Here is a 72,089-nt window from a genome sequence, read left to right on the forward strand (position 1 = left end):
GGCCCCCAAATCAATCAAAGTGTGAGGTATGATGATGCCATTGATGTCGACATCTACTACAGGACTCCCAGGATCTAGATACTTTGGGCAGATGACTTGTCCTAACATAAGGTCAGACAGTTGTCCTAAGACATTGATGGTTGAAGCATCTCTCTTTCGCCTGCCTGGGTGTTTGAAACACTTTTCCTTAACTAGTTTTTTGTATATTGGCACATCCTTGATGGCTTGGAGAAGTGGTATTTTTACACACAACTGCTTGAGCTCACCCAGAAGCTCATCCTCCTCTGGGTTGGGTTGTGTGGTGGCTGTTAGTCTCTAAGGAAATGGTGGAATAGCCTTTGGTTCACTTTCCTGTTTATCTTCCTCATCCTCTGGGGGAGGAGGTTGGCGATCTGGAAGAGTCTTTCTAGATCGAAGATTGATCTCCTGGATCTCCACAGCATAAGTAGGGCATGATGTTTCCCTAGTGTAAACCTGTTGGGCCTGTCTATTGTTGGGGTTCGGGTTCGGTTGAGTAGGTATTTGAGGTTGCCTTGGAGGAGCGGGAGGTAATGGGTGAGGTTGAACTGGTGGTGGAGGAAAAATGGCAGGAGGAGTGTTGTATTGGGGCCTCCACCCCGACTGAGGTGCATTCCACTGAGGTTGTGGCTGGACCTGTGAGTGATAAGAATGAGTAGTGGGTTGAGTAGGTTACTGAGGTGGATAAGACCATGGAGGAGGCATAGACCAAGAAGGATGAGCAGGGGGACCCCAGGAAGGCATAGGAGTCGATTGGTTGGGGCTGTAATAAGCTTGAGGTGCCCCTTGCATCCCCTGCTGGTAAGGTCTAGGTCCTTGTGGCCTCCTTTGTTTGAGGTAATAGAGAGGTTCAGTGGGAGCTTCTATCCCTTGGTACATGGCTTTAAATCCAGGTGAGGTTGGACATTGGTTTGTCGGATGGTCCTCCTCACAAACGAAACACACTTCAACCAAATGCAATGGACATTCGTTCTTAGGATGTCTCCTGGTACATCTAGGGCAGAAGATAGCCAAGGCTCTCTCAGCTTCTTCCTTCTTCTGCTGGATCCTGAATGTGTCCAGCTGCATGGCAATGGTCTGTCTCACCTCACTCTTAAGATCTTCCAATTGATTTGCAAACTCATGTTTGGAGAAAGGGACACCAGTTAAGAGGAGGTTTCCTCTACCTCGTTTCCGAGCTGCCCTGGAGTGGTTTCTAAACACAGTCTTGATGTCCTCATAAGGCAGTTGGTAAATGTCCCCCCCAGGTAACATGTGAAGGGTATCTAAGAGGTCTTCAGGGACTCCTCGGAGTAGGACCAACTTGAGGGATTCAGGGTCAAGTGTGCACCTGGCCCGCTTATAGCTAAGTTGGAACCTCTCCTCATAATCCTCTAAGGACTCATCATTTCCCATGGTCATCCGAAAGATTTCTCCCTTGGTTTCCTTGGACCTATAGTAATCTCTGTACTTGGTATTGAAAGCTTGCTGCATCTGAGCCCAAGTGGTGATACTATTCCCAGGTAAGCCCATGAACCAGTGTAATGCTGCATCCTTAAGAGTGGAAGGGAAGAGTTTCAGCTTCTGCTCATCTTCAGTATAGTCATAGGTTCTACAAAGGACAGCAAACTCAAACAGGAAGGTATCAGGATCTTCAGTAGTCAGTCCATGGAAGTGAGGTAAAGCGGAGGGGCTAATGTTCTTCATTTTCATCTCTCCATTGGTCTCTCGGATGGGGAAGGCACCTTCTATTCTCTCATCTTCTCTTCTATTGTCAGCCATAGCTTCAGATGGGATGGTCTCCAATTCTTCTTCTGCTATAGGATCTTCGTCTATCTCAGGAGGTTCACCTATAGGTTCTTCTGGATCACTGGCACCGAAGAAGAGAGAAGGGTGACTCAGTGATGTGGTGGGGGTGTTGGGTAAGAATTTGCTTGTTTTATCTCGATTCCTACGAGGCATGAAATGGAAAGACTTTTTTGATTGCTTTTGTTTTTTTTCTATGGTACCTGCAAAACTGAAACAGATTGATCTACAACTAACTATAAAGATGCAGAATTAAACTAAAAGCAAGAAAGAACTAATCTAGTTTGCTCAAATGAAATTGTTGGAATGGAAATGCTAGTCTACGCTTGTAGAATTGAAACACTAATCTACGCTTGCAGAAATGAAATGCTAATCTATGAAAGCAGGAAATGCTAATCTATGAAAGCAGGAAATGTCTATGCTACTTTTGCAGAATGGAAATGAAATAAACTACTTAGCAGAAGGCAAGAGTAAGAAAATAGAAGAAAAGCAACAATTACTAATACTCTGACGCTTCCCTGGCAACGGCGCCAAAAAGATGGTGGTCTCCAGTATTGTAGCAATAATGCTACAACTCCTGGAGCTTCCTATCTCTAATTTTATCAACCCGGTAGTTCGTAACAAACTTGGAAGCGACGGTGCTGTATGCAAAAGTACTAGCTCTTGTCGCAGCTGTCACTTGGTCAGCTGGCACAAGTCCGCTAGGGCTCAAGACAACTTCTATATGCTCTCAGAAGAAGATTTCTAAATGATGGATGAAGACTACCTCAAAGGAAATTGACCTACTTTGCAATAATGAACTGAAAGCCAACAAAACAGGGAAACCCTAGTAAACCCTAATCTAGCTAGTCTAATCTCTATGATGCAATGGTGGGAGTGCAAACTTCTAGAAATGATGCCATTACTTCTAGTGATATGAGATGTAGGAGACTAAGCTACTTCTACTGAAAAGAACATTTTTTTGATATTTTTGCTTAAGTGGTTTGCAGTTATTATGATTTTGTTTCCTATTAGGGTTTGACTATGCAGGGGTAGTTCGAAGGAAAGAAAGCTTGGGAAAGGTCAGGAGGACTAGGTGAGGTTCCAGAGGATCCAAAACATCATTCCATAGAAGTCCACAACGTTCAGGTGCTCAGCAATCGAGGTTACAAGTTTCTACAGGATGTCTGCAGGGGATCCTACAGGAAGCTTGGGATTTCTACAGGAAGTCTGCTAACTTCTACAGGATGTTCTGTGGTTGGAGTTTTGGGTGATGGAGGAGTGGAGGAGTTGTATGGGTGGATAGGTAGAATGGAAAGGGGGCTTATGATGGCTCAGGGACAGAGATATGAGATGACGAAAGAGTGCTTGCAGCTAGTTGGTGAATGGAAGGGTGGAAGCAATGAAAAGTCCAAAAAGATGGAGCTACGTGAACAGTGGAAGTGTTGGAAGGCAAACGATCTGAACAGAGGTTGGGTAGGTGGCTTTAGACGTGGTTGAGAATAAGAAGAAGATAACAGAGTGATGCAACGCAGTGTAAAGGAAACATATCTGCACAAAACTGAGAATTCATCAACTTATCCTAACCGTGTTATTAAATCAACGAACAACAATGTATACTTCAGAGAAAAATCGTGCATGGAGTTGGAATGAGGAAATACTGCTCAAGATCAGAATGCATGGATGGATCTACAATTGAAATTACTGTGTTGCAGCTCGAATGGAAGTGTATGACTGCATTTTTTGGTGGCTGGTACGGTCTACACCCCCAATCTCTAAACAGAGATGGCAGTGAATGCACTGTCAGCCTTTTCTTGGAGCTCTAGTGAATGCTAATCCTCCTACTCTAATCTAAGCAACTAAAAGCACTTGAACCATAAACTAATCCTACTCAATCACATAAAAGAAATCAAATCAGTAGACTGTAATTTCTAAATGCATGTCAAAACAGAGGAATAAAGTGCTGAAAAGAAAGACAAGTAACAATACAAGGAAGAGGAGGTCTATTTCTCTCAGGTTGGGCCCTAACCTGAGAGCTATAGCTCCCTTAAAAACTCAGAATTGAATCTAAAGCTGCCTGTCTTTATTGAATAATCATGAGTCTAATGACATGCCAAAACTGGCTTACAAAGAGAAAAAACCTAGCTGTAGCTCGTGCTTAGAAATTGCAACAGTATTTCAAAAGTTCAAAAAGCTCCTATCAAAGGCCACGGCCTTAATATTTATACATGATGAGGATCAAGCTGGCTTCCTCAATTAATGGAGCTCGGCTATCCAACTAAAAGTTAAACTGCTGTAGACTGTCGTTCCTGTAGAACCCGTTGGCTGCCTTTAGGCTCGGTGGGGAGAGCTGTTGGAGCTCGGAGTTAGGGTGGAGATCACGAGGCAGGTTATTTAAGGTTGTAGACAACCTCCCTATAAACCTGCAATGCCACCTTTGCTGTCTCCTTGTCTCCTTCTGCATGGTCTTTGCTCCCTTTAATGCCAAAAAACCTGAAATCATCATGTATTAGCCACATAGATATAATGCCCGCCCTTCTTCCTAAAATAACACGAATATACCAAGAAATGAATGCATAAGTGATAAAAGATGAAGGGTTGAGCAAGGTAAGTAGGCCAAATGAGCCCAATTTGTTACCAAAAATTGGGGCTCATCAGGTTGTACTCCATGCAAGACAAGGACATGTTGGCAGTGATGCATGCACTGGCCAAATTCTGAAAATATCTAGTGGGCAACTGGTTCAAAGTGAAGATTGGTCACAACAATCTTCAATTCCTCCTTGAGCAATAGTCATTAGAGGAGAGGCAACAAAAATGGGTAAGTAAGCTCCAAGCCTACAATTTTGAGATTGAGTATGTGAAGGGGAAAAACAATGTGGTAGAAGATGCCCTCTCTAGGAGACTAGCAGTGTTGTCCTTGATGGATGTCGCATAGGATTGTAAGGCTCAACTATTAGTTGAGTACTCCAAGGACATGCAGGCTTGTCATATTTTGGATGGCAAACACTGAGATGACTGATTCTGGGTGATGGAAGATGTGATTTACTACAAGGACCAACTCTATCTCATGCCAACATATCAGCTAACAAAGAGGATCATGTAGGCAAATTATGATTATCCTCTAGAAGGGCACCCAGGATTCCTCAAGACATACAAGATTCCTCAAGACATATCGTGTTGTCAAGGAGACATTCTCTTGGAAAGGGATAAAGGGAGATGCTTTGAAGCATGTGAGGGAGTGCATGTATTTCCAGAGGAACAAGGTGGAGCTGACCCACCTGGATTGTTTGCTACAATCGCTTCCCATTCTGGAGAGGAAGTGGGAGAGAGTATCCATGGACTTCATCACTGGTCTTCCATCTGTGCATGGGTGAGACTGTATCTATGTGGTGGTTGACAGATTGACCAAATTTTCCCACTTATTTGTTATTTCATCGATATCTTCAACCTCCCAGGTGGATGAGTTATTATTTGGGAGGTTTTTTGGTTGCATGGTCTTCCCATGACCATTGTGAGTGACGAGGATAACAGATTTATGGGGGGCTTTTGCCAGGAGATGTTCTAGCTAGTGGGGAGAGAGCTTACACCCAGCACTTCTTATCACCCCCAAACTGATGGCTAGATAGAGATTGTGAACAAATGGTTTTGAAGGGTACCTATGCAACTACATGAGTGGGTATCAGAGAGCATGGGTCAAGTGGCTACATCTTAGGGAGTTATGTTACAACACAACTTATCATATACCATAAGCATGTCCACTTTCTGATCTCTTTATGGATATGATTCTCTTACTTTTTCTAAAATGGTCTTTGTAGATAACAAGGCCCCAAGGGCCAAGGACTAGGTTCAAGAGAGCCAGGAGATTCTCTAGGCTCTCAAGAACAATTTGTAGGTGGTCGAAAAGTTAGCAAAATATATATGCTGATAAGAATAGGGTGGAGAGGCAGTTTGAAGAAGAAGACATGGTCTACCTATGCTTGCAGATATACAAATAGTCTTCACTCAAGAAAACTGGTGCAAAAAAACTATGGCCATGCTTCTATGGGCCTTACCAGGTGGTCAGGAGGGTAGGTGAGGTGGCCTATCAGTTGGAATTTCCTTCAAAGAGCCAAGTTCACAACATGTTCCATGTCTCATGCCTAAAAAAGGCATTTGGATAGTAGGTTATAGTAGAAACTGACTTGCCTCCATTGGATGATGAGGGTCATTTGATTTTGACACCAAAGCTCATACTATAAACCCAAGATAGCAAGTTGAGAAATAGGGTGCTCAGGGAGATTTTCCTCAAGTGGAAAGATTTACCAGAGGAGGATAGTATATGGGAGAATGAGCACAATTTAAAGCCTCCCGTTTTATAGTTTCTTGGGGTCAAGAAACATTTAGGAGGGGAGGACTATATTGTTCCTTCTTAAATTTTCCTAATGTTTGGAAAATAAAATTTTGACAATTTTGATTAATACTAGCTCAAGGAAAATTTTGGTGGAGAACATAGGAGAAATACTTCATTTGCACGCTAGTGGAATATGGGGCCCACATGAACTAGCACTTGGGGGAAGAAGGAATTCAAATTCCTTGAGGAAAGTCGAATTCGTGGAGGGACCCATAAGGAATTCATGGACAACAATCATCAAAGGAAGGAATGAGGAAGAAATAGGGGTCTTTGTCTATTTGAAAATCAAATTTTCCTTAACTGTTCAGTTGAACCAATATTGTGATGTTTGGCACAAGAGCTTCCTAAGGAGAGAAGCTCAACCTTTCTTCAGTTGACTTTAAGTGTCACCCAAGGAAGGCTTTCCTTCATCACTGAGACTAGAAGAAGCATGAATTATAGGTCCCACACATTTATGGGATAGAGTACGAAGTTTGGGGGTCACCGCTGCGTAGAGGGAGAAGTCACTTACTGTTTGTGGAGAAGTGTTGTCAGGGAATTAACCGAAGAAGCTACAGGGGTGTTATTTCATCATTTTCAGCAGTATGGAGGGAAGCTACAACCATGAGGACCAACTTGTATTCACTCTTCACTTTCTCATATGCGAGATTGTGTCATCTCCTCCATGGCTATGAATTCAATGGAGTGAGACACTTTGGGGTAGCATCATTCTAGTGATTTTAGAGCTGGGATGATAGGAAATAATTTGGAGGGCCATATGACGAGGATTTTTCGAGTTGGGAGAGCATAGATTGACAAGATCGGTCACAATAACAAAATTTGAAAATGGAAGAGGGTCAAGCTATGAATGGTCAAATTTTGAAGGTTGGAACAAAGAGAAACCGTTTCTATGTTTCTATGGGTTTTGGGCAAGGATCACTCTACTAATTTTATAGATATTTTTGGGCACTCTAGAGTTGGAAAATCAGGGGGCGAAGTCATGCAGTAGTGAAGTTTTGGAGCAGCAACGCAATTTTCTAGTGGAGCTTGCTATTGTAGCTATTGAGAATTCTTGTATTCATCACGTGGTGTTTGTAGCTTGCCTTGTGTAAGCCTAGACAGATTTCCTCCAAATGATTTGTACCACAACAACTATTATTAATTAAATATTGGCTAATTTGTGGATTTGGAAAAATTTCTAGTTAATGTGTATGCATTTCTGAAAATTTATGTGTGTCTATCTTTGCATGTCCTTGTTATCATTTTAAAATTTCCATTAGGAATACTACACCCTTCAACCATGTTAAGTTGTTTCCTTAAATTCTCAGTTTCCTCCTTAAATTTATTCATTTATTGAATCAGGTAAGTTTCATACTTACTTGGTAAAGAGACGTCTTCTTGTTCCTTTTTTAGCTCCTCCTCTTTCTAATATTCCTCAAGTTTCTATGATTCAGGTGGAACACCATGAAGTTGTAGCGTTGGGGTATGTTCTTTTACAGATTACTTTTCTTTCTCTTCATTCTTCTATCCCTTAGACCCCTTTGGTTCTATTGTATCAATACATTCCTTAGATATTGGGGTAGCTAATGGTGTAAGAGTTACCCAAACACTATTCTTAAGATCTTTACACCCAATGAATTCTTGAATTTATTTATTTTCACCAAAGCTTGTATAGGATTGGATTTTTTAGATATTTCCTTAGATTTTTCCGGATTTTCTATTTCACAAACCCCTACTTTGGTTGACATTATTCCAGGTTGCCTTGTTTCAATATCCTTTACCTCAGACCCTTATTCATCAATAGAGAATCCATAATAATTGTCCTCTGATTTTATACTAGATATATACAAAGGTTTTTAGTGCATGTTATTTTTCCTTCAACAGATGTACCAATAGACATTCTTATGGAACTCCATCTCTTAAGGTTTCTGTGATGAGGTCGAGGAGGTGTAACATTTCTTCTTTTTCTAGGAAGAATAGTTTCTCTACCTTGTCTGGGAGGTGTAACTTCTCGACCTTATGGTGAGTTTCAACACTTATCTCCTCTTCTTCACTTTCATTTTCCTTTGTTCTAGTGGTTAGTGCATGTGACTTTACCAATAAACCAGTCCATGTACTTCCCTATTGTTGTAGTGAATGAATTATGATTAACTTGATGAGCACATGGTTCATTAAGCAATTCTTTGGATATATTTCCATATAGACCACCTCTGCCATATGCTGTAAATATTTTAGCAAATAATAGGACAAATTTATTAGTTTTCCATTATACGGACATGCTAATAACTGAAAATTGAAATTTGATAATGTCCCAAAACTTCCTTCACAAGTAATGAACTTCTAAATAAAAAAGGCTACATCATCCCAAGGGCGATGAAGGGATGTTATATCAATACTTCTCCCCTTGATCGTTACTTCCTCACCTAACTATAAAAATGTTTCGCTAGCTTTTGGAACTATTATTTTCCTAGAAAACTAGAGAGCTTGTTAGGTCCCTATACTACTAGTGTAATCCCTTATTGTTATTAGTACAACCCCCTTATTATATTGTTGTGCCCATGTAGTCCACATATTGTTATTCCTGGGCCCCATAGAAGCCCACTACTATTATTATTGTGCCCTTACATTATTATTGTTATGTCCGCTCTGATTATATTATGACCCTTTAGAATCCTATATATAGAAAGGAGGTCTTGTCATTTGTATCATCCAAGAATTGTTCATTTGTGTAATGTAAAGTAGGTTCCCCCCTCGAAGAGGCTGAATTCTAAGGCATTCATCTATCTTTTCTATCTTTTTGTGAGCTGGTTTCATAACATTTTGGTATCGGAGCTTTGGATCCTACGGTTTCGCTGTTCCAAACAGGTCATCGTGCCATTTTCGCTATAAATTTCTTTTTGCGACATTTGAGAAGCTACAAAAAAAAACCCATTTGGACTGAAATAGTTCTAAACTTTAGGTCCAAATGTTAGATATTTTCTCGCTATATTTGCGGAGATATGATGGAAGTTGGCATTTTTGCAAACTTCCGAATAAAATTCCAAATAGGTGATGTGGGAAAAATAGTCATAAAATTTGTTTTGAGCATCACATTGAAATATCATAAGAAGTTTTATAAAGGGGACAACATATAGATTTATGTGTATGTTTTTCAGATCTGAAGGTCAAAACAGTTACATGTGGCACTTCATACAAATTTGCTCTTCTGAAAAGGTATATAATCAGGTCATCTTGGGAGATTGTGCATAAATATTTCTTGGAGAATCCAATTTCGATTAGACTGGTGGAATCAGAAAGGGGACACAGAGGGATACTGCAGGTCATGATTTCAGAACTGGAATATTTGAGAGTATAGAGTTACAGTCATTTTAAGATCGAGCTCCTAAAATCAAGAAAAAGTGAGATGAGGAAGTTTTATGGCAAGGCTCCGGTAAATCGGATACTACAGATGGAGAAATATTTTGATCTACATGGTGTGCCACTATTATAAAAGGTATGTATTGCATTTAATTATTTAGAGTAGAATCATTTTTTATGGTATAAAAGGCTTTGTTCTTGTAAACCACTTCTCACGTGGTCAATTTTCACAGAGGAAATGATAGCACATTATGAGGATACAAAGAGAAACACCTTCTTTAGCCAATTGATAAATCTCAAACAAAAGGGTTCAATGGCAGATCACATTGAGGACTTCCAAAAATTGAATATAAGGGTAAATGATATTCCAGAGAAGAAAATGGTTGATGTCTTCATAGGGACTTTAAATGATAACATTCAACACGAGGTTCGTCTTTGGGAACCTAATTCATTGGAGAAGGCATTCAGGTTGGCAAGAAAAATTGAAAGCGAAATTATGGAAACAAGGAATCCCACCACTCACGACTATAATTATGGAAGTGTTTTTTCTCCTAGCCTTCCACAACCTACAAGGTTTACACCACAACAATTTGAAGAAAAAAGAGAAAAATGGCTTTGTTACAATTTTGATAGCAAATACACTAAAGGTCATAAGTGTGCCGAGAATAAATTATTTTACATAGATTATGAAGAGGAGGAATAAAAGGATCAAGAAACATCAAAAGAAGAGGATATACACCACGAACCTACCCCAGAGAAAGAAGGAATGAATCTGACCATATCTTGTAAAGCATTGGAAATAATTACCACGCCTCAAACTCTCAAGATAGAAGGACATATCAAGAAGAAAAAGTTTCAAGAAGTGAAAGATCACATCGAAAAATAAGAAATGAATCCGACCATATCTTGTAATGCATTGGGTGAAATTACCACTCCTCAAACTATCAATATAGAAGGACATATCAAGAAGAAAAATGTTGAAGAAGTGAAAGATCACATCGAGCATTAAGAAATGAATCCGACCATATCTTGTAATGCATTGGACGAAATTACCACTCCTCAAACTATCAAGATAGAAGGAGATATGAAGATGAAAAAGGTAATAGTGTTGATTGATTCGGGCAGTACCCATAATTTTATTGATTGCAAGATAGCCAAGGAATTAAATTTCTTCCTATATCCAGCACCGGAGTGTCAAGTGATGGTTGCAAGTGGAGGAACCATAAATTGCTCTGGAAAGTGCCATAATATCAAGCTATCCATGGGAGAATCTGTATTGAATAGCCCAATGCTTTCCATTCCAATGGGATGTGCTGATGGTTTACTAGGAGTCCAATGGCTACAATCTTTGGGTACGATAGCTTTTAATTTTCAAGAACTTTTCTTGAAATATTTTTGGGGAGGAAAGGACGTTGAATTGAGGGGTATCGAAGGGAAACCAGGAAAGATAATCAACTCTAACAGCATGACAAAGATTCTAAATAAAGAACAATGGGGCATAATTGCACAATTATGTTCACTAGAGGATCCCACATCGAAATCATGTATTTCTCCAGATCTCCAAAACGTTTTAGATAATAATTCCAAGGTATCTGAGAATCCTAAAGGCCTCCCTCCTATTCATGATCATGATCATGCTATTCATTTGATTCCAAGAATTGTTCCTCCAAACATTACGCCTTACAAATATGCATATGCCCAAAGGAGTGGGAACCCATTCAAATGTTGTAGAAGATCCCAGTTCAAACAGTATTGCGAGAACTTGACAAGGAAGGAAAAGTCATATTGGAACCTGAAGCAGTCATAGAACTGAGAAATAGGCAGCTACGAAATAGATCAACTTCAGAGTATCTCATCAAGTGGAAGAACTTACCCGCTAAAGATTCCACATGGGAGGACAAGAATTTATACAGAAGCATCAAGAACTACTCAAGCGTTGAGGACAACACTTTTTGAAGGAGAGGGGCATGTTAGGTCCCTATACTACTAGTATAATCCCTTATTGCTATTAGTACAACCCCCTTATTATATTTTTGTGCTAATGTAGTCCCCATATTGTTATTATTGTGCCCCATAGAAGCCCACTATTGTTATTATTGTGCCCTTACATTATTATTTTTATGTTGGCTCTGATTATATTATGACCCCTTAGACTCCTATATATAGAAATGAGGTCTTGTCATTTGTATCATCCAAGAATTGTTCATTTGTGTAATGTAAAGGAGGTTTCCCCCTCGAAGAGGCTTATCTCTAAGGCGTTGATATATCTTTTCTATATTTTTGTGAGTTGGTTTCATAACAAAGCTCTTTTCTGAGGTAAACCTGTCACATTGACAATCATGTCCTTTGTAACAATAATTCTAAATCCGCTAATATCTGAATGTTTCTCCCGTAGAGCCTATGTGAATTCCATCGCAACATGTTTGTTGAAACCTTATAGCTTGTCAAAGTAGACTAATCTCTTTGCATTCCTAAATATTTCTAGGGCTTCTGGATGGTGTTGCAGTGCACCAGTGGAGTTCGGTTCATGTCAGACTACTGCTCCTCCCATAACTATTTTATATATTGTCACTGCTCAAAATTTCTTAGATAGAGTTAACGGGTGAGATTTGGTACATACAAAAACTTTCTATGGTAGGGAATATTAGTCAAATTAAATTTGAGAATGGGCAGGGAATAATTAAAGTTACCCTTTCATTGAATTTGAGCATTTCATCATAAATGAAAACTACCAAAAATCATTTCCAAGTAGTCACATTGATTTTTAGAAATGACAGCATGAGTAACAGTGACAGTGGGTAATTATTGAATTAGGATATGTGTATTGCGCATTAACCAATGGTAATTACTAAATTTGGTAGAGTTAGAGTGTATCGTACAATAGATACACTACAGTTCTCCCCACAACTTAATTACAAAATCTGTCCTTGGAATGTGTAACATAAAATTTCATATCATCCCTTAATTCCAAATCCTATAGGTAAATTACAATCAAACATACCTTCCTTGACTTACCATTATGAAGATGTAGCATTGTATAAGGAAAGTGACTAGATGAGTGTTGTACAATATTTCATGAGTGGCTAAAAAAGAATTGGATGGTAAAAACAACGCCATAGTGAGAAAAACAAGAAATTCAAGAAGCTAAAAGGGAAGCTAAAGTATATTCTAAAAACAATTCCATAACCAGGAGAAAAATAGGAGATTATACATGAAACTAAAGAGGGAGCTAAAAATGACGCTATAGTGGACACTAAAACTAATGACATAATGAGGAACAAAATAGGACATTAAACAGGAAGATATACAAGAAGCTACATTAGGAGATAAAGAAGAGGTTAAACTGGGAGTTTATGTCACTACTAAATTGGATGATATTTAGTGCTAAATTTAGCACCAACTAGCTATGATTGGTGAAAAAAATGCCAAAATTAGTGCATCCTAATAAATAGCACTACTTTTAAAAGGTGGTAAAAAGTACACTGAAATATTCAGTGGAAGCAAAAAATGGAGCTAAAGAGGAATCTAATCATAGGGATTTATTGTAGTGTGACCAAGCAACTCAATGAAAGAGAAGCTCACTGGGAAAATCTACATATTGAATTAGTCTCATTGAGGCATTGTTTAGAGGATGGTATTCATCAAATATCTCAATATTAAAAGATTAAAAAGGCTTCCATGATCTTAGATGAAATTATCAATAAGAAAATACATTCATTCATCAAGGTTGGTTTGGGATTCAATGAAAATTCGAGCCACAAGGAAGAAAAGGTCAATGAAGTAGGTTACTAGGTAGAGGAATCTAAGAATTCTAACATCATTAAAGGATTGCTCGACAACAACAATGACTATGAGAGAAACAACAACTAAATAACAAAATGTAGTAGCCTTCAAGAGGAACAATTAACAACGACTCATGTCAGCAACAAAGGAAAGGAGAATGCTAGGCACAAGAACCAACAACACCAAAGAATCACTAGAGGAAGTAATTCAAATGGCCATAGAGAGCACATGAAGAACCAAAAAAGTTCCTTTCCTTCTCAAGAACAAATTGCCTCCAGGTATCAAAGTTCCTTCATGGTTATTTTGTTTCCTACAATCATTATGAGCATAAGGCCATAGAATGTAAACAGAATGTAAGAAAAAAAATATGTTGAGTGGCAGATTTCCAACAATGCATAAGATTACCAAGAGAGAGTATGTTAACAAAAACAACAAAAAAATTGAAAGAAGGCTACCAAGGACAACAATCCTTTTCTCTCATTCCTTTACCATGATGAATGCTACATATGTAGAAAATTTGGGCATAAGCATGTTGGAGATATGGAAAGACAAAGTCTTCCTCATAGAGCATGCAACAAACATAAGAAAATTGTCTTTTGAAGGCTAGAAGAAATAAAATGACAAAGTAGTACGAGCTTGCTTTCAATGCACAGTGTAAAAGTTGCTTGACTAAAAGAGAAACAAATTGACAAAGGCCTTATATCTTGCTTAAGAAGATTCAAAGAAAAAGAAAAAGATGCAGCCCTTTTATCCATATTGAGGATGTCTCTAAAATTATAAGTTGTAAGATAAGAAACAGCAATAACAATTCTTCTTTGTAAGAAAAGTAAAAGGGAAAGAAGTAGATTTTGGTGAAGAAAGTGTAAAGAGAGGAGGAGCTCCTTCTAGTAGTGCATAACCCAGATAAAGTGCAAACAAGGGAAAATATGAAGCTGAAGGTATTGTTCCTATTAGAACTAAACACGTGAACGTTTGGAAAAAAAGGGAGGATAATACAATTAGATGGATTAGATGCACAATTTATCTTCAATAAAAGGAAGAGATTAGCTTCAAGTGAAGAAAGGAGAGTCTGATGCATGCATCAAAATGAATTATATTCGAAAGTGCATCTGAATGATGGAGGTAAGACTGACTCCCCTTAATCATTAAAATGATGAATTTGTTTATATAAAGTGTATCAAAATTTTACGAATGATAAAAGTTCCATCATGGTTCCAAGTTATGGTGTGAAAATAAGAGGAGTTGTGGTCGAAGTGTGGAATAACAAAAGGCCCAAAGTTTAATCAAGTCCACAACATCATTTCCCAATCAGAAGCAAGGCGGAAAGTGAAAGAGATTCGAGGGAATTGAATCACGAGGAGCTACTTTAGTATTAGTAGTAGTAAACAATATTTACTCTCTAAAAGAGGTGTTTTTCAAGAAATGAAGGGCTTGTATCTCGGATGAAATACATGTATTTCATTTAAGTTGTGAATTCACTATGCCTAGAAATTTTAGGTTCATAAACACAATTCCTGCAAGCTTTGAAGGATCCTTAACTGTTAATTAGTATCACTATGTTAGCTGGTAGTCTTTGGTTCAGGTGGATTAACATTTTGTATAAATGGACATCTCTTTTTGAGAAGAAGTTTGAAAATTTTTCCGGTGCACTTTCCAATTTGTATCGATTTCTTGGTAAAATTATTGTTTCTTATGTAGTAGTCCCCTCTCTGGAGTAGCATGATCTTAGGGTGAGAAGAGTTGATTGTTAGGATGCTTAAGAGGAATGATCACAATCACTCAATCAATAAAAAAAGTGGAAGAGTAAGCCAAAATTCATCTCTATCAGTTGCTATTTGTAGCAGCAGTAGTCCTGTGTTGAGTTTTGATGGATACGTAAATGCATTGGTGAATGATAGGGTATTTGTTGAAGGGGATAATATCATATGTGTCATTATCCTATAGTAGCAACAAGTACAAGAATACACAAGGACATATTTTAATAATGTGGTTTATTTTTATATGATATTTTTAGCTCAGTTTGAATGATAGACTTCAAATGATTCATCAAATAGATAGCAACCCTTGAGAAGAGAAGTTTGCAAGGAAGAATGCACACTAACAGCTTGATCAACATAAATTATTTGAAAGGGGGAGAGAAAGTAGATAGTAGCCTTTTTCCATTGATGTCAACGGGGGAGAGAGAGATATTTGTGGAATTGTTGGTGCCTCACACAGGAAGAGAAAGCTCAATGACATCCATTCATTGGATGGCATTATGTTTTTTGAATGTAGCATGACGAGTAGCCATTATGTGGAGTAATGAGCTATTTCCATCAGTGCCAAAGGAGGATATTATCAGATAGTTGATATTGTTAGGATGGTATGTGGAATCAAGTGTGTTGGTATTGTTTTCAACTAGGCTAGAATTCATATCAGATGCATATTATGTTTGGCATTGATGTGGTGTGTTTCCTATTCAGTTGGAGTTGGAGCCTTGGAAAGACTCAAAGGAGGAGATATAGCTTGTATTTTACTTCCACCTCAAGACATAAATTTAGATACTCTTGGAAATGACATACTTGGATAGTGCTTGGAAGGAGCTTTCCAACAGTATGTTGAAGTCCAAAAAAGGATTCCTAGAGTGAAATAATGGGCAGTCAAAGAATGCAAATAAAAAAGGTCAGCAGGTAGGGTTCCAAGGCTCAAGGTTCCACCTCTCCCTTGTGTTTTGCAAACAAATTTCTTTTTTTCTAACTTACCCATATTTTGGTGTAAGGTAAAACTTAGGCATATTTAAGCCTACTTGGAGGTCCAATCGTGTAATAAAATTTGAAAGTGGAAATCCTTCCAAGTCTCAACCCGTGACCCTATGGGACCCTTTACTCATGTGCATAGCTATAGTTGGCCCATCGACTAGTCAGTCCATTAACTAGTTGGTCTGTCTTCCAGTAGGGAAGCTAGATTTTCAAGAATTTTGGTCAATGAGTTAAAAAGACCAAATCCGCAACCCTCGACCTATTTGTGGCTAGTTATAGGTGGAGGGCATTAATTGGATGGTAAGGGAAATATGTGGAAATACTTGGAGGTGGCCGCATGGTGTCAATGTTGTCATCAAGATGAAATAATGATGTCATCTAAGTATTCAGTAGTTGGGGTGCACAACAAGTTTTAAAGGAATAAGTTCGTTTGACTTCTAAATCACAGACCTAAATTCTTTCCAACTGGCATTTGGTTTTATCCCTTGAGCATATAATATGGTAGGTCTACAATGTTAAGGGTGGGGGAGCTCAATATGCAACGAAAAGAAAGAGCCTTTGTTATTTCCCATGATCTCAATGATTGTTCTTTGCATTAAAGGGCTATATATTAAAAGAGATTAACACAGTTTGAGTTTGACAGAGTTGCAATAATTGTTAGTTGATGAGAATGGTGAATTAAATCCACTAGGACCATGATTATCATATGAATGGATCTTGGTTCAAATATATTTATCAATACCTTAGTGTAACTCACACTACAAAGAAATAAAAAAAGAAAAAGAAAAAAATCCTAGTATTAATAGAGATTTGACCTCAACTCAATAAGCCAGGCTTGAGTAAATTTTAAGCCCTATGAACCTTAATTAATAACCATTGAAATCCAATAGATGTTCAAATAATTAAATAGGCACAATTTAATTGTGGTACGCCTTGAGTCTATAGGTGGAATGAGATTTACTTTTCAACATGGAAAATCAATTCATTGCCCTTTCTCTAATTTAATGTAGTTCCAGTGGTTGAGAGACATGATGATACAAGAATATGTCTATCCATGCTTAGAGTACTGATCCAGATTTAAACAGGAACACAACAAATTATGGATATAAACATACATATAGAGATGCAGCAAAAACAATACTTCATTTCATGACTGTAAAATACGGAAATATGCTTACAAATAGAAATGGAAATATGTTATCTAGGGCGATGGTAGATTATTTCTAAGAAGCGATGTGGCAGCTACATGCCTCTGAACTATGTTACAATGAGGATCGAAGGCCTATTTATTGTTGAGAAACAATGGAAAATCCTAAACATACAAAAACCTAACACTAGAAGATGAAACACCAAACTGTGGGCCCCGTTTGGGTAAATTGGTACATCAACTTCTCGGGGTCGTAACTTTGGCATACGATTTCCATTTGACGCGCACAATATCTCGTTAGAAATATCTATCCCAGAACTAAAACTTTGAGAAGAGCAGCATCAGTCCATGGGCCCATGTTTCTTCTAGCTTTCTCAAAAAATGTCGTTTAGGGCCTCAAAATGTCTTCGGATGTTCAAGACCCGAAAAAACTACTACAAATAGTAAATTGTGCTACAATTAAGGAATCTGAAAATCTGAAGAAACAATGGTGGGGGCCCAAGTGGACTTGGCAGGGGGCCACCAATATCCACCTGGATCATTCCTCCCCCCTTAGGAAGCAATGGTTCCTAATGCGTTGAGTTCCTCCATGAGATGAGGAAACTTATGCTGAACTTGGTCTTTGGTGAGCCACTTGCCCTGGTGAAGGAGTTGGCCTGCTTTGATAGCTCAATATAGTTGGATATTCTGTTGGAGAGTGTGCTTGATCTATGTATCGATGGTTTGATCAGTTGCATCTTGTTCCATGCAATCTACATTTAACTCTTTTGGGTGTGAGCTATTCTACAATGTCGGATGTGTCTAGTAATGGTGGCAAGTATGGCCGAATGTAGTCCATATTGAACACTAGGTGCAGGCCAAGGAATGGGGGAATGTTGAGCTCAAATTCATTATCTCCCACAGCCTTAGTAATGGTGTAAGGACCATATCGGAGTGGTCTCAGTTTCCGATAGGCTCCAGTAAGGCATTCCTTTTGCAAATGCAACCAGACTTTGTCGCCCACCTAAAACTTGTGTGGCACTCGATGTTGATCATGTCGCTACTTGTAATTGGCACTTGATTTCTCCAGAATGTCATGGACCTGCAGGCGAATATGTTGGATGTGCTCAATGGAGTTGTTTTCCTTATCTATTTCAGACTGGACATGAGCCAAATCTGCGTGAGTAGCTGCAAATGGCATGGCCACATCAATGGGACATAGTGGCTGGAATCCCAAGCCCACCTGAAAAGGGCTATGGCCAATCAAGCTGTGGAGAGCGCAGTTGTAGCTGTTCTGAAAATAGGGGAGGATCTCATCCCATGTGCGTGGATGCTTTGAGTTGTACATGCACAGAATGTGTATGATCATCTTGTTGACAACCTCTGTTTAGCCATCAGTTTGAGGATAGGAAGCTATGGACTTAGTGAGTTTGGTGTCCAGCATTGACCAAAGACTGGACCAAAATGTATTGAGGAACCTATTGTCCCGATCTAAGATGATAAACTATGGGATCCCAAAGTGTACACACACTCGTTCAAAGAAGAGTTTAGCAATGGATTCTATTGTGATATTCTTCTTGCAGACCACCATAATGGCCATCTTCGAGAACCTGTCAATGACCACAAAAACACAGTCATTTCCATGCTTAGTAGAAGGAAGGCCCAACATGTAATCCATGGAGATGGATTCCCAAGGTTGACTAGGAGTAGGCAGCGGGGTATAGAGGTCTTGCTTCTTAATGGTCAGTTTGGAAATGACGCAAGCAATGCATGATCTGATGTACTTCCTGACATCCTCACGAAGATTTGGCCAATAGAAATACTTTTGCAGTACTGACACCATTTTCTTGACCCCAAAATGCCCAATAGCCTGACTATAGTGTGCTTCCCAAATCATCTTGGCATGCTCACTTGAAGGAACACAAAGGTGACCCAGGTGGCATAACAGGGCATCCTGGAGGTGAAAATCTAGAACATGTTGACCCACCAAAAGTATCTGGTATGTGTGGCCAAATTATAGGTCTCTTTTGTAGAGAAGTGGCCAATCAGAAGTCTCATGCCCACAAGAGTTGAGAACGGTGGTTAACACCATGATCGGTGGTCGACTGAGGCAATCTACAACATTATTGGTGCTTCCCTTCTTATGCTTTATATTCAAATGGAACTGTTGCAGGTATGTGGACCACTACTGATGGTGATCATTCTGTAATTTCCCTTGGGTCTGTTGATCTAATAATCACCCTATGAATGACCTCAGTAAAAGATTTATTCAATAAAGGTATTACAGACTCATGTGCTGGTGTGTGTCTATGTTATTTAAGCAACGGATTGATCAGATTGCCAATACATATACATTTAAATGGAAATACAACAGAGAAATACAGTAAGCAAATATAAGAACACAAGAATTTAATAAGGAGTTCACCCTATCCTCTAGGGCTACGTCTCCAGTCCAGCTTTTAGTGGTGGCCTTATTTTATTGTGTCTTAAGCAGAGAAGTACAATGTAGGAGCTCAATATGAGTCACTTGAAACATATTTGCTTGGCAGGGTGGTTCTTGGATTCCCCAAGACACTGGAGTGCACTGACTCTTCTGCCTACCAGCTCTATGACTTTTTGGTCTACAATGGAAAGAGCTCAAGGTGGTGCTCAGTCTCGATAGATCATTTCTGGGATGGCTTGGATCTATCAAGCCTATGGTCAACTCGGCCCTCTGTCCTCTTTCTGCTTTTACTTCACTGTCTTCTTCTTTGTGTTTCGTCCTCCTCTTGGGATTTTGGTCTCTCTGTCTCTCTCTTTGACTAACTATGTCTTCTGTCTCTGTTCATGGCTTCGAAGCCATTCATTTCCATGTCTGTTCAGTTGCTCTTCTGCCTCCATCAAGTCACCTTCTACAGCTATGCTTGGAGTTCCCTGTTCGGCGTCATCATCAAGCTCACAAGGAGTGGCCACATGTCCTCCTATAACGCCAGCCTGCTTCGTCGGTTGAATTCTTCAGTTACATTCGTGGAATGAGTCTTCCTCCACCATGGTGGTCAAATGAACCTCAAATAATTCTAAAATGTGGCTTAATCCTCCATCGATTCCACTTCCCCCATCGGGCGTGATCTCAGTCGTCCCATCTGGGGCCTCCAGATCTGACACCATACGCACATTTCGCGTGGTTGACTTGCTCAACCAATAGCGCACAATCAACGGTGGTTTTCTCTCTCCTCTGCTTGCCATGCGTCGATCGTTGGTGGGATCGCTCCACTTCCATTCAAAACTGCTTACCATTTGAGGGTGCCCTGATCAATACCGATGGTTTCCAGAGCACGGGTCCCGCCTTGTCATTTAGCTCTTTTTTTCCCTTTTTCCTGTGGTTCTCCGGCTCCCCATGCGACCAAGTGCTTAGGGCTTCCCCATTTCGGCCCTTTTCACCCAGCTAAGCGCTAATCACACATCAAATTCCACCTCTGTTTCCCGATCCAGGGCTCCCAGGGGCTAATTCGGCCTCCCGCGCAGTCTCCATGGGCCTCAATCAGCGCGCTTTGACCGAGGTCCTCATCGTTCCACGTTGGCTGCCATTGCCACTGGATCAGAGTGTTTTTTATCACTGTTTTGGAATTCTTTGATGTTTGTCCTAACCTGATATAGTCATGGTTCTTTGACAGTTCTTTATGGATCCAATTCAGATCATGGCCTTCCCACTGAGAAAGCTTTTGGACCACCAAAATTTGGTTTTCAAACATCGACTAAGTGAGGGTACTGCTTTCTTACATGTCCAATCTTAATCCCCTTTGCACTGCCTAGATTTGAACCTTTGAGACCAATCCTAAGGTACTCCACATCTCCCTTGCGCATTGTCCTCAGCTTCCTATCCAGCATTGTGTCTTCCTGCAATTCATTAAGATATTCAAGTAGTAGATCATCTATAGAAGGCAACTGACTCTGCTCTTCAGGGTCCTCAACTATTGAAGGTTCAAACAATCTCAAGAAATCTGCATTTACGACTGAGTAGATGTACATGTAAGCTGGTAGATCAAGGCGAAAAGCACTTTTACAAATCTTCTCAATTATCTTAAAGGATCCCTACCTAATAGGCTTTAGCTTTTTACCTTCACCTTGCATCCTGTGTTTGCTGATATATAGCCAGACTTGGTCACCAACTTGAAAACGATGCTCCATCCGATGCTTGTCATGCCTAGCCTTATACTTGGCTTGGCTCTTTTCCAGTTGTTCCTATACTTCCTGGTGGATCTCCTGGATCTGTTCAATGAACCTAGTTTCCTTGTCCACATCACTGTGTCCATCAACCATTGCATATTTACCAAAGACAAAATCCAAAGGAGACCTTGGTATGGAACCAAAATAGGTCTCAAAAGGATATCTCTATGTAGAAGAATGTGTTTCTATGTTGTAAGCATGTTGCACATAACACAAGTGTTCATCTCAAAGCTTAGGATGTTTGCTGCAATATCCTCTCAGTAACTATATCACTATCCTATTTACTACTTCTGTATGGCCATCTATTTGTCGATGAAAAGTTGTGCTTTTCTTCAGTTTGGTGTCCATCAGTTCCCACAGACTCAACCAAAACTTCATCGCAAATCGGGTGTCTCGATCAGATACAATGGAAGTGGGGAATCCAAAATTCAAAGAATAATTTTACAGTCTGTTCAGCTGTAATCTGTTTATTACAAGGTATCAAAATACACATTTTGTTGAACCTATCCACAAAAACATATAGGTAATCATGACCTTTCCTAGATTTAGGCAGTCGTCCAATGAAATCCATGGAAACACTTTCCCAAGGGTGAGAGGGAACTGGAAATGGAGTGTACAAGCCTAGTTTTCTGTTGTTCGGCTTGCTTTTAGCACACATAGTATGCCCTCTTACATATCTAGAAATTGTCTCATTCATTTTCGGCCAATAGCAGAACCTTTGCAGCTGTGCAACTATTTTACTTACCCCAAAGTGACCTGATCTCAGAGAAGTGTGTGCTTCCCTAATTATCTTTATCCTCTTAGTTTTTGGAATGCAGATTTTCCCACAGTGATATAAGAGTCAGTCCTTCATGTGATAGTCCAATTCTTCTATTCTTTTGCCTTGACTCAAAGCTGCATATACATCTTTAAAGCCCATATCGTGAGCATATTGTTCAATGTAGCTTTCATGTAGCATAGAATTATGCTTAAGTATGGTAGATGCACTTATAATGGGTCTAGATAACATGTTTGCAACCTTGTTATGTATGCCCTTTTTATATCTGATGACTAAATGAAACTGTTGTAGAAAACCCATCCATTTGTAATGTCTTCATTGTTGCAACTTAGTTTGGGAGTGCAAATATTGAAGTGGTTAATGATCAGTATGGATTACTCTCTCTTTGCCCATTAAGTAATGTTTACACTTTTTCACACTCTGAACTAATGCATACAATTCTTTATCATATGTAGGATAGTTAACTACTATAGGATTAAAAGTCTCAGAATGATAACATATGGGTTTACCGTGTTGTGTCAACACTGCTCCCATGGCATAGTTACTGGCATTAGTTTGGATCTCAAATTGTCTTTGTAGATCTGGTAGTGCTAGTACATGTGTTGTACTAATCCTTTCTTTCAAGGTGTTGAAGTCTTTCTGATGTTTGCCTCCCCACTAAAACACCTTATTCAATCATGTTAAAGCATGTAAGGGAGCTGCAATTGAGGAAAAGTTGGAGATGAACTTCCTCCAATACTGTGATACTCCTAAGAAGCTTCTCACTTCTGTAGCAGACCTAGGTTTTAGGCCAATTCACAATGACTGCCACTTTAGAGGGATCTAATTTCAATTCACCTCCCCCTACTATATGACCCAAGTAGTTTAGAGATGTTTTGCCAAATTCACATTTTGAGAGTTTAACATAAAGTTTTTCTCTTTTCAAAACATCTAATGTCTGCTTAACATGCTTTAAATGTTCTTCCCACGTTTTACTAAAAATCAGAATGTCATCCAGGTACACAATAACAAAATCATCAATAAAAGGTCTGAGTACATCATTCATTAATCTCATGAAAGTAGTAGGAGCATTGGTCAAGCCGAAAGGCATAACTAACCATTCATACAATCCCTGCTTTGTTTTGAAAGCAGTCTTCCATGCATCTTGCTCTGCAACTCTGACCTGATGGTATCCACTATGAAAATCCAGCTTGGTGAAATAAACAACTTCCTTTAATTGATATAAAAGATCATATATGCGAGGAAGGGGATACCAATTTTTTATTGTTATATTATTCAGTGCTCATTAGTCAATACACATTCTCCACGAGCCATCTTTCTTTCCCACCAAAATGATTGGTGACCCACATGGTGATGTTCTAGGCCTGATAAACTGTTTCTCGAGCAACTCCTGCATCTGCTTCTTGATTTCAGCATTCTCTAAAGCAGACAACCTGTACATTCCAATGTTAGTAAATGGAACATCTTGTTGAAAAATAATATCATGTATTATTCCCTTTTTGGGTGGCAGACCTTTAGGTTCTTGAAATAAGACATCATACTCTGAACAACCTTTTCTATATCAGCTCTCTGTTCAGCATTACTGCCCTCAAATACATTGGTTTTATCATATTTCTTTTCCTTTACAACCATCAGTAATAATTGTTTGCATGAATTTATCATTACTTTCATCTGCCCTGAGTTTATGAGAGTATAGTTATTCCTTGAGCTTATGAGCTCTTACAAAGTATTTTATTCCATCTTTAACAAGTAGACACTTGTTCTCAGCTCTATAGAAAATAGCCTTTCTATCATACAAGTAAGCACTTCCTAAAACAATTCCACATATATCCAAAGGAATTATGTCTAAATCAACCTCATCTACAAATGTTGACCCAAAAGAAAACTTGAATTTACACTGTCTAGTCACTTGTAGTTGTGCTTTATCATTCAACCATCCTAATGGGTATGGTTTCTTGTGAGGTGTAGTTGCTAATCCTAATTTCTTTACAATTTCTTCAAAAATTAGATTTACTTGTGAGCCACTATCAAACAAAGTATCAATCTTTTGATTTTTGGAAATAACTCGAATATGGAAAAGCTCATGCCTTTTTCTCTCATTTTCTTCATTGATAACAGATTGAGCAGAATTACTAGTAGATGCTTCAGAATTCTTACCTTTTATACCTATGGCTACAATAGTTGTTTCATCTCCTGAGTCTAACCCCAAATCTTTCTGAATAGCTCTAGTAGTCTTCTTCTTCTTTCCCTTGGACTTCTTAGGCCTCATCTCTGGAAGCAAAATCCAACAATGCTCATCATCATGCCCATCCTTTTTACAGTGAGTGCATGAAGCTTTTCTTTTCTGTGCAGTGTTAGCCTTCCTTGCTTTCCACTTCTACTTTCTTTTCTCCCTGCTCTTGCTTACAGTGGGTTGGGATTGTCCCCCAACCTATGGATTTCCATTCTTTCCTCTAGCTTCTAGATGAGTAGCTTGTACATATACCTCATCTATACTAGTGGGATTAAACACGAGGATGGTATGCCTCATGTAGCTATGTAGACCACCAATGTACTTCAAAAGAGTCTCTGGTGAGTCTAATGAGATACCTAACATCAATGCTCTTTTTCTAAACTCTTGAGTATACCCTTGCACACTTTGCCCTTTCAACTGCCGAAGAGTTTGCCAACTCATCATGGCTTGTTGCATGTAGGCCAATGGATAGAACTACTTTTTGATTGCAGAAACAAATTCACTCCAGACAGAGATAGTCTTACCATGCCTTTTCATATCAGCTTGGGTTTTGCCTTCCCACCAAACCAAGGCAATGCCTCGTAGGTGTAGGATTGCCCGCTAAATCTTACTCTTATCTGAGTCTATGTTCTGTACCCTGCAATACACATCAATTTGTCTAATCCAATTGTCCAACCTTTCAGCATTTGCCTCTCCATCATATATAGGAAAATCAAATTTAACGTCTAGCTTGATCAAAGATGCTTTCTTATTATGCACAGGGCTATTAGGAGGTGTGAGAAAACTTCCCTCTTTCCCCTTTCCTTTGGAGTGGTCATGGAAGTGAGACTCATCTTCTTATTTATCTTGTTTAGAACCCGAGGAGTCTTCATTCTTATGCTTTCTAAATTCCTTATACATTTCTTCTACCATAGACTTTATAGCTAGGAAACTTTCTATGAATTGAGGGTCTAGCCCCATAGAACCTTCCTCTAACATTTTTTTCTGAGGATAGACTCTCCCAATTTCAGGATTAGCTTCCACCAACTCTCCTCCTTATTTGAGCTTTGATCTAGTGAGCATTCAATAGCTAAACCATCACAATCTTGTTTAACCTTATAGCCTAAAGCTATGATACCACTTGATCTGATAATCACCCTATGAGTGACCTTAGTTAAAGATTCATTGAATAAAGGTATTACAGACTCATGTGCTGGTGTGTGTCTATGTTATTTAAGCAACGGATCGATCATATTGCCAATACACAGACATTTAAACGGAAATACAGCAGAGAAATACAGTAAGCAAATACAAGAACAAAAGAATTTAATAAGGAGTTCAGCCTATCCTCTAGGGCTATGTCTCCAGTCTAGCTTTCAATGGTGGCCTTATTTAATTTTGTCTTAAGTAGAGAAGTACAATGCAGGAGCTCAATATGAGTCACCTGAAACATATTTGCTTGGCAGGGTGGTTCTTGGATTCCCCAAGCCACTGGAGTGCACAGACTCTTCTGCCTACTAGCTCTGTGACCTTCTCGTCTACAATGGAAAGAGCCCAAGGTGGTGTTCAGTTTGGACAGATCCTCTCTATGATGGCTTGGATCTCTCAAGCCTCGAGTTCTCGACACTGCCTCTGGTCAGCTCGACCCTCTGTCCTCTTTCTGCTTTTGCTTCACTGTCTTCTTCTATGAGTTCCATCCTCCTCTCGGGATTCTGGTCTTTCTGTCTCTCTCTCTGACTGATTGTGTCTTCTATCTCTATTCATGGATTTCAAGCCATTCGTTCCCATGTCTGTTTGGTTCCTCTTCCGCCTCCATCAAATCACCTTTTGTGGCTGCACTTGGAGTTCCCTGTTCGACGTCATCATCAATCTCACAGGGAGTGGCCACATGTCCTCCTGTAACACCAGCCTGCTTTGTCAGCTGAATTCTTCAGTTACATTCATGGAATGAGTCTTCCTCCAATGTGGTGGTCAAATGGACCTCAAATCCTTCTAAAACACGACTTAGTCCTCTGTCGATTATGCTTTCCCCATCGAGCGTGATCTCAGGCGTCCGGTCTAGGGCCTCCAGATCTGACGCCATATGCACGTTTCGCGCGGTTGACTTGCTCGACTGTTATCTTGTGATCAACGACAGTTTTCTCTCTCCTCCACCTGCCACGTTTCGATCATTGATTGGGATCACTTTGCTTCCATCCAAAACCGCTTACCATTTGAGGGTGCCTCAATCAATACTGTCAATTTCCAAAGCGTGGGTCCTGCCTTGTCCTTTAGCTCTTTTTTTGCCTTTTTCCCACGGTTCTCTGGCTCCCCTCATGACCGAGTGCTTGAGGCTTCCCCATTTCTACTCTTTTAATTGGGCATTAAAATCCACATTTGTTTCCCGATCCAAGGCTCCCAGGGGCTAATTCGGCCTCCCGTGCAGTCTCCATGGGCCTCGGTTAGCATGCTTTGATCGAGGTCCTCGTCATTCCACACTAGCTGCCATTGCCACGGGTTTAGGGTGTTTTTGATCGCTGTTTTGGAATTCTTTGATGCTTGTCCTGACCTGATATAGTCATGGTTCTTTGACAGTTCTTTATGCATCCAATTCGGATCATCTATATGAACTACAGGGGTTGGTGGTCTGTGTGGATGATCGTTTCCTTACCCAAAATGTAATGCTTCCGTTGTCGGTAGGCCCACACAATGGAATACATCTCTATGTCATAAGTGGGATACTTCCAAACTGTGTTTGAAAGTGTCTCACTATTATATGCCACTGGACGCCAGTGTTGAGTAAGGACTGCTCCAATAGCATAGTCAAATGCATCTGTCTCGACCACAAGTTTGGTAATGCGAGAACTCGCACTGAGTAGAGGTGATATTTCAACTCTATGAATTCCTTCTGTTGAGATTCAGAGCAAAATAATTTTTCTTTCGCTCCTCCCTTGGTGATTTGACTCAAGGGCCAAGTGATATCAGAAAACCCCAACACGAACTTAAGGTAGAAGTTGGCAAGACCTAGAAAGCTGCGGAGCTCTGTTAGAGTGGTTAGAGATGCCCAATCTCGAATGACTTAGATCTTGGATGGATCCACATGCACCTCCCATTCATCAATAATGTATCCCAGATACTAAACCTGGGTCATGCCAAAAGTGCATTTCTCCAAATTGACACATAACATGTGTTGCCACAGTGTTTGGAGAACCTGTTAGATGTGGTGGATGTCCTCTTCCCAAGTCTAGCTGAAGATCAGAATGTCATCCAAGTATACCACTACAAATGACTTGGTGAATGGTCGCAAGATGTCATCCATTAGCCTCATGAAGGTTGCAGGAGCATTCATCAATTCAAAAGGCATAACCAACCATTCGAAAAGGCCCTCCTTGGCTTTGAAGGTAGTCTTCCGCACATCGGAGGGTTCCATTCATACCTAGTGATATCCTGACTTCAAATCGATCTTGCTAAAATATTGTTCCCCCTTCAGTTGGTCCAGGAGGTCATAAATCCGTGGGATTGGGTACCTATTACAGAGAGTGATTTTTTAGTGCCCGATAGTCAATACAGAGTCTCTAAGTCCCATCCTTCTTCTGTATTAACACAATTGGGCTCCCACAAGGCAATGAACTCGGACGGATGTGACCTTTCTAGAGTAGCTCCTGAATCTGCCTCTTGATTTGATCATTCTCTGTGATAGAGCGCCAATAGATTGGTCCATTGGGTAGGGGTGCACCTGGGGTCAGATCGATGGAGTGGTTGGCCTGACAGTGCAGAGGAACCCCTACAGAGGAGGTGAATATGTCCTCGTACTCCTCCATGACCTTGTCCATCTGTAGTTGTCGTGTGGAGGGGTCCTATCTAGAGGTCATGGCCACCGTGTTCTCATTTCTTTGAGGGCATATCATCAGGAAAACAAATTTCCCAGTTCTGGAAATGAGCTTACTGCATTGTTTTATAGTAACCAAAGAGATGGTGGTAGGCGGTGCTACCTTCGGTATCCTGTACAACTTATTTCCCAAAGTAATAATAACAACACGGGGCCTTGATTCATACACAACATGTCACTTCCACAAGTATGGTTGTCCTAATAATACATCACGAACATCAAGGGGAGAAACATCACACAATACTTCATTCTTGAATGGCTTGATGTTGTATGGAAGGTGACATTGCTGGCTCACGTGAAGATCCCGCCCTTAGTAAAGCCACCTGATAGTGTACAATTGTGGATGTGCTTTGGTCAGTAAGCCTAGCCACTTCACGAACCTTTGCCGAAATGAGGTTCTTTTGGCTCCCACTTTCAATAATGAACTATAGCAGGGAGCCCTTTACCCACATCTCAGAGTGGAAGAGATGCTCCTCCTCTAATGGATCTTCGGTTTCATCCCTCTAGATCTTTGTGGTGGAAACGGTGGCGTTGGGCTCTGGATCGATAATTTGCTTCCCTTTTTCATTCCCCTTGTCGGGTTCTGACTTAGAGTTGGAACATGCAACTGATTCTGAAACCTTTAGCTCCGCCACCAGTGACTTCTTGGTCCGACACTCACTTTTGTTGTGAGTGGAGCTCTTATGGAACTCACACCACCTTCCCATGTCCTTTTTTGACTTCGTGACGCTGTTCTTTGCTTGCAGCTTTGGCAGGTTGTCTTGGGCTGCCCCACCTTTCCTTTGTCCTTTGTTTTTTTGTTTTGGGGCATGTTTCCCTTCCTTTGGATTCATAGATCCAAAGTATTGCTTCTACTGTTTAAACTTTTGCTCGATCTTGATGGCATATCGGTATGCCATGCCGAGCGAGGAGATTTTCAGGAATTCTATTTCTTCCTGGATGTACCTGTGCAGGCAGCCGTGGTATTTGAGTACCAAATGTTGCTCTCAATCCTTGATACCTTACTTTGTGCGAAGGGTATGGAAAATATTGGTAAACTTTGGCACGTCTTGGTCCATTCCCTGCTGCAATGTGGTCCTTCTCCATTCATAGCTTTTGATAGTGTAGTCCTTCTCCTTAATGCAGCCTGGAGTGAATTCCAAGTGGTTGTGGCCGAAAACAATGAGGTCGTACTTTCATCCTTCTTCTCGCAGAAGGTTTCCCACCGGTCCTTCATGTGGGGGGTGGCTTTGTGTAGAGTGAAAGTAATCTTTTGCCGGCCAGAAAAATCATGAACATAAAAATACCCTTCTAGCAGATTTAACCACTTATCTATGATGTTTTCATCTATTTAACCCTCAAATATGGGAATGTAAAAGTTAACTTGTACCTTAAAGGGTGTGGTGCTTCCAGAGTAGCTACTGGAAGTAGATGTGTCGCCCTTAGGTAATCGTTGAAGGATCTAGGAAAAGTTGTCCATCATTGCATTATTTCGTTGCTCGATGGTACCTTCGAGCAAGATTTTGATAGGATCTCCTACCCCCTCATCTTTCTCTTCATTCACCATGGGAGGCTGTTAGGATTTGCGAGGCTGGTCTTGCAAAGGTTCGACCAATTCAAGCCCTAACTCCTTATATCCCGACCTCGTTTAGGACATGCCAAGAAAGACAAAGAAAGAGCAGACCGCTCTGATACCACTGATCCAGATTTAAACAAGAATGCAACAAATTATGGATATAAGCATACATATGTAGGTGCAACAGAAATAATACTTCATTTCATTACCGTATAATGCTGAAATATGCTTACAAATAGAAATGGAAATAAATTAGCTAGGGCGATGGTAGCTAATCTATGAGAAGAGATGTGGCGGTTACATGCCTCTAAAATGTGTTACAATGAGGATCGAAGGCCTATTTATTGTTGAGAAATAATCGAAAACCCTAAACATCCAAAAACCTAACCCTAGAAGATGAAATGCCAAACTATGGGCCCCATTTGGGTAAATTGGTACATCAACTTCCCGGGGTCATAACTTTGGCATACGATCTCTATTTGGTGCGCACAATATCTTGTTAGAAATATCTATCCAAGAACAACAACTTTGGGAAGAGAAACATCGGTCCATGGACCCATGTCGCTTCCAGTTTTCCCAAAAAACGTCATTTAGGGCCTCAAAATGGCTCCGAAAGTTTAGGACCCAAAAAACTGCTAAAAATAGTAAACTATGCTACAATTAAGGAAACTAAAAATATGAAAGAAAAAATAGTGGGGGTCCAAGTGGACTTGGCAGGTGGCCACAAATATCCACCTGGATCAAGTACAGTGGGCCAGTGTGATGTGTAGAAGTCCCTACATCATTCTTTGTGTAGCATAAGAACAAAACCATGGATTGCAGTAGTGCAATGTGTGGGGAAATGAAGCTAAGCCTATATTAGAAAGGCCATGTGTGCTTAAGTTGAAGATGTTCAAGAGTTGCTAACTGTGTGGAGAGAATGATGACCAAGAGTTGCTGATTTTTATGATTGTGTGAGGGCCAATAGCATAAAATAAATTGTTGCTGGAGAATTGACAGAGTGATAAGAAGGCTAAGGGTATTGTTGTTGAGAAGTATAGAGGGTCGATAATTAGTAATGAGTAGAGAATACAATCAGGCATATTTTGTTCCATTTTAGAGGTCCAATAATTGAAGAACACAGAGCTAAAATTGGGCTATGTGGGCGCTATTATACAGAGAAGTGATTTCCTTATTGAGTGTGGGTTGAAGCCTACAACATAAGGAGTTGGAGCTTCCATATTAATCTATATCTAAAGAGATATTTGGGGTTAGCACCTCTTACATGTTGGTGCTAACAAAAAATCTACGAAGCTGCAAGTTGGTGCTTGCAACAAATTCAAGAAAATGGTACCTCAGTTGGTTCTTTTGGTAAGTTGATTAGGTGTCTATAGAAGAAAGGATTTGGTGCCTCCTACTAGTGGTTTCTAGCAAAAAATCTAAGGGAGTTGGTGCTTCCTATGAGTGGGTGGTGAAAAAGATTGATGTAAATAGATTAGGATATCATATTTTACATCATAATACATATAAATATTTGGTGATTTTTCTCCGAGAAGGGTTTCCACGTGAAACCTCTATGTATTAGGTGTATGTTTCTCATGGTTTGTTTGTTCATGTGTCAATTTGTATTACTGCTATGTGATATGATGATGATAGCTCACATGAATGATTTACAAGGATGAATGAGAATATAAAACAACATTAAAGGGAAAAATTAGACTTAAAACTATTTCAACTTCCCTCTTAGTATTAAACATTGTTTCCAAAAATTGGTATCATATCTAAATTCCTTCAGGAGATCTTAACCTCTTGCAGGTGCATCAAAATTAAACATGGCTAATAAATTTTGATCTACACCATAAGGAGTCCCATTTTATAATGGGTCAAACTATGAGATCTAGAAGATTATAATGGGAGCCCATTTAATGGTCATCGATGAAAATATTTGGTTGTCTGTGGAATATGGTGAGAAGAATGAGTTTAATACAGAGTACAAGAAGATTAGCATGAAAGGGCTATTAATGTTAGATGTTGATAAAGTGAGTCACTGTGAGACTACCAAATACATGCTCAAACAACTACATTATTTATATGGAAAAGAAAATCATGAATCTCAAGAGAATGTTGAAGAGCCTTAATACTCAAGTAGTGAAGTAGACCATGTAAATGTTGTTGCTAGAGATAGGAAGAAGAAAAGGAGGAAGAGGAAGAAGGGACCTTAGAGGAGAGATGCTCAAAATATTGAAGAATGTTTTTCAAATGTGAAAGTTACTAATCATCACTCTCGAGATAATGAAGAATAACAATGCTTGGATGAGAAGTTAGGATACTCAGAAGGTAGGTTATTGATTTGTCATAAATGTAATGAAATAATTCATATATCATCTAGATGTTCATATGCATCCTCTAAAGATAGAGATGGAAATGCATCTAGTAGTTGTGAAGATAAACCTACATTTTTATCAATAGTTATGGAGGATAACTCCAAATAAGAGGAAGAAATAGGTCATGAAGAAATAGGAGAAAGGTCCTATGGTTTTTCTCATGAAGAATATAATAATAATATCCCTAGTAGTGATGAATAAAAGGCTAAAAGTTAAATGTATCTTGGGTGTAGATCGATCAATACTTCCAACATAGAAGAAAAATATTTATATCATAAGATCTATTTTAGAAAGAACCCTATATCTTCTCTAAAAGTGATCAAGAATCCTGTAGCAAAAAATCTCAAGAAAAACGAGTATCTACAAGAATACGAGCTTGAGAATGATAAGTTGAGAAAAACAATTATTGATCTAAATGCTCAACTAGGAGAGGTTAGTAGACTAAATGAGATGCTTACCAATAATCTCAATGAAAGACAAGCCCACTGTGAAAAACTACAAGCTGAAGTAGTCTCATTGAGGCATGATTTAGAGGAGGCTAATCATAAAATATATCAATATCATAAAATTAAAAGGCTTCAAGACCTTAGATGAAATTCTCAATAATCATAGGCCTTCTATCATCAAAGCTTCTTTGGGCTTCAATGAAGATTCAAGCCTCAAGGAAGCAAAGGTCAAAGAAGTAGGTAACCAGGTACATGGAGCTAAGAACCACAACATTAATAAAGGAAATGGGATTGTTGTACAAAAACTTACACTAGGAGAGAAACAAAAACTAAATAAAAAGACGTGGCAACCTTCAAGAGGAATAATGAACAAAGACTCATGTCGGTAGAAAAGGAAAGGAAAGGATAATACAAACCATGAGAAGCGGAAATACCAAAGAATTAATAGAGAGAGAAATTCAAATGACAACAAATAGCACATGAAGAACCACAACAGGTCCTTTCCTTCTCAAGGACAAAGCATCTTCAGGTATCAAAGATTCTTTCATGGTTATTGTTTTTCTTGAAACAATTATGGCCATAAGACAATATAATATAAATGGAATGAAAGTGAATAAAATATGATGAGTAGTAGAGATTGAAGAATTCATAACATTCCTAGGAGAGAACATGCTAACGTTAAAAGAGAGTTTGAAAAGAACATTGTTAAGGAAAAAAATGGTTTTGTCTCATTCCTGTACCATGATGAATGAAACATCTATCATAACATTTGGCATAATGGAGAAAACTATAGATATGGAAAGAAAAAATATTCGTTATAGATCATGCAACAAATAGAAGAAACTCATCCTTTCATGGTTAGAAGAAATAAAATGAGAAAGTAGTATGAGCTTCCTTTTAGCACATAATGTAAAAGATGCTTGAAGAAAAAAGAAAGAGATTCACAAACATCTGATTTCTTTCTCAAGAATATTCAAAGCAAGAACAAAATATGTTACCCTTTTATCCTTGTTGACGATGTCTCTAAAGTTATTATGTGCAATATAATCAAGAGAAAAAACAATTATTCTTTGTAAGCAAAGAAAAAGGGAAGCAAGAATATTTGGGTGAAGAAAGAGGAAGGAAAGGAGGAGTTCCTTCTAGTCCTTCTAAAAGGAATTGCTCCTATCAAAAATCATCCAATGAAGGCTTGGAAGAAAAATGTGGACCAAGGAAAATTTTAAGGATGGAAAATTTTCTTGAAGTTTAAAAACATTGGCGAATCTCACTAATCCCTAATATGCAAACTATAAATTTTTTAATGATATATTTGCAAAATTATTCAAATTTATAATGATTTTATATATAGTCTCTATATAATGTTGGCGATTTTTAAGATAAAATAATTTTATATTCTAAAATTTGGGGGAATCATCTTTTATAAAAATTGGAAATTGGCGAATCATTTTTTGGAAAAATCATGGAAAATTAGCCCACTGGGCGAACATTAGCCCCTAAAATTTTCCATGATGTGGACAATATATTTAGAGGGAGTATAGGTAAAATTTGTTTTCTTTAGAAGGAAGAGATTGGCTTCAAGTGAAGCCAAAAGAGTGATATGTAGGCATTAGAATGAATTAGACACAAAATTGCATCTGAATGATGGAGTTAGGACTTCTCCCCTTACTGATTACAATAACGATTTAGTTTATATCAAACGTATTGTCATTTCAGGAAAGAAAAAAGTGTCATCATGGTTCCAAGTGGAGCACATAGAAACACTTTATGGTGTGGGAAGAAGACGAGTTGTAGTAGAAGTGTGGAATGATAAGAGGCCCAGAGTTTAACTAGGTCTACGGGATCAATTTAAAAGTAGAATCAAGGATGAAGATGCGGGGGATCAAAGTGCATTGGCTCAAGGGGATTTCCATTAGAAGAAGTAGCAAGAAATAATGTTTACTCTCAAGAATAGGTGATTTCCCAAGAAATTAAAGTTTTACATCTTGGGTGAAATACTCGTATTTCATTTAATTTGTGAATTTAAATATGCCTACCAATTTTGGGTTCATAAACACAATTGGCACACAATTTATGGGTTCCTTAACTCTTAATTGGTATCGCTATGTCAGTTGGTATTCATTGGTTTAGGTGGAGTAACCTTTTGTTTTAATGGAAATCCCCTTTTTATAAGAATTTATAAGAATTTCCCTCATGAACTTTATAATTTGTATCAATTTCTTGGCAAACTTGGTGTTTTTCATGGAGAAATCCATTCTCTGGAGTATCATGATCTGAAGGAAAGAATATTTGATTGTTAGGATGCTCAAGATGAGTGAGAACAATCACTCAAGTAACAAAAATTATGGAAGAGTAAGCCAAAGTGCATCCCTATCCATTGGTATTTGCAATAGTAGTAGTACCATGTGTAGTTTTGATGGATACATAGATGCAGTGGCAAAAGAGAAGGCATATTTTCGAGGGGAGCATATCATATATGTCCAATTCCTAGAGTGTACAAGATGACACAAGGACATGTTTTACTAATGTGGTGTTCTTTATTGTGATGTTTATACCTGAGTTTGAATGGAATTAGAGATATCTTGAGGTCTAAAATGGGTTCCTAAGGAATATCATAAAATAATAGTGGAAATAAAAGGATAAGGTTAGATTATATCATCAAATTTTAGAGGGAAAAAAGAAAAAAACGCTTTTTCAACTCGTATTTCAACTTATATACATACAATTTTACTCAAATTCCATGCAAGGGCATTCCTTGGATTCATAATATAATTCATCATCCAAGCAGTAGCCATTTTTCATATCTTCGATCGACCTTGCTACACAGAACACGAGAAATACATGAAAAAAATTGATTGCAATAATGTTTTCCATGTAACAAGGTCCAATGAAAGTATAAAACATGGGAACTCCTTCAATGAAGAATTAAATTCTACATCCAAAAAGTGATCCTGCTAGAAATTTGGGTAAAAACATAGGGATATAAGTTGAAAATATGAGTTGAAAAAGAAGTTTCTTTTTTTTTTTTTTTTTTTATCTTTTTACTTTTTTACTCCAAAAATGGTGAATCATACCCCATGGTTGGCATCATACTCTTGAATCCTATTGGTTCATATAAATTTGACATCGGTTGTACATTTTTGTTTTGAGGCCCATTTTAGACCTAAAAATTACTCTAATTCATACTTCAAATGCCTCATCAAAGAGATATCATCACATGAGAGGAAAAGTATGCAAAGAAGAATGCACCCTAGTAGCTCAACATTCAAATATTATTTGAAAAGGGGAGAGAAAGTAGTTTGTAACCCTTTTCCATTGATGTCAAAGGGAACATAAAGTTATTTGCAGCACTATTGGTGCCTCATGTAGGAAGAGAAAGCTAAATTGCATCCTTTCATTGGATGCCATTGCGTTTTTTGAATGTATCATGAAGAGTGGCCATCAATGTGGAGTTATGAGGTGTTCCCATCAATGCCAAAGGGGGATATTATTGGGAAATTGGCACTGTTATTATAGAAGGTGGCATCAAGAGTGTTGGGATTGATGTTAAATGGGCTAGCATTGAGGTCATATTCCTAGTATGTTTCACGCTCATGTGGTTTGTTCCCTATTTAGTTTGATTTGGAGCGTTAACAGGATTCAAAGGGGGAGATATAGATTTTATTTTATTTCTTCCTCAGAAGATTAGTTTGAATACTCTTAGAAATGACATAGTTGGATAGCACTTTGAAATAAATTTCCAATAATATGTTAAACCCTAAAAAAGACTTCCTTGAGTGAAGGATATGTCTGGTAAAAGTATTCAAATAAAAAGGCCAATATACAGGGTTACAGGGCTCAAGGTTTCACCTCTTCCTTTTGTTTTGAAAGAAAATTCTTTAGTTCTCTCATAGGAAAATTTCATAATAAGGTTAGACTTAGGAATATTTGAGCCCAGTTGGAGGTGAGGTTGCATAACAAAATTCCAAAGTGGAAATCCATCTTACCCCCGACCCCCGACCATGTGGGACCGTCTACTCAGGTGCATAACTTTATTCGTGCCATCGACAAGTCTAGGGGTTGGAAATTCAATTGGTTTTGGTAGGATTTCAAAGGACTGGCCCCCGAATCCCCAACCTCTATGGGACCAACTACATGTGGAAAGTGTTAGTTAGATAGAAAGGGTGACAGGTGGCACCACTTTGAGGTGGCCACATGATTTCAATGTTGTCATCAAGATGAAATCATGATGTCATCTAAGTATTCAGTAATCGGGATCCGCAACAAGTTTTAAAGGCTAGAATTTGTTCAATCTCTCAATCACTGACTTAAGCTCTTTTCAGCTAGTGTTAGGTTCTAGCCCCAGAGGTATACAATGTGGTGGTGCTATAATGTGGAAGGAGAACGATCTCTCTCTGTAGTGAAAATAAAGTGCTTCTGTTATTTTCTCGTGGCCTTGATGCTTGGTCTTTTTCATTAAAGGGAAAGAGATTAAAAGAGATCCACACATTTTGACTTTAATAGAGTGGAAGGAATTTATAATTTATGAGAGTGGTGAATTGAAGCCCCAAGGACCACAATTATCATAAGAATGGTGCTTGGTTTAAATATAATTATCCATACCTAAGTATCCCTCACGCCACAATAAAATAAAACAAGAAAAAAGCCCTGGGATTAATGGATATTTGACCATAGCTTAGTGGCCCATGCTTTAGGAAAATTTGAGTTGTGAGAGTTTTGATGAATAAGAATAGAAAGCCTCATAGATATTGAGAGAATTGAACAAGAAAAATTTAATTGTGGTACTCCTTGAGTGTGCAGTTTGAATGGGATTTAATTCTTAGGATGGAAAAAACATTTCATGGTCCATTCTCTAATTTAATTTAGTTGCAGTGGTTTAGAAACAAGACAATATAGAAATTGGTTAGCCATGTTGAGAGTACACTCAGGTAGTGCTATGCACCAGAGTTCCAACATCATTCTCTGTGTAGTAGAAGAAAAAAACCATGGGGAGATGTAGTAGAGATTATATGTGCATGTTTCTTAGAAAGATCAAGTGTCACTGAGCTAAAGATGGCTGAGGGTTGTTGACTATGCAGAGAGAATGATGAATGAGAGCTACTGATTGTGATGATTATGTTAGGGCCAAAAGGATAAAACAAGGTGTTTGTGCAGAATGGACAAAGTAACAAGAAGGATAAGGGTATGTTACTGACAAGTATAGACAACTAATAATTAGTATTGAGTGGATAATAAAACCAAGAAAAGTTAGTGCCAATTAAATGGGCTAAGGATTAAACAACATAGAGCTGAAATTGGGAAAAACGGGTTTCATTATAGAGACTAGTGATTTCCTTATTGAGTGTGGGTTAGAGCCTACAAAACAAGGATTTGAAGCTTCCATATTAGTTTATATTTGAAGATATCTTGAGGGTTGGTGATTCCTATAGGTTGGTTCTTGTGTTAAATCTATGAAGCTACAGTTGGTTCTTGCAGCAAATCCAACAAGCTAGTGCTTCAGTTGTTTCTTCTAGTAAGTTAATTAGGTGTCTACAGAAGAAAGGAGTCGATGATTCCTACTAATGGGTTCCAAAAAATAAGCTAAGGGAGTTGGTGCTTCATGTGAGTGGGTTCTCACAAAGATTGATGCAAATAAATTAGGATCTCATATTTTACATCATAATACAAACAAAGTTGTGGCCATTTTTCTCCTGGAAGGGTTTCCTGTTAAACCTATGTGTCTTAAGTGCATGTTTCTCATGGTGTGTATGTTCATGTGTCTTTTTGCAATGTTTTATGTGACGTGATGATGATAGCTCACACATTGAATGTCTTCTGAGAATGAATGAGAATATAAATCAATATTAAAAAAATATTAACCTTAACACTAATTCACCCCCTCCCCTCTCAATATTAATAAACATTTTTTCCAACACACTTTAGCCAGAAAATCTCTAGGATGAGAAGAGAGGGAGACCTCCTCGATGGCTGTGAATATTAGAAGTATGAGATTGGTGGAGATTCATGTCCACAACCCTCGACAGTTCCAGAATTCTCGAGGTGACCTAACAATCCCCTTGTACACTGTTATAAGTTAGGTAATTTATGGAATATTCTGAATGAGGGATTATTTGTGTCCGTTGGTATATGATGGTACTGGAGTTTTTATTCCTAGAGGGCCAAGTGTTTCTTTGATACTTCTAAGTGATGGTGTTTACACCTACTCGACTTAGTAGCCAGGGTTGAGAGGATATTTTTTATGTATTTAAGTTCATGGTGGATGGGAAATTCATGGTTGGGTAGTAGTATTGGAATCTAAGTTTTGAACCAACCACTTACACTGATAACCAAGTCAAGAACTCACCTTCTTTTCATGCAAGCTCGTGGATATGTTTTCATTGGGTTCTCAATCTCTTCACCATATTTGATTTTCCTTTTCTCTCTTTGGAATTTTCATGTTTGGGATCTTGTACGGTCATTTTGCTTCATTGTTGATAGTTTCCTCCAGTTGATTGCTTGGTTTCATACATGCTTGAAAATTATATGGGTCGCCTGGCTCCCATTGTGTTTGAATTACAAAACGGAGAGGTTTTTACCTATTAGAGAAAGGGAGAGCCTATTTTTTATTTTTTTCTTGTTGTTATAGCATTGGGTGCCAATAACTTGATGGTCAACCTAAAGTGCTCTTTCCCTCTTTTCTTGACATACAATTTCTCATTATTGTAAAACCTCTTTCGATTTATGGTTTAAATAGCTCTCTAGACCAAATTTCTTTGTGGATAATGTGTGTTATAATTTCCTATTCTCATTCATAGGTGTCACTGTAAATATTCATGAAGAATTGAGTTGTGTGGATGAGCACTTTAATATAATTATGTCATATGACTATGCAAAAGTGATCTAGTTGACAATGTCTCATAATATTGGTTACCCAGTAATGGTTTATGAGTCTTTGAACCCCCTGAGTGGTGGAGACATAAATTATCTACAAAATCTTGTGGTAAGTTTTACTAGTTCCTCTTGGCTCATGTGACCTAGTGTCTCAATGACAACTTCCCTATGTCTGAGAGGACAATTTCACAATGTTCGAGTCAGTAAATGGGTGATATTTTCTAAGTCATTTTGTCTTGGAAGTATTGGTGTAAGAATTTGTTTGCATTATTTAGGGTCTATATGCACTTGAAGTGGCTAAGAGGACACCATGAACTAACGAATGCAATGTAATAGGTGTGGGTTTGGTGGTTGGGCCCCATAGAGGTATAACTGGGTTCAAAATCAAACCGAATAGGCAACAAAAACAATTCACGCTACTACTTATTCTAATGTCTACAACGAATTTCATCATTTGGAGGAACTGGAAGCTAGAGATAGATATTCAATGTTTGATTCTGAGTTGGTGGAAGTTTGTGGACAATTGGTAGCAAGCTCGAGACACATAAGCGGTAGAAGGAAGTAATACCTTGTAGCTCTTTTCCAATCTTGGAAAATAAAAGTATTGATGGGAAGGATTCTGATAGAGAGGGAAGTAGACTAATATAATATATTTTCCCACCTAGTAAATGTTGAGTGGGAGCAACAAAACATGAGATTTTATATGGAGCAGATGAAGAGCCAACTTGATAGAATTGAGTAGCACATCTAGAATATGGACCCTCTAGGATCGAGAGCAAGTGATCCAACACATGTGACCTAATATAATAGCTATTTTTCTAATGTTTATAGTTTTAGATCGATGGTTTGATGAATATGTAATTTCTCTTGTTAAACTATAGTTTTTTATTTTGTTAAGATTTACATGATTTCCCTCTTCCCTCATGGTAGGTTGAGATCATCTTTTGTATACCATTCATGGGCTAGATATGGTAACATCTTTTGAGAAATGAAAGAATTTACCTCATAGCTTACAAAAATAAAATAAATTTTTTATAACTAGTTCAACTTTATAAATTAAAGAAATAGTAAAAATGGAAAGTCATCAAAATGTTTACCTCATGATATATCTCTCATTTTGAAGATTTAAAAATCATAAAAGTTAACAAAGCTATAACTTTATTATTACTAGCACAACCATATAACTTAAATTGTTGATAAAAACTTATAGGCATAAAGCCATAGTAAACATCAAAAAAATTACTTAATGATAATATCAATAATTTTTTTTTATTAAAGTTACCTATAACTTTATTTTAAATTATTTATATTATTATTAATTATAAGAAGAATTAATATATGAGTTAATCATATACATTTAAAAAATAACAAACTATATTCTCAACTATGGAGATTTACCCCCACCTTATCATGGGGATTCTTAATCAATAAATAAGATTTGTTATAATACCATGGGACAATACCATGGCTTATCAATACCACATGCCCAAAAATCCATAAGTCACATCATATGGCACTTGATGTGGCTAGTAGATGGGGCTAAGATGGCTCTAGGATGGTTTAATTATTAATTATAATTATAAATTTATTTTATTTTATTTTATTTTTTATTTTTTATTTATTTTGTTTTTGTGCAATTTCACTGAGTCAAAAAATTTAATTAATAGTTATAATTAATATATTTTTATTTAATATATATTTTTAATGAATATATTTTCATTTTTATATTTTTATGGAATTTGACTAAGTCAAAATATTTACATAACATAATAGGACATGACAATATCACATCCATATTGGGCCAGAGAATGCCTCTTAGCACAATTATTGTTAAGTAAATTAAAATTTTAGAAGCCCTATTCCAAAATAAATACACATATCAATTATAAAAAGAAATAATGTATGAGTTAGATATATATACATTAAAAAAAGCCTCTAACAAGATATTTAAGATGTATATTCACTGAAATTATTGTGGAGATTCTTGAATTGTAAATAAGCTTTGTTTCAATACAATTAACTAATACCATTGCTTAGTAATGCCACATGTCCAAAAAATTATAAGCCAAGTTCATATGACATTTTTTTAATTAACCAATTTAATTAAATTGGGAGAAAGGGAATAAATATTTTTCAGATAAATTTCAACCTTTGATTTATTACCACTATATAGAATATTATAAGTTATTTTATTGACTTTAAATCTCCATGGTCCACCTTATAATTATTGATAATTAAATTAATATTTTGAAAGTTCTACACAATGGACAATTTTTTTCTAGAAACTCCATTCCAAAATATAAAAATTAAAATTCTAGAAGCCCTATTCCAAAATATATATTCCTATTAAGATAAGTAATAAGTGGATGGGAGTAATTTAACCTCTACAAAATATAAAGTTATAATTTATTAACTTTATTATTTTCTTAAATTTGGTAATGTACTCTATGTGTATGAATGTTATCAATGATTCAATTTATATGATTAAACTAGTAAGTAGTTTACATATTAATCATCTTCAAACAACATGGCTGAAATTGGTATAAATAAATTCTTGAATTCTTACATGTAATTGCCCATTCTCTAATTTGTTTATCCTATTGTTATAAAATAGAACTAGAGTGAGTTTGGTTGAAAATTTTATAATTGTTAAAAACACACTAGAGTTCCATAATTGGGCATAGATGGCCCTGATGTGTAATTATGGTTGTGCTCAAGTTAAATTTTAGCTAATGTCACCTAACATAAAATTAAAATATTGGAAATCTAAATAATGTTTATGCTTGTCTCTCCAATAAATAATAATAATGAAAATAGAAAAAATTAATGTTGGTCATGTTAGTGTCAGCCTTTCCAGCCTTCCTCCAGTGATCAAATGTGCTCTTACAAAGTGATTTTGAAGTGTCAAGGTCAAATTTTGTCATTTCAGTGAGTCTTCAAGCAAAATTTGGTCACTAGGCATTAGGCCTAGGGTTTTCCCAAATGTCAGTCTATTTCATCATTCAGCTGAGTGTATCATCATTCAGAGGGTGGTCATCGTCATGTCAGTATCTAATGGGTCATTTTACATCTTGTTCATGCTTCAGTTGTGCCTAGGCAAGCTCATTTCCCTCTCTTAGGGTTTTGAAAGCTAATTTTTCTTGGATGGTCAAATCACCGGAAAAACTAGTTTCCTGATGTTCATACACCTTCCCCTATCCTTAGTACCTTATCAAATGCTTCCCATCACTCAGATCCCCCAAATTCCTCATTTTTGCACAAACCCTAGTTTCTAGCTACAACTTGGCAATTTTCTAGGTTGGGCCTGTGTTTTGCCCTTTTGGACCCCTTCCCCTCACTCAATCTTTGAGATTCCACTTTCCCCTGCTTCCTAACATCCCTCCCTACTTCCAAAAATTTCCCCAAGAATTTAGAAGCCCCCTATCCCCTTCATTTCGCTCCATTTCGACAAAATTCCTTGTTTCACACATCGGGACAAGTTGCACTCAAATGATGTTTCAGAGCAATAAAAGATGAATTTGGGAAACCTGAGAGAGGTTTTTGTCCACAACATGCCAAAGAAGAAAAACCTCCTTCACGTTTTACACAGGTTTCATGGTTTGAGAGAAATGTCAAAAATATCGGCGACAACGAAGGTGCTCCAAGGACGGTTGGCCAAAGCACAAAAACGAAGGAAGACACCCGATCCACTCCAACCTTTGGCCAAAGCCTCTTTGACTAAGCATGGTACTTGATTGGGGACTCCCAGCCCAAATTTCAAGAAATTTGGAGAAAATTTTGTCATTTGTGAATTTTTTGTGCAATTTACAGGTTTTGGCCATTGGAGTGGTCTCACCCCGCGCGTGACCACTCGTGGGGACAGCTCAGAATGGGGAAAACTCTACATTTTTGGAATTGTCATGCAAAAATACACTTGCCTATGCATGGGGTCAAATTTTTATGGAGATTTGGGCCTCCAAAAGCTCAAAATACATGCAAATTTTGACTTTCTGCCCCTTTTTTGAGTTGCAGAAAGATGTCTTGGGAGAAATGCCTTTTGAGGGGTCAAATCAACTCCAAATTCATAAATTCTAGTGGGGTTGGAAAGTAGACTCATAGACCTTTCCAAAAAGCTATCTTGCACCTGATTTGGACACCAGGAAGGCCTTCAAACACAGCTGCCAATGTGCGCGACCACTCCAAGGGAGGGGCGCGACCACTCAGGGAAATTTTGCCAGTTTGACCATTTCGGCCTGCAAAAATCAGTTTTTACTATGGTTGACTCTTAATGTATGTAAATGATGGATTGTTGGGTAATTTTCATGGCACATGGATACATTTACTCTCCTTTAACACTTCTAGAAGTTTCCTTGATGTAAATAGTGAATATTAAATGCATGGATGGGTTACCTAAGTTTTAGAGGCAAGTTGTTTTGACTACCTATTATCTAGTGCTCAGTTTAGAATTAGTTCAAAATGCTCCTAGGAAGCTAAGCTAGACCCCTAGAGGTGGGGAAAGGAGTTAGATGATCTATATTATGCTTTCTCTTGCTCATTTTCATGGTTGGACTCTTAAGGGAGAAGCTCTATTGTATATTTTACTTGTATCTCTGCAATTTGAGGAAAAGGAAGGCCAGGGTTTTGCAGACATCATTGTGGATTCTTGTGGATTATTGTGTTGATGGTGTGTTTCCTACTTGTCATTGTAAGTGTGTTTACGTGTTCCTTCTCTTATTCTATTGCTGCTAATTAAACAAAAGAAGTGATAAAGTTTGAATTCATGCATGCCATGCTCAGCTTTCAATTTTGTTTAATATTTATGTTTTCCACTGTCTAAAGAGGATTCAAAGTCATTGTTTGCCCTCTTTAGCTCCCTCTCTTTCTTCCTTGATCATCCATATCAGCTTAAGGCATCAGCACAAACTCCTTCCTTGCCCCAAAGACCCACCTGCAAAAACTGAGCTCAATCCCCACACCCTGAATTGCACTCCCTCCAATTGCCACCAAAAACCCAAAAAACTTTAAATCAACCTTTATAACCAGTTTACTAGCCTAATATCAGTGTTACATTGTTGGTCATCTCATCCTATTGAAAATACCTTGAGTCTGACCGGAGAGAGCCTTCTCATACCCCGTAGGGCTAGCTACGAGGTGAAATGGTTTGATGTTGCCTTGAAGGTTTACCTTCCTCAGCCTAGGGTGAAATCTCAAGCGCTAACAGGTCACAATACAATTATCTTATGCATTCCATGCATTTAATAGTTCTTTAATCATAAAATTAAAAAATTAGAAATATAAATAATGTTTATGCTTGTCTCTCCAATAAATAATAATAATGAAAATAGAAAAAATTAATGTTGGCCATAGTACAATTATCTTATGCATTTCATGCATTTAATAGTTCTTTAAATTTGAATGGATCATACATAAATTGCAAAGAAAATACCACATTAAAATTTCAAATTAAGTAAAATTTAAAACCACTTTATTATTTATAAAGCCACTACCATTTCTTAAATCAAAGTAAAAAGGTGAATTCAACACAAAGAATCCGAAATATTGCTCTAAAATCTTTTAATATTTCTTTTAATTAATAATTTGTAAAATGAATCTTAAAATGAAAACCATATCCTATGGATATATTGAAATCTCTTTACACAAAATTATTTCGACATCAAAGTTGTAATATTCGAAAATATTCATCTGTTGTATTTTTATTATAAATTTTGTTATCATGCCATGTAAAAAAAATCATTAAATCTAATATTAATATTGAAAGATTAATATTCATATTAATATTATTATTAAATCTAATATTGATATTAATATTATTCAATTTAATAATATTTTTTTTTTCCTAAATAATTCTAAATTCTATTACTGAAACATATTGATACACTGAGGCTTTGGCCTTTGCATGTCCGTGCCATGGTTTAAGGAATATAACAACAAAACACGATTGTGACTGCCCAAAATGGGAAACCAGTCCAGTTCAAAAATGAAATTGCAAAAATGAGCATGCTGCCCGCGCAGGGGAAACCAACAATCAATCATAGTAGCTAGCACGATTTTCAAAAAATCACACACAAAAAAAACCTATTGATATAATTCTAGAAACCTGAGACTCGATGATGCATGACAAGTCATGTGGCATGCTATGTTAGCAGGTCAAGTGTTATGCGGCAGCGACAGGTGTTCCTCAATGATGAAACACCTATATGGATCAATGTCATCCTCTTCCTACTGCATTGCACCCATGTCATCTTTTGCCTAAGGGTCACAGTTCTTCTCCTCCTTTGTGTTCTTTTCCTCAGGATTGTCCTTCTTCTCCCTTGTGCAGTGTGGTCTTCCATTGTCTTTGGCTGGCTCCTCGCAGATTGGGCTTCCTTCTTCAATGGCTGGATCTTCGTGGAAGGTAATTGAGACGGTGGTTGCTATGATTGGTTGGTTCACGGAGCAACAATAAGTGAACTTGGCTAAGCAAAGGGGTTGTTGTGGGTTGGAAGGAATGTCAATGGTTGGAGAGGCAGATTGCGTCGGATGGAAGCGGAGAGCTTGTGAGCAGCCGCTACGTGTGTTTAGATAGCAGCCATAGACCAAATGAGTCGAGGGTGATGAGGCAAGAGAAGGTGGAGAGTAAGGATGTCTGTCTCTTCTACTCCCTCTTCTACTTCGCATTATATGGCGGAGCCTAGGCATTTTGAAACGGGAGCCAAGAGAATATCTGCTAGGAGGCGGCTCAGAGAATTGAGAAGGCGCAACAGGTTCAGAGGTCGGCTTAAAGGAGGGAATAGCAGCAAATGCAGAATGGAGATTGACATTGCAGATAAAGCTCTATAAATAATGATTACTCGGGCCAAATTTAATGCAGCATAGAATGCTGCAACGCTTGCCCATAACAGTACGTGAGCTGGGTTTTGCTGCAGCCAGTGGACAATGACAATGCATAGGCGAAGGATTAGAGATAAAGGAGGTGGAGTGGAAATTATTAGAGGGTGACATTAAGAAGAGCCGAGGTGGGTAGACGCAGCTAGGTTGATTCTAGTGCCAGCTTAAATGCCATTTATTATTTCTATTAATTCGTTTTATGGTTCTGTGTCTGAGATTACGGAGGGCCAGATGGCTAGGCCACTTGTTGTCCCGTTCCCCCGCCATCATATCAATTTCGACATACACCCGCATCCGGGAGTTGTGCTTCCTTGTGCACCAGGTCAGTGCATTCTTGTGATTGAGTTTTATCATTTAGGATGTTGATGGATCCTGATTGGAGTACCTAATCATGTTCGACTCCTGTGTTTCCCAGAAGATCAACAACCTTGTTGCCTTCTCTCTTGACATGTGTTATCACCTAGAACTACAGTCACATGTATATAATTTTTGTCCAAAGTTCACTGTCAAAAATTGGTGTCAAATGGGTTTTGTCCTATGTTTCTTACTTAGGGGTCATGTTTCTAAAGGGTCTTGATGTGAATCATTATCTAATACTATTGGTCATCCTCCATCATGATTGCATAAGCCATGTCTTATCTTGTACATGTCACTGGTCCTTTCCGTATTTTCGCAGCGCAGTCTTATTGGTTGATTTTGCAGCGCAATTATGTTTTAGTCATTTCGCAGTGCGTCAGCATCCAGCCGTTTCGCAGCGCATTTTGCTAATTTATAACTATCTTCGCTACGAAATCGCAGATTCGGGCATTTTGCAGCGCAGATTCCTAAAGGGTCACGTCTGGGGATGAGTCATTGTCTCTGTCCGGTTATTGTCAGTTGGCGTACCTCCCAAACACTTATAAGCCATCACTCCACCAATAGATTCATAGGCATGCACATAAAAATCATTCTAACGGTTTTATCATGCATGGATGTTTTATGATGTTTGTAAATGATGCATAAAGTGGCCAGCTTGTGTGATAAGATATTCGAATTGCAAATGAGCCCGAGTTTCTTTTTCAAGTGAGCCTGATTACAAGCGAGCCTGCGTTCTAAAGAATTGAATTTGCCATTTGAGCTGAGGTTGGGGGTCATTCTCTGTGCAAAAATTTCGAAAGCGGAATGGAGAGGAAGGAGCATAGGTCTGGAAGATGTCAGAGAACAGAGCCTGAAGGATTGGACCTTGCATTGTGTAGGAATTTACAGGGTAAGTTCCACAGAAAGAATACCAAAAGGACACCGCTCACAACCAGATCTCAAATCAATACACCAGTGTTTTTGACGTGGTTAAAACCCTCAGAGTGCAATGAGGGAAACAGTCCACGGCCTGTCCCAACGTGGGTACTACAGGCAATTTATTAATCAAAGAATGAAAATTTACATAAGCTTCTCTCATGCACGGATTACCCGAACACTGACCCTCCATGCGCTTTAAATAGAACTCATGGACCAATCGGGTGTCAAGCCACGGATCAAGTGTCGGTAATACCGAGGTGAGAGTGAACCGTCGGATCACTACATATCGTGACCGTCGGATTGTAAGTTACAAAATGTACAACGGTAAAGAAACACACTTTACCTAACTCTAACCTAACTCTATACTAGACCAAGTTGAACTTAACTATATCCTATGTGTCGGAATATCCTAACATCCCCCCTTAAGAACAACTTGGGATAGGATTGAAGGATTTACAAATATGACACAATAGGAGAAGGAAGGAGGCACTAGAGCCTATCCCCCCTTAGTGACAACTTCCTGAACTCCAAGCATATAGCGAAGTTTAGTGAACTTCGCCTCTGTGAGAGCCTTTGTGAAGATGTCTGCAACCTGATCATCTGTTGGACAATATTGCACTTCAAGAACATGGTCATGAATGAGCTTTCTGATGAAGTGCATGTGTAGTTCAATGTGTTTGCTGCGCTGATGCTGAACTGGATCTTTGCATAGCTGAATGGCACTTTGATTATCACACCAAAGTGTGGTTGGATGTTGCTGCTCAAAGCCAAACTCTGATAGGATCTGAAGAAGCCACAAGGCTTCCTTACTAGCTTCCACGGCACCACGATACTCTGCTTCTGCTGATGAAAGATAAATGGCAGCCTGTTTCTTACAAGCCCATGTAATAGGTCCTGAACCAAGAGTGAAGACATAACCGGTAGTAGACTTCCGATCATCAGGGTCACCAGCCCAATCAGAATCAGTGAAACCAACTAACAGAGGAGCTGCTTTGGCACTGTAATGAATCCCAAACTGTACTGTACCTCGAACATAACGAAGTATTCTTTTAGCTGCTTTCCAATGACTTTCACGGGGGTTTTGCATAAAACGAGCAACAAGGCCAACAACAAAGGAAAGATCAGGACGAGTATGGGTTAAATACAAGAGTTTTCCGACAAGTTGACGGTATAAGGTAGCATCAACTTCAGGAGAAGTACAAGAGACTGAAAGTTTGACTCCAGACTGAAAGGGAGAAGGGGCTGGCTTACAGTCTTCCATGTGAAAATGACGAAGAATATCACAAGCATACTTGGATTGGGAAAGGAAAATACCCTCCTGGGATTGCAAGACTTGAAGACCGAGAAAATAGTGTAAGTGTCCTAAGTCTGTCATTTCGAATTTCTTTTTAAGGTTGGTCTTCACATGGTTTATAAGGTTGGGATCACTACCAGTAAGAATAAGATCATCAACATAAAGAACAAGGATGATAAGAGAGTTGCCCACTTTCTTGGTGTAGACAGTATTGTCAGAATGACACCTAGAAAAGCCAAATTCTAAAAGAAAGCTATCCATTTTGGCATACCAAGCCCGAGGAGCTTGCTTGAGGCCATAAAGGGATTTCTTAAGTCGACAAACAAGGGTGGAGTCTGTTTGTATGAAGCCAATAGGTTGTTCCATATAGATTTATTCCTGCAAGTCCCCATGCAAGAAGGCAGATTTAACATCCATCTGATGGACTTCCCATTTTAAAGAGGCAGCAAGGGAAAGAACAAGGCGGATAGAGTTCATTTTGGCAACAGGGGAGAAGGTTTCAGTGTAGTCAATGCCTTCAACCTGTGAAAAGCCCTTAGCAACGAGACGAGCTTTATGTTTATCAACTTTCCCATCTGGTCCATACTTGGTTCTGTAAACCCATTTACATCTAACAAGTTTGCGTCCCTTTGGTAGAGGAACAAGATCCCATGTATCATTTGTCATCAATGAATGATATTCTTCATTCATAGCTGCTTCCCAATGTGGATGGCCTGAAGCTTCTGCAAAAGTGTCAGGATCATGATTTACTGGAGCTTGAGCCAGTAAAGAAGAGGCTCTTTCAAACTGAGAACGTGTACGTCGCTGATCTGTAGGATCACCGGCAAGATCACCTGCTGCATCCCGAGTAGCACGGACCCATCGCGGAAGTTGAGGATCCTGAGAAGGTGGGGGAGGATTATCATCCTCGCTTTCATCATCTGAAGAAGAAATGTTTTCAAAAGTAGAAGAGATATGAAGAGGTGGCACATCCGCCGGACTAGGCTCGCAGGCCGATTTATTTTCATCAAATTTTACATCTCTTCTAATGATAACATTTTTGGACTTAAATGGAATAAGTCTATAACCTTTTACATCTTCAGAATATCCAACAAAAGTACATTTCTCACTCTTAGGTTCTAAATCTTTATGCTTTTCATCTGGAATATGGGCCCATGCTTCACTTCCAAACACACGAAAGTGACTTACATCTGGTTTAATGGAACTCCAAGCTTCTTCTGGAGTGATATTCTCTAGAACCTTAGTAGGAGTGCGATTGATTATATAATTTGCACAATTAATTGCTTCGGCCCAAAAACTAAGACTGAGTCCTTTAGATTGCAGCATACAATTAGCCATTTCCTTTAAGGTGCGATTTTTCCTTTCAGCTACACCATTTTGTTGTGGAGTGTATGGAACAGTATGTTGCATTTGAATTCCATTTTCGGTGCAGAAGTTGATGAATGTGTTTGGAACATATTCTCCACCATTATCAGTTCTTAGCTTAAGAATTTGATGTCCAGATTGTTTTTCAACAAAGGCTTTGAAGGCCAAAAAAGTGTTAAATACTTCGCTCTTGAGTTTTAAGAAGTATACCCAAGTGCGTCTGGAGAAATCATCAATGAAAGTTAAGAAGTACTTGCAGCCAGAGAATGAAGCAACAGGAAGAGGACCACATAAATCACTGTGCACAAGCTGTAAAGGGGCTGAGGCGTGCCAAGAGGCACGTTTGTCAAAATTGTCCCGATGATGTTTTCCGAGTACACATCCGGAACAAACACCATCTCTGCAAGATACCATAGGAAGACCTGTCACCATATTTTCTTTACATAGATGCTGAAGGGAGCGATAGTTTAAGTGACCAAATCGCTCATGCCAAAGTTTGCTCACTTCATCATTATGAGCAACAAATACTGAGGGAAGTTTTGATGACCCAAAGTTGTGAAACTTATACAACGTTTTGGAATCATCAGCAAGACCAGTAGCTAGAATCTGTTGAGGATCTTTTAGATCCTTGATTACAACATCATGAGGTGAAAATTCAACAATTTTACCTTCACCTGAATGAGTTATCTGATAGACAGATAGAAGGTTGCAGGATAAGGTTGGAACACATAATACAACATTAAACTGACCATTGTCTAGATGAACAGTTCCAGTCCCTACAACATTAAGAGATCTATCATGATCAATATATATATTTTTGGTGTTACAATCATTTAAAGAAGAAAACATGGCTTGGTTTTTGGCCATGTGACAAGAGGCTCCAGAATCAATGAGCCACTCATGAGAATGAGAAGAAGAAGAAGATACATTTAATGCATAACCAGACTGAGATGATTGATAATGACATGCAGAAAGTGCCATTCCGGAAGTTGAAGTTGAAGTAGGCTCCACATGGATGTTATGTTTCTTCATTGCGGCTTCCAAGGCTTCCATCTTCTTAAAGCATTTAGATTCTAAGTGGCCATCTCGATTACAAAAGTTACAATGTCTATCAGTCTTCTTCCATTTGTTTTTATTGGTCTTATCATTTTGAGGCTGGGATGGTTTAGGACCATTCTTTTGAGGATATGACTTCTTAGGATTCTTTGAATTTGGTTGCTGCTGGGCGGCTAACGCTTTCGTGGAAGAGTTTCCAAGATTAAGAAGACCAAGGTGTAAGAGTTTTTCTTGTTCTCTTATTAAGGAATCACAAAAGGAGTCAAAGGAAGGGGCCTTGTAGTCTTGTCCTTGACAAATGAAAGCTTCTCTTGTAGAATGGAAAGTGGAAACAAATACAAAGTAGGCTGGTCCCAACTTAGTAAGGATGGAATAAATAAGGTTACCATCATCTTTCTTAACTTTAACACCTTCCAGGAGATATCTAAGGTTCTTGAATTTGGACAAGAAATCTTCAATGCAAGAAAAATTATTAGGATCCAAAGTAAGCAGCTCATTTTCAAGTTGATGGGCTCTAATTTCATTTTTAATCCCAAAAACTTTAGCAAGTTTTTCTAATGCTTCATGAGGAGTCTCAAGTTCTGCAATGTGGAATCTAAGATCAGGAGAAATAGACATCCCTATCAAACCACATGCTTGATCTTGTCTATTTTCCCATTTTGCCGCCTTGTCTTCATCTTTTGGTTTCTTCTCTTGGTCTGTGGCTATTCTGAAGAGACCTTTACTTCTAAGTAAATCTTCGATGTAGGCTACCCATTGGAAGTAGTTAGTGCTGTCAAGAATGACTTGGCATGGGCTTTCCATTTTAAAAAAAAAACTAAAGCTGAAGATGCTGAAAGTAAGTGTTCCAATGGATAGATCTCGAAAAAATAGGCGGTTTTAAAAAAAACGGCTCTGAAAAAGGCTTCCGGATGAAGAAGTTATGGCTTTTTGAAAAATAATTGTTGAAGTTGCCGGCAAAGTGCGTGAATGTGCGGGAATGAAAAAAAAATCCGCCCCCACAAAATGGAGACTTGAACCCAAGACCTCTACTCTCTTAAAATAGCTTTGAACCAATTGATCTATACAAAAAATTTGAGAGAGAGAGAGAGAGAGAGAGGGGGGGGGGGGGCCTTGGTTTCCGTGCTTGCCTTGAGAAACCTCTTTTTCCCTACAAAACACAAAACACAAAACCCAACACGAATATGCAAAGAAAAACGAACCTTGCGGCTCGAAGTTAGCTTTAGCCAAAAAACTAGAAATTTTATAAAAAAAATCTCAAAGTTAGCTTTAGCCGAAAAACTAAATATTTTTCTCAATGTTTCTGATTTTCGAGATCACACTAAGGTGCAGGGAAAAGAGCATACGCATGAGAAAAATCCTTCCTTTCTGTTTCTGATTTGCCCATATCGCACAGAGTCGCAGGGAAAAGAGCATACGCAGAAATGAAAGGTATAGATCCGGTTAAAAAAAAGGCTAAATAAACCGAAATTGAAATAAGCAGAGAGAAAATAACAGTAAACTGCAAAAAAAACACTGTATACCTCTCGATCTGAAAAATGACGCAGCTAGGGCTACCGGAAACCTTTTCGCGTGAAACGAAAGGGGTTCCTCACTGGAACAGATGCTCCGAACGCAACAGAGCAGTCCTCTCGGCCCGAAAGCAGTCAGAAACAACAAATCTAGGAAACGACAGCCGCATGCAGTTCTACCGGCTTCAGATTTGGATCACCAACGGACGCGGCCCTCAAATAGCTCTGATACCATGTAGGAATTTACAGGGTAAGTTCCACAGAAAGAATACCAAAAGGACACCGCTCACAACCAGATCTCAAATCAATACACCAGTGTTTTTGACGTGGTTAAAACCCTCAGAGTGCAAGGAGGGAAACAGTCCACGGCCTGTCCCAACGTGGGTACTACAGGCAATTTATTAATCAAAGAATGAAAATTTACATAAGCTTCTCTCATGCACGGATTACCCGAACACTGACCCTCCATGCGCTTTAAATAGAACTCATGGACCAATCGGGTGTCAAGCCACGGATCAAGTGTCGGTAATACCGAGGTGAGAGTGAACCGTCGGATCACTACATATCGTGACCGTCGGATTGTAAGTTACAAAATGTACAACGGTAAAGAAACACACTTTACCTAACTCTAACCTAACTCTATACTAGACCAAGTTGAACTTAGCTATATCCTATGTGTCGGAATATCCTAACACATTGAGAGATGAAGGTGTGAGGAAAGCTTTCAAGGATGCTGGCTGTTGGAATTTCTGTGAGAAGCTGCAGGGTGGCCATGCTCAGGTAACAAAAGAGTTTGCCTTGAACTTTACAGGTTTAAATTCTAAAGTATCTATGTTAGAATTTCAAGTATCTCCAGAGGCAATTGCTAATGTAACTAAGATTCCAAGAGGGGGGCAGGAGTGGTTTAAGAACTTTAAATTTGATTTGAACCCCTGCAAAGAATTTCTTAAAGAGGCATATGTGAATGAGGATTTAGCAAAGGCAGTGCCTAGAAGCTATGTTAAGGAGCACTATGCTCTTCTTCTTACATGTATTCAAAAGTATTTAACCTGTGAGGGTAGATATAACAAGGTTTACTCCTATCACTTCAAGTTGTTGTTGCATTTTACTAGTAAAGCATCCATAGATATTCCATTTTACCTGTTTCGTAGTCTCAGCAAAATGTGTGATAAAGTGCAATTAAGAAAGGATGACTGTGAGACATCATTATTTCACCATGGTTTAGTGAAACAGTTAGTGCTGGATGGTCTTCAGAAAATTGGTAGGGATTGGAACTCTTTCATCTTTATGGTTGGTTTCCAGAGTAAAACAGGCCTTACTCCATAGCCGGTTAGAGAAAGAGAAGAATCAGTTGAGGAACCCACAATAGCTGAGCTTAGAAAGGAGGCAAGAGATAAAAAGAAGACCAAGTCTAAATTGAAAAAGTTAGTGAAGCCCTTGGTTATTAAAGAGCCACCTCAGCCATCATCAAAAGAAGAGGTCAAGCACAAGAAAGATGTACCTGGATCAAGTGGGTCTGAAAAAGTATCAAGAGTTAAGACAAGGAGTCAATTAAGCAAAGAGAAGGGAAAATCAGTAGCTGTTGAGGAAAGTCCAATATCTAAGGCCAGTTTGAGTGATTTGCTTGAAGCAATTGAGTTTGAGCAGGTTGAACCAGTCCATATTGAACCAATGCACATTGATTTGACTCAATCATCACCGAAGAACACTAAAAAGTCCAAAGTTTCAAAGAGACTAAGGTTTGATGAACCTGGTGAGGAATTTATTTTCAAACCATGAAGGCCGGTTACAAGGAAACAAGTCAGGGAAGCTGAGAAGCTGCATAAAGGAGAGAAAGTTTTAAAAATGCCCAGAACAGAGGTAGTTGAAGAGTTGTCTAGAACAGAGGAGGCAAAACAAATCAAGCAAAAAGGCAAGAACAGAACAATCATTACTTCCCAAGGGGGAAATATCATAGCTATAAAGAGCCAGATGGAGACAGCAAAAGATGAAATTGCCAAGGCAAAGAATGTCACTAGGGAGCTTGCAGTCAGGTATGCCAACTATCGAAGAGCTGTGTTAAAAGGTAGTAAAAACCTAGTGGGTCAAGTGGATTCAGTGGCTGATGTATATACATGGACAGTCCCAGCTCTCAAACAAGCTAAACTCATCAGAAAAATGAACATGCGTTTAAGAGCTGAAAACAAAGCTTTAAGGAGAGAGGTTGCAGATTTAAAAGCACAGCTAGGTTAACTGGCTGCTCATTGATGGTGAGAAAGGTCATATTCTAAATTTTGTCAAATTTTGTTTAAGTTCCATTATTCTGAAGGCATATAGGTCTCTGCCACTTGTAAAGGAGGTTTAAAAAGTCAAAAGTCCAAGCAAAAAATTCCTTAAGGCAAATACACTCTGTTTTAGCAAAAACAGCAGTTTCGTAGCGTGCTACGAAACTGCTGTAGGTGTTGTTTTATGATGAAGACAAACAGTTTGATGGTAGGATCAGAAAATTATCAAAGGAAATACCTAAGGAACATTAAGGAGACCACATGAGGCTAGCATAGCCATTCAGGTAATGACAAGTGTGCCTTTTTGTAAAGGTGAAATATTTTGTCTTAAGTTAAAGCTTTGATAAAGGTACTTTATTATCGGTTGTTAGGGTTTTGGAAGGAGATGCATACGAAGAATTTTGGCTTATACACCTGTTCAATCAACAAAGCTTCCAGCACATTTGGGAATATGGTGATGCTCGTTATTTTTGGGGTATTAAAGAGCTGGGAACATGCTGCTTAATTTTTGAAGAATGGTGGGAGACAAGGACCGGAAAAACAGGGGTTTTATCCTTATGATTAATGAACCATCAGCGCATTCAGTATCCAAAGCTAGCTTGTTCATTGCATCCTTCTCTCAGCTATCTCGGCCAAACTGAAAGGAGACAGGTGTCAAGGATCAAGAAAGAATCATGTTACGAGGAGGATAGAATTAGAGTTTTAGTTTAGTTGGGACTCTTTGTAATTACAGCTCAGCACTTAATGTATTTAATGAGTTAGTTAAATGGTAGATAGGGGTAATTAGTAGCAGTCATCGAGCTCCCCTCATGCTGGAGGAGGAAGCTCAAATTAGTTAAGGGTGTATCTCTATATATAGATCAAACTTTGATGTAATGGGGGTTGGATGTTTTTGAGAAACAGAGTTTATTTTGGCTTATGTAAGAACTTGTTTTCAGTAATACAAATGACTGCTTTTTCTTCTCAGGATTCATACATTGTTTCAGATGCTCAAGATATATGTGGTTTTGTTTTATCCTTTATGTTTTACAGCTTTATAGATACACAATCACTCAGAATTCACTCTGCTGCTCTGATTTCCTGTGTGTATTTGTAAGTTGAGGTTTATTTGAGAGGTGTCTTGAGTGTTTAAACATTACATGCCCTAACTTCTATGAATGAGTGGTTTAATAGTTTGCTGAAATGATGATTAACTCCATGAGCCCAATGGAAATCTTTGTAAGGTCTGTCCAGCCAATTTATATGTTAAATTTACTTTGCAAGAGTTAGCCATCTCATCAATATTTAAAATCAATAACCCTTTGAGAGAGCCCTCTCAGGCTAAGGAGGCTAAGCCTTAGTCAAAAGTCTGGTTTGAAATAGTTACACAGAGTCTAACTGATTAGGAGCCTTCAGTGCTTGATTTTGTGATAACAACATGAATGAAAGTGATGGGTCTTCTATTTTTTATCCATTGCTCATTAGTTCTAGATGAGTTGCCAGTCTCCAACTGGTGGCTACTTTCGAAGCTGGGGTCGCCATTTATATTTGGGTAGCCATGTTGATGAGGATTTGAGAATCCCCTTCTATTATAACAGGATGAAAGTTTTGTTGATTAGCCAGACTCATTCCTTGCCATAATCCTTCCAGTTCTGTTGAATTATTTGTGTCCCAGCCAATTGATCCAAAGTATAGTAATAGAGGTTTTCCTTCGTGATTTCTGAATATGCCTCCATGCCTTGCTTTGCCTGGGTTGCCTTTTGAGGCCCCATCGAAGTTTAGTTTGATCACATTTATTGGAGGGGGATTCGATTGAGTGGGTGGCTTAATAGAGATTGTGGATTCATTGTGATCATCCTGAACCTGTCAAATCTGAATATTCCAGTTTTCCCAAATATTATGTTCCTATGCCTGAGTGGGGATGTCATCTGCTCTCCATTTTTGGAGGGCCAGGGTTTCTTGAATGTTCTGGCATAGATTGTTCCAGATGATTTCCAGTGGAGTGCTTTGGTTTTTAAAAATTCTTTTGTTTCTTTCCTTCCAAATTATCCATAGCAGTAAACCCGGTAGGATTGTCCATAGAGAATTTAGAAGCTTGCTGTTGTAGGGAGCAGGGGCCCAATTGCGAATGGTACTTGTAATATCTCTCGATATTCTGCAAGTTCGTTGACATCTGAAGGTGAGTTTTTCCCATAATTGGTTGGCTAGGTGGCAAGAATCCATGAGGTGTTGAATAGTTTCGCTTTGCTTCTTGCAATTAGGATAGTATGAGGGTCCTTGGAATCCTCTTTTGATGAGATTGTCCCATGTAAGAATTCTTTGACGATAAAGAAGCCAGGTGAATGTAGAAACTTTGGGCCATATTCCGGTGGTCCATAAGTGTGTCCAAATGGGGTCTGCTGGTTCCTGTTTTTGAAGCATCCACATATATGCTTCCTTTGTTGTGAAAATCCCCCTCGAGGTGTAGCCCCACCTTAAAACGTCTTTTTTGTTTGTGTATCTAATTTTCCTATTGGTGAGCTCTTTGTGCAGTTCTTTGTAGTAGTCTTTCATTTCTTGATGGATTATTTGTTCATCCTGTTTCCATTGCCTCAATCCTTGATTGATGTTTTGAGTCTAGTGCTGAGCGACTTTATCATTTTGCTTGATATTATTTTCCTCTATATTTGAGGAGGGATTACTTCTATAATTTTGGGTCACTGTTGCCATGACTTCACCCAAAATCTAGCAGTTCTACCATCTCGTATCTCCCATAAACTATGTTGTTGTATTAATGCTCTATGTTGTTTTGTTGCATTTCAATTTTCTTGAGAAGGAGCTACCAGGATGCATACTTTATTACCGAGTCTATTAGTGGAGCTCCCAAATATTTGGAAGGTAGTTTGGCCAGTGAGAATCCTATGATTCGGGAAATGACTCTTTCGGTTGCAGGGGGAGTGTGGAAGAAGAAAATTTGAGATTTAGCAGTGTTTATTATGGTTCCTAAAGCCAAAGAGAAAGTATCTAGCAAGGCTTTGAAAGAGTGAGCTTCGTGGACTGAGGGGTTTCCAAACATCATATTATCATCCACGAATTGTTGATGAGTAATGGTTAAGGTTCCATGGACAGAGATACCTCTGAGGTCTTGAGATTGAACAACATGCTTTATAAGGCGACCCAAGCCTTCTTCCATGAGGACAAAAAGAAAGGGAGATGGGGGATCTCCTTGATTATTACCTCTAGAGGGGGAGAAGGGACTTGAGGGAACACCATTAACTAAAATAGAGAAGAAAGTGGAGGATATTAAATTCATAACGCATCTGACCCAGGTTGGGCTAAAACGGAAGGTAGTAAGCATTTGTTTTATGTATGTCCAACTCAGTTTATCAAATGCTTTGGATAAATCAATTTTGAGAAGCATACCTGCCTGTTAGTTGTTCTTTAAGGAATGTATGATCTCATGAGTCAGGATTATGCCATCCAGTATTTGACGGCCTTCTATATATCCTGATTGTTCTTGCGAGATGAGTAGTGGGAGAAGTGGTTTGAGGCGTTTGGTGATGACCTTCAAAATGATTTTGTATATAGCATTGCAAAGAGCACGATTGATCTTCTTTGGGGATGAGAGCTACGAATGTAACATTGAGAGAAGGAAGAAGTCAATGCATAGTTCTGGATTCATCTACAACCTTCCAGACCTCCATTTTAATTAGTTCCCAGAAGTGATGGAAGAAGTTGGAGGTGAAGCCATCAGGTCCAGGGGCTTTCCCATCTTTTAGTTGAGCTGATGCTGATTCTACTTCCAACATAGTGACCGGTCGAAGTAATAGCTAGTTGTGCTCTTCTGTGATGATTTTTGGAATATGCTAGAGAATTTTGTTTATAGCAGGTTGTCTATCTATTGGTGGTTCTTGATGTGCCTTTTTGAAATGGTTCAGGAGCTCTCTCTCAATGTCTTCATGTTTCTCCAATCATTCTCCCAGTTGATTCTGAAGATGTGCAATATTGTTATGCATTCTTCTCTAGATAGTCATGCGATGAAAGAATTTAGTGTTTCTTTCCCCTTCTTTTAACCATCTGATTCTTGATTTTTATTTCCAGAGCATCTCCTCTTTCTTCCTTCTTTCTTGTATTTGTGTGAAGAGGTCTTGTTATTGATTTACTAGTGTTTCAATTTTTCCACCTTCAATGGTTTTCTGCTGGAGTTCTATCATGCTTTTCTCGAGCAGTTTTTGAACTTGAAATATGTTGCCGAAGATGGAGTGATTCCAGTGCTTGATTTAATTTTTGAGATGCTTGAGGTGATGTTGAAATTGAAACATAATTGATCCTTCAAGAGGAGTAAAGTTGTCCCAAGCTGAGTTGACTATATTTTTGAAATCTGGATGTGTGAGCCAGAATGTTTCAAATCAGAAAGGTTTCCTGATTGAGTCTCTAGGTCTTGTCTATTGTAGTGAAATGGGCCAATGATCTGAGCCTGATAGGGGTAGTATTGAAGTAGTGATGTCACCTCCCAAATGTACTGAGTTATTTGAAATTAAAAATTTGTCCAGCTGAGAGGGAATTTGTTGAGATCTTGATCTTTTGTTATTCCAGGTGTAGAGACCATTATTGAATGGAAAATCTATTAGCCAGTTATTTAGTATGTAGTCTTTGAAGCATCTGATTTCATTTTCCAATTTTACTTTGTTGCCGTTTTTCTCCTCCAGTTTAGTGCTCATATTGAAGTCCCCACCTGCGATCTAGAGTGGGTGTTTTCTTGTGGAATTGAGAGTTTCCAACGTGTTTAGTAGTGCATTCTTTTGCATAGAGTCTTGAAGGAACTATACATTCGTCAAATGACCATGTATATTTGTTCCTATGATGTGAAAGGTAGCCTATATAAAATGATGGGATGCATGAAAGTTTGTGAGTGAGATATTGTGCATATTCCAAGCGATAGCAAGCCCTCCGAATGCACCATACACATCAACCATAATGGTTTGGCATCCCGGCCAAGCTTTGGAGAGAATGAAAGCCAAAGTGCTATTGCTTCATTTTGTTTCCTGCATGAAGAATATATGGGGTTTTTCATGTTGTATCATGCTTTTGATCATCCTGTATTTCCCAGGACTGTTGAGTCCTCTTATATTCCATGAGATGAGCTTCATGGTTGACCAGTTGGTAATGATCTGTAATACTTGGTCAGCTTGGAGCATCTGCCAGACTCCACTAGCATTTCCCCAATGAGGATGGTGCGTTGTAGATCTATCTTTCTGCCCCTTTTCTTTCCATCTTTGTTTGTGTGTTTCCCATCCCAACTGCTTCCTGGTTGTATGCCCAAGGTTCTTTGCTGGTGTACTCTTGAAAGTACTACTTCCAAATTTTTGAGCTGCGTATCCGGTATTTTGTCAAACTCCTTCTTTTTGCATGCTTGTTCAATATTGAAGATGTCTAGGTCTCATATATCAAAACTCTCTCGTTCTTCTTCCATGTGACTTTGTTGGCTATTCTCAGCCATGAGGTGGGTTTTTTTGATTGGGTCTGTCAGAAAATGGTCAATGTCCATTCCTTTTACTGTCCATAGGACCGAGACTTCCTCTTGGAAGGGGGTGGGTTGAGGAGCTTCTAGCTGCTGATCTGATTTTTTTACCTGCAGAGGCGGACTGGAATCATTGGGTTTAGGTGAGGTGGATGGCTTGGAGGCTAGCATGGTGGTTGGCTCAACCATTTTGGACATATCTGATTCTGGCATGGCTTGGTGTGATAGAAGATCAAAGCTGTTATTGGTGGATGGTACAGAGAAGGTGGGCAAGGGGTTTTTGGGTCCATTAGGGGGTTTTTTGGTGTGCTTCTTTTGATTTGCGACTTTGGTGAACCCTTCAGAGTCATATTTTTCTGAGTGGTCAGTGGGTTTGGGGACTGCATTTAAGGGACAGTCACGGAATAGATGGCCATTAGCATGGCATTTTCTACATCTAAAGGGAACATTTTCCTAATCTATGGGTTGTATCCATTCAAAGTCATCATGAAGAAGGCTTACCGAGTCCATGAGAGCATTGTTGAGTCGCATGTATACGCATGTGCGAGCATATGATGTGTACCGTTGGAGCTTTTTTTCCTCTGCAATCTTTATGAAATCTCCTAGCTCATTGCCAATGCCTTTGAGTGATTCTTTATCCCAGTATTCCAAAGGTAAGGAGTACATTTGAATCCATACTCGTGCCCAACTAAAGTCTTCCTTGTCTGGGCTAAATATTTCTATCCAATCTCTTAAATATAGACCTGTAGCATTGAAAAAGTAGGGGCCTCCGTCAAGGATGAGGTTCCTGTCCTCAATGCAATTGAAGATGGCCGTAAAAAATCATTTTGGGCCCAGCTGAAGGGTAACATGCCCTTTTGGCTTCCATTTTGAGGTAATCCATCCTTGCAGGGCTTTCTTAATTGGCCAGTAGCTAATGAATTTGCTGATGTGCGCATGGTCCTTCATATATTGTATTTGGGCATTTATTCTATGGCTTGGTAGTTCTATCTTGGGGCGGTCTGCCACAATAGGCTTGCATGTGGATGACGTTGCCTTCTCTGGTTCTTTAGGTCCTATGGGGGTGTTCTCCTTGTCTTTTTTCAAATCTTCCACTTCTTGCTGTTGAGCAGGTAGGATCGGCAGTTGTTCCATGTTCCTAGATAAGGGCTATTCAGTTTCATTCCTATTTGGGCTGTGACCATCGTTGCTGCCTATGGGGGGAGGCATTGTGGCCTCCCCCATCTGAATGTTCATTATTTGACTCTGTTAGCTCGACTAAGCCTGTTCTTGAAGTATTACAACTTGTCTCTAAGGTCTGTCGCACCTTCCTTTGTGCCGTGGAGGGGTTTGTCAGAAACCCTTGTTTGCCATTTTTTCTCTGGCTCTTGGATTTTTCATTCGCAACTCAATTTAATAACTTTTAATTAGTCAATATTAATTTTAATATAATATTAATTTTTTTATATTATAATGATATATATTAACTCTACATATTTATGGGAGGGAAAAACAAAGACATAGAGTGATAGAGGTAGTGAGATACATGGAGTGTCAGAGAAAGGAAGAGAGAGGGAGGGATAAAGTGATGGAGTTGGAAGGATAGAAATGAGGGAAGAAGAAAGACATAGAGAGATAAAAGTGGAGAGAGAGAGAGAGAGAGGGCGTGACAAGGAGGAGATGGAGAGAGAATGTTTATGTTTGGGGGTGAGATAGAGAGACAAATAAGGAGAGACAAAGGCGGGGGGGAGAGAAGAAGAGAGGAGGAGAGAGGGGGGGAGATCATGAGAGAGAGAGAGAGAGAGTTGAGGGGTGAGATAGAGGTAGGTATGAGAAAGGGGGAGAGAAGAAGGAACAGAGCAAGGATGGGAGAGAGAGAGAACGAGAGAGGAAGGGAGACAAAGAGGAAGGTAAGAAGAAAGACACATAGAGAGAAAGGGGGAGAGAGTGAGAGGGAGTGATAACAAATATGGAGAGAGAGGGAGAGAGGACAATAGGAGGGAAGAGAGATAGAAGGGCAGAGAGAGGGAGAGAAGGGGAAGAGAGTGAGTAAGGGAGAGAAAGACAAAGGGAGAGATAGTTAGAAATGGAGGAAGAGTGTGCATGTTTTGGGGGTGATATAGAAAGACAAAAGAGACACAGAGGGAGATAGAGGTATAAATGGGAGGTGAAGAGAGGGAAGAAGAGAGAGAAGGATAAATATGGGGAGAGAAATCATGTGTGTTTTGGGGGGTGAGATAGAGAGACAAAGAAGGAGAGATGGGGAGAGATATAGACATAGATGGAGTGGGTAAAGAGGGAAGAAGATTTCTTACTCTAGATGCATTGATTTTAGTGTAGATGGTGATTTATAATCTTATTTGATTGTTTTCATTGAAGGAGATAAACTAAATTAGATGGAAGAGGAGGAATGGGGAGAGAGAGAAGGAGAGGATTGGGAGAGGGAAACACAAAGATGCAAGGGGGGCAACAAGGAGAGAGAAGGAGAGAGGGAGGGAGAAAGTGCCAGGGTTGGAGGGTAGAGAGAGAGAGAGAGAGAGAGAGAGAGAGAGAGATCAAGGGAGAGAAAGGGATAGAGAGGAAGGATGAGAGGGACAAGGAGAGATGGAGGGAGAGAGAGGAGAAGAGAGGGAGCGACAAGGGAGAGATGCAGAGTGTGTATGTGTGTGTGTTTGGGGGTGAGATAGAGAGACAAAGAAGGCGAGATGGAGGGATATATATATATATATATATATATATATATATATGAAGGGGAGAGAGATGGAGGAAGATTTCTTACACTAGATGCATTGATTTCCATGTAGATGTTTGTTAAGTTATGGTATGTTCTATGCTTATAACAGTTTACCTCTTTTTCTTATTATATTCCACCGATTAGCAATCACATGTACATAAAGTAAAGTGCAAATAGAACATTAAACGATCAACAAAAAACAAGCCAAGACAAGAGACAAAAGATGTGGCGGCTAGCCAGGGACAAACCCCACAATGTGTGGGGAAACCCTTTGATCAAATCTTATTTTATCTTCAATAATTCAGAAGAGAGAAATAGTACAATAAATCTGATTCATATCAGCAGTAGCAAACCCTAGATGAGTAGCATCAGTGTTAGCGGCTTCATTATCAAACTAGGGCAGACGATATCTCACAAACCGACAGTCGGATTGACTTCATTCCACATCCAAAAGTTTCGGCTTCCAGAGGAGGTTCAGATGAAACTACAACGCAGTTCAGATGAGGAGATCTTCTAGGCCACGCAAGTCAATCTTTGCTTCTGCAGTTGCAGCCTCAGTTTCAGCAGTTTCCAGCTTCAAACTAGGGCAGTCGATATCTTGCAAACCGTTCGTCGGATTGACTTCATTCCACCACCAAAAGTTGCGGCTTTCACAGGAGGTTCATATGAACCTACAACGTAGTTCATATGAGGAGATATTCTAGGCCACACAAGTCAATCTTTGATTCTGCAGTTGCAGCAGTTTCGAGCTTCACATGTGAGAGAGAGAGAGACCCATTTTAGCGCAGTAGAGAAGAGACTCATATCTGCGCAGTAGAGAGAGAGAGATGTGATGAGATGAGTGAGTCTAAATGAGGAAAAGTCCTCTTATATTTATACACAACGTTGGTGGGTGAATAGATGTGACTGTTGGGCTTCTGAGCCTACATGAGTTGTAGGTCGGCTTGATAATAATTCCATAATCAAAATAAACTCGTATCTCCATGAATACTTATCGGAATTGGATGATATTTATATCAATCCTACACCTCTCGACGAGAGGAATCTAATAAAAATATTATTAGCCATGAATAAGATGACCCACATGAAGTTTTGCCCTGGTTGCCAATTTTCACAATGTTGATTTCTAATCTTATATAATTGATTGCATTAGATACATTGATTTCAGTGTAGATGTTTTTTTTTAATCATTTGATTGCTTCCATTAGATGCATTGATTTCTGATTTGATGTAACTGGATGTATGATGGTACATTAATTTTAAAGTAATTATATTAAAAACATGATTGATTTTAGTGTAAGGACAAAAAAAATATTGACAATGTGCATTTATTTTTGTTATAGTAATTCAACCTATTAATATTGGAGAGCAAGAGAGAAAAGGTAAGACTTTTACTCCAATAGCTTGAGTTAAAGGTTTGAATGGTTTACGATTTCAACTACGCTTTTCATATAATGTATGAAAATATGGAAAACCTAACAGAGGTGACAATAAGAATAGTAGAAGAAAATAGTTGACATTGATCACAATGAAGACTATTTGTAATTTGACTACATTCTTATTATTAACATTTTTTTCCATTCAACACTATTACACAAAAATCGTAACATTCACCAACATTACCATCTAAATCCAAACACATAAACAAACAAACCACTCAAAGCATCCAAACACACACACACAAACCACTTAAAACATCCAAACAGAGACATACAAATCATAAGGCAAGAAACATAGACTAAATTAAAGAACAAAATTATATGGTCATGTAAGGCAAAGAAAACATAATCTAAATTTTAAAGTATAAAGTTTATAAATATATACATAATACTGATAATCTAAAAATATGACATTAAAATGCTTGGCTTAGTCTAGGTCCATCTAACTTCGGATCTAGCATGGGCCGAGAGGGATCAAATCCCTAGCCGAATCCCTCGAGGGAAACCTTTCGTTACATTCTACACTCCAAAAAAAAAAAGTTTGCACCTTGATAAATTTAATCACTCTCGACGCATAATAAATCCGAGTTACATAGATCCAAGCTGATTCTAGCCACATTGGAATGATAGTGATCCCTAAGAAATTATTGAATTTACGTGTCCAAAACCAAATTCGGAAGATAAAAAGGCTGAACGGGAACCAGCCTAAATTTCTAAATCCATAGCCAGTCGAAGTATACCTTGCACCTATACTATCGGCATTTTAGTTTAGTATTCATTGGGTTATTTGATAAGTGTACTATATGCAATGCGAGACTTATTTATTTTATTCTTCATTATGTTTCATTGAAAAAAACAAAATGTGCAGCTAACAGAAAATAGTAATGAGATAAATAATTTTCCCAAACTCTAAAATTATTAAAATGTAATTTCAGTTTTTAGTGTACTGCATAATGTTACTCTAATGACTAATAACGACAAGTTCTGCGTAAAACTTTGAAATTTTCTTGAGCACATATTATAGCAATGCAAGGTTTAAATACAATGTTGGTAAAGTTTAAATTCAACGCACTTTGTGTGATGATCGCGTACATGAAAGGTGGCAGAAGCACTAAACATGTAGAGGGTGTGATGCTTTTGTACGTAGCCAGTCACATGGGATGTTGCTCTTGTTCTAAACTAGTTTGAGGCACAGCACACCATTTTCATGACCACCAAAGAGCTTCACACTTATTTATATCAACCCAGAAGGGCTGAGACTCAAGTTTTCATTTGTAGGGTGGATTTTTCTTGTAACGAGTTTGAGTACTCTTAATGGTGAGTGTTTATAGGGGCCATTTCGGAGGAAGTAGAGGTTGTGATGGATTTTCCATATTTGGAATGGGTAGAATTGGAAAGAATGAAAATCTTTGGGATTTTCATGATTCTTTATTTTCAGTTTTTATAGGGGCCATATTTGAGGAAGTTGAGGTTGTGATGGATTTTCCATATTTGGAATGGGTAGAATTGGAAAGAATGGAAATCTTTGAGATTTTCATGATTCTTTATTTTTTTAGACTATCTATGAGCTTGTCAACAATTTATTTATGTTCTTGGTTTATCAGTATGCTTCCACCCATGAATAAAACTCAGAGGATATCTACATGCGCAAGTTATTAACGGGTCAGCATCTACCGCAGAAACGAGGTTAATAAAAGCTGAATCCCAAACCCTCATCAGTGCGGAAAGCAAATGATGAACTGGTAAGTCATTCAAACCAACGGATATTGTGGCAATGATGCTGCAACTAAAAGCTTCATCAAAAAATGAAGGCAAAGGAAAACCGTGAAGTGGCCAGCCCTCAAATCGAAATGCGAACGGATATTGTTACAATGGCATCAACAGAAAGGTGGTCAGATCTCATAACAGAATGGTGTTAGAAATATTAAAGCTGACATTAGAGCCCAAAGCATGAAATGAATCAAATGATATCTGAAGTGTTATCAAGTTAAGTGCATAGAGATTGGTGAGTGTGGGCGGATGAGGTCAGGTACTCGAAAATGTATTCGTACGTGTTGCGAGCTCTGACGTAAGAAAATGATTTACAAGCTCTGGTGCTTATGATGCAATACAAGTATATAAACTGTTTCTATAAAAATCTAAGAGAAAAACGTTGTAAAGATTTCACACTATTAAGGATTAGCAAATAACGTTGTAAACGTAGTAAACGTTCTAAACGTCGTTATAATTTGTCTTTTTAACAAATTTTACAAATTAGAGGCTGCGATTTTAAGGCCTGTAATGGGGGCTTCAACTAAATGCATCGTTTCATAAACCTTAATATTTAGAGATATCAGATTTATTATGTATTTTTGGTGAGAGGGTGTGTATGTTTTTATATTATATTTAAAAATAGTAAAATAATATATTATAATTAAAAATAATAAAATAATATTTATATGAATAAATTAGAGAATTATAATCAAAATAGATTCATTTTAATTTAGATCCGCTATTGTTTAGAATAATTAAATCTCTTAATATGTAAATTTTTTTCATGTAAAAGTTCAAAATAGTTTTGAAGTCAGAGATTTGATTTCTCTAAACTCTTAGTAAATTTGGATTAAAATGAATCTAAGTAAATTTAGAGTTAAAATGAATCTATGATGATTAAATTAAAATAGATTTATAGTAGTTTTTAACAAAAAAAAATTAATAAAATGTTTAATTGTGCCAAATTGTTTTTATATATAGTTTGCTTATTTATTTATGATTTATATTATTCACATTAAAATGTTAATAAAGACGTACATATAAACACATACTTACATTGAATTATTTTTGTTAATAATATTTTTTTAAACGTTAATGTACTCCATATTAATTCTGGAAAGAATTATAAATTCTTCTTCATACTTTAAATTAGAGAAATCCTATTACATAGTGTGCTTTCTCTCTATAAATCTTTTACTGAACATACATATTGAAATATTTGATTTAAATTTGTTATAGATATTTTTTAAATATTATATATATATATATATATATAGATAGATATATATATCATCTGCATATTAAAAATGGAATAAATTACCTAACTTTTCACTATGGAAAGTGAAAATATAAGATAACTTTTAATTTAAATTACTTTATTTTTTCCTCTATAAAAATGATATAAAATCAGGTTACTTTTCCTTGATTCTTGTCAATCAATATATATATATATATATATATGAACATTGAAATATTACACTTATGCCCGAAACAAATTTTTTATCATTAATATATTTTTATATAATATTAAGCAAATAGTTTTAGGCATAAATATAATATTTCAATGTCCATATAACGTTATTTTATATCAACTTTATAGAAGAAAATAAAGTAATTTAAATTGAAAATTATTTTATATTTTCATTTTCCATTATGGAAAAGATATGTAATTTACTCTTTTCTTAATATACACATAATATATAATATTTCAAAAATATTAATAATAAATTTTTTTAAATCAAACGTGTTCACTAAAAGATTTTATCATATATATAGAGATATTTTATGCTTGTAACAAGTTCTTTGTGTATAAGGGGATATAGAATCATGGAAAGACAAACATGTCATATTTTAAAAAATATCTATATACAAATTAAAAAATATCTATATACAAAACAATTCAATGTATATATGTGTGCGCGCTCATTTATTAACATTTTAATATGGAAAATATAAATCTTAAATAAATAAATTATTTCAATGACAACTATTATATAAGAAAACTAGTAAAAATAAAGAATTTGGTATAGTTAAAAGATTTTATTAATTTTTTTCAAAACTACCATATATATATATATATATATATATATATATATATATATATATATATAGATTGTTTTCAAACCATCATAAATTTATCTTAATTGGAGATCTATTAAAAATATAGAGTAATCAAATCTCATTGAAAATAATTATTCAAGTTTTAATTTCTCTTCACACTTGATAGATCCAAAATAAAGATGAATAAAATAATTCCTTGAATTGAATAAATGACTTGCAATTTTCTATAGATACCCTCATACCATCCTTTGGACCTCATATTAATATTTTATTATTAAATCTTTATTTAGAAATTTTCCATTTACATATTTTAATTAAATAAAATTAATTAAATCTATTATAAGGACTAGTTTCAACTTAGATTTTATTTCTTTCTTCATATCAATTAAATAAAAATATATATTTATGTACATTTATCATAAATAGTATATTTAATCATTTTTTTATTATATTTATAGTTTTTTTTATGTATACTTATATATAAATTTTATTGTACACTTTCTTTATTGTGTGAGTGGTGCATTTTACAATTTACATATATATTTTCAAAATAAAAATAAAGATTAAATATACTATCAATAAATTTAAAATGTTAGACATATTCAAAATAAAATAAATACACATTTAATTAATTTTAATTAAAGACATTATAAAACATCAATAATATCACTCTTATTATGTCTCATGATAGTCCTCAAAATTTATTTCACATGTTTCATTTTCAAAATAAAAATAATATATAGAGTAATTAAAAATATTATAAAACATCAAGAATCTTATTCTTATTGTGTTCACATGGTCTTTTATTAATGTTACAGTCCATATTAAAGGAGATAAGGTAATTAATATTATAATCTAGCATGAACCAAAACTAAAATATTTTATGTTAAGTTTTTAGAGAGATAAAATAATTTTAAAAATAAAAAATATTATATTTTCTTTTTAAATACTCCATATAAAACACATCTATATAGGAAGTATTACAATTCTTAAAAATAAAAGTAAAAAAAAAGCCATAATTTATTTAATTGTTCATTTAAAATTGATATGTTACATTTATTTTTTTTAATAAAAAAAAAAGATATTTAATGTGGGTCATAAATAAAATATTTCCCTATAAAAAATTAAGTAATATTGACATATATTTAAAACCTATTAATAAGGGAAACTATTAAGTGAAATATTTAAGTGTTTTATATATATATATATATATATATATTTATAACATTTTGGTTATGTTTTTAAGGACATTTAAAGGTCAATTCAGTCTAAAATCTAACAAAGAATTTAAGTTTGTATTCTACATAATCCAAGTGTCCAAAGAGAATTTCAAAGTACTATATCCATTTAAGCTTTCAAAATATAAGTTAAAAAATAAATATCTTGGAGTGTAATAATTTTTTTTCAAGGTTTTGACTCCATGAAAAGCTTGCTCATTTGGCATAGAACATACTCTGGTATGGTAAATTACAATGACCACACGTTTCAAAAAAATTCATATGCTTTTAGTCCATATTATAGATTCTTTTACGTTTATCATAATTTTAGGGTTGGTCTAATGTTTTTATAGATTATGATAACATGAGAAAATGATCCATGCTCACCTCGGACAGACATATCATACTCTTCTCGGATGTCATTTGTCAAATTAATTTTTTTTCAATTTTTTTTTCGATGTCTATTTTGGTTAAATAATTAAAATATAATAAATGTGTATGTAGGTTCTTTAATTTTCCTAGATTTCAGTTCTATCCCTTGCATATTATTGCCTACCATCCACTATTGCCTATGAATTTCTATCAATATCATCACACTAGCCCATTTTTTTGTATACAACTTACCTTCAATGGGGAACATGCATCTTTACTACTTCCTATGGGTGTTGATTGTCACCCACCTCCAACACCTTTTCCATCAAATCCACCCATAAAGGTTTCATTTGTAAACAAGTGAGACATTCATAGTGAGAACATTCATTGGTTTTTTTTCTTGATAATGATATGAATTGATTCTAAGTTTCTTTTTTAATTACATGCTTTGACTCTTGTAACTAGCATGGTCACAAGAGAAGATATTTAATATAAATATGTTTTATTATCTTCCATTTCTATATTGAATCACATAATAATTTAAAACCTATGTTATATCAAATTAACATGAGCAATACATTTTGAAATTTTCTTAATCATGAAGACAATGTAAGATGAAAAAAGAAATTTTTAATAACACAATTTTCGATACCAAGGTATTTTATACACGCGTACAAGAAATGAAATATAGGTGACCAAATTTGTTAGAAAATGGTGCAATCTATATCTCTCCAAACTCTAACAAGGTAAACTCACAAAAATGATAACTACCATCAAAGATCCACAACAAGCTAGTATCAATGCCAAGAAGTCCTCCCTTTTCTACAAGAAGCTTGTATCGTACATGTTGTTCACATTAGCATTGTCTTATTCATTGGTTTACTAACCCTATCCATGTTGCATCCACTACAAGAAAAATGACATTGGTGAGGGGCGAAAAATGTCACCATAAGCTCGTTGGTGATAGTCAAATGAACATTCGTCACCAAAAATAGAACGTCACCAAAGGTGGCATCGCGAAAAGCATAGGTGTTGTAGTGACTTACAAAGTCCGTCACCAATAATGATTTATAATAAAAGATAACGACCATCACCATTTCATATGAGAAATGGTGACGTACCATAGTCTTTGTCACCAAAAACTGAATGTCACCAAAGGTGGCATTGCCAAAAGTATAGGTGTTGTAGTGAAATTCAAAGTTTGTCACCAATAATGATTTATAATGACGGATAACAACCATCACCATTGCATATGAGTAATGGCGACGAACCATAGCCTCGGTCACCAAAAATTGAATGTCACCAAAGATGGCATCGTCAAAAGTATAGGTGTTATGGTAACATTCAAGGTCTGTCACGAATATTGATTATAATGATGGAGAGTGGCCATCACCATTTTATATGAACAATAATGATTTATTGTGATGGACCTTTAATTTCCATCACTATTGGTGCATATATATGGTGACGTTTGTTGACCGTCACCAAAAGTTGAATTTCCAGAAGTATAGGTGTTGTGGTGACATTCAAGGTCCATCATGAATAATGACTATAATGACGGACAACGACCATCACCATTTCATATCAACAACAATGATTTATGCTTACAGACATTTGAGGGTCATCACTATTGATGAGTATATATGGTGCCGTTTGTTGACTGTCACCATTTCATATTTTTGGTGAGGGTTGAAAAATATCACCAAAGCTCATTAGTGATGGTCAAAAGAGCCTCCATCACCAAAAATTGATCGTCGCCATTCCATATGGATGTCAGGGCACAATGGAATCGAACCACCAACCTACTGCTTGTAAAGCAGGTGCTCTTCCATTGAGCTAACACCCTTTAAAGAATTATACTTTTAAAAATTAGACCTTAAAACTTCATAAATTGTAAATTCTACAAATTTCAATAAATTAAAGTCTCGGTAATATTTTACTAAACAAGAAAAGTAACATCAAAGCTGCAGGTCC

Source organism: Pinus tabuliformis, chromosome 8 (assembly GCF_031772625.1).
Source record: "Pinus tabuliformis cultivar Carrire ecotype Pingquan chromosome 8, CPIR1, whole genome shotgun sequence".
In the NCBI taxonomy this organism is placed as follows: Eukaryota; Viridiplantae; Streptophyta; class Pinopsida; order Pinales; family Pinaceae; genus Pinus; species Pinus tabuliformis.